Source organism: Perca flavescens, chromosome 22 (genome assembly GCF_004354835.1).
Source record: "Perca flavescens isolate YP-PL-M2 chromosome 22, PFLA_1.0, whole genome shotgun sequence".
Classification (NCBI taxonomy): domain Eukaryota; kingdom Metazoa; phylum Chordata; class Actinopteri; order Perciformes; family Percidae; genus Perca; species Perca flavescens.
Genome location: NC_041352.1, coordinates 16094341 through 16165914, shown reverse-complemented (window position 1 = coordinate 16165914; position 71574 = coordinate 16094341). Strand labels below are relative to the sequence as shown.

Sequence of the window (71574 nt, the reverse complement as noted above, 5' to 3'; positions counted from 1 at the left end):
AGCAGGTTTAGTGAAAACTCTGAGTTTGTTAACCCTGAGATGAGGGAAACTCTGGGTTTTCCGTTCCAGAAAGAGAGGTAAGTCAGAGTCAGTTACTATGGTAACTGAGTCTGTGAACCTAACCTGGTCCGGAGCAGGTTTTCTTCAAGAAACCTCAAGATTCTCTCAGTCTCCTCCCTCTGAGAGGGAGGAGAAACTAATGTCATTCATTCAGTCTGTATCAGGCGCATTTTAATGCAGTTTTATCTGCATGAATAAAAAAACGCATTGGTTTATATTAGGCAGATTATAAAAGTTTTTTCCTTTTGTCGACGATCCCATTGATAAAAAAGCTGTATTAATTCACAGAGAGTTTACGTCGGTAGGCTATTAAGTCCCGACTATAGATCTATTTTCATTTCCACATAACCGATTTGAGAGGTATTTTTTTATCACATTCCATTAGATATGTAGATACCTTATCTGTCCTCATATCACTTACATCAACCATCGTGGACAGGCTTTAACATCCCAGCAGATTCTTTGTGTTGCATTACGTTTTTTGCAAACGGCAGTTTTCCTTACAACAGTATAGCGGATCATACTGTAATAGTAAGCCACTGTATGCAGAGCCGTCAGAAAAGTGTGACTCGCTCTGAAACGTTTTTTAAACATTTTTGTAGTGTTCCCTGGACAGTAGAGTCATTAAAAAGAAATGCATCATTATACATTATAGTTCTGTTAATGATATGGTGCTGCAGCCTCAGAATGGGATTAGTAGGCCTATAGTTTACTTCTTCGCCCGCAGGATTGCACCTAAATGAAATTATAGGTGTAATACAATTCCAGTTTTCACCAGTAATATTATAAGTTAACTGTAATTAAATATGAAATTAATACACTGTGAATGCGTACGCATTGACTCGAGCAGCAATTTTCTCCCACACCAATTCTTTCTCTTTTGCAGCAGCAGCCGCTGTCTTGCTTTTTTAACAAAATACATGTTCAAACCATTGACATATATAAAAGGTTCAAACTCGCTGTTTGTGCACATGAGTATTTCCGCCGACCCGTTTGTTTGTGGTTGTTACCATGGTGAATCGTAGAATCATGGCTCCATTCATACTGCTTTTTGTGCAGGCGCGTAACCCTGAGTGAACCTACTCCGAGTTGACTGAACCAACTCATATCAGCTGTTCTGGAACCGAAAACTCAGAGTTTCCCATCTCGGGGTAAATCAACTCAGACATCAGGGTTAGACTCAGAGTTTGTTAAACCTCCTACCTGGAACGGACCCCTGGGGCCTGTTTCACAAAACCAAGATAAGGGATTAAGCCGGGATTTCCTGGTTATCCTGGATGAATTTAGCCTTGACTCGGTTTCACGAAAGCAGAGGCACATAAATCACCATGGAGATTTATTCTGTGCAGCTAGCCTGGTCCTGACCAGGCTAACAGCCAGGATTTATTTAATCCTGGAACCTTTTCTGTTCACTCAGCAGTGGTTTTACCCTTTTCTTATCAGCCTGGATTAAAATACAACAGGTGCATATTGCTGTTCATTTGAGTACTGTTATTTAAAGTTGTGACCATTATTTTTTTTTATAATTATAAATTTGTCATTGTTACTGTTATATTGCTGTATGAAGACTGCTGTTAATATTGTTGTAAGAAGTTTGATGAATATATTATGGCAGTTGTTGAGATAATTAGAAAAGGCTGATAAAATTTCAAATGAGTTTTAAATGAAGTCTGTTACTAAGGGCAATACATACAATGCTGTACATTTCTATAGTTCCCCAATGCACCTTAAATTATTTTAGTTTATAATTTCTTTTTTTTTTCTTTAACAATAAGGATCATGTTTGTTCTGCTTCCATGTACATTGTATTTGGCATTCTTAGAACACAATTTGTGTTGTCCAGTAAACTGGGACTATAATTTGGGAGGATTGTACAATTTTAAGAACATATCCTAACTGTACAATCCTCCCAAATTATAGACTTAGTTCACTGGACTAGTAACTATCTAGTGATGTAGGCTACTGTACATTCATGTAACAACAGGGAGAGGACACCTTAATGGTTTTTGACCTTATATTTTGCCTGGGGGGAAATAACTGATGAATATACTCTGTTCCATTCATGTTTATAGTGTGCATGGAATTTATCACTTTATTATCTTTATAGTTTCTAGATTTTACAGTGCAATTTCTTCAGTGTCTTTATTTTCTATGTCCATATATACAAGGGAGCAAGGAATATAATATGTAGAGAAGGAAACTCGTCCTCTATAAAAAATAAAAAAACGCGAGAAAAAGCGTGACAGATAATAGCGGACCGACTAAATGATAGTCTAAAAATATACATTTATGAACTACTGCTCTTAAATGAAACCATTCAATGTGTCACTTGTCATTTGCAAAAACGAACACCTGTACACTTTGCATTAAAAGCGAGTAGTGGAAGTTAATATGACTTAGGAAATTAATATTTTAGCCAATGAGAGAGAGGGAGGAACAGAGTGAAAGAGATATTTACGCTTCATATTCTAGCGTTTTAGAAAATGGATCTTCATGGTAAATTTCCTGAGTTATCTTCTGCTTACTTTTAAGGCAAAGAGTACAATTGTTAATTTGTGCAAATGATTAGTAGCCTAATCCTTGAATGGTAGGATTATGATGGTTTCCATTCAGAGCAGTGGTCAGTTAATCTATATATTTAGGCTGCTTATGCATTCAGTCGGTCCGCGATCGTCTGCTTTCTCTCGCTGTTTCGTTACAGCGGCCGTGTTATTTTCTTTTTATTCAAATAATGTGTTTCACGTCATCATACTTCCACAAGAAGCTGCTGCTCACTCTGTATAAAGTATGTACAATGCGTATTCTCCATTTTGGCATCAGTAAATCTGTGATCGACCTCGCGGTCTTTTGAGGAAATCCGTGGACGCGCATCTATCTGAATTAGTTCAGCCTGGCTCGACCTAGTCGCTCCTCCTCAGCCTTGCTTGGCCTCTGTGAAACGCACCAAGCCAGGATGCACAGATTCAGAGCCGGCCCGAGGCATAAGCGAACTAAGCGGCTGCTTGGGGCCCCCTGGCCACCGAGTGTTGTTTTTACCTCTTAACATTCGCCGACGGTCCCATCTGGGCTCCCGTAGTTCCGAATGGGCCCAGCCCTCCCCCCGTGCGTTTGCCATAGTGATAGCGTTACACAAACAACATGGCAGCGAACATTGACATATATGGCAGCGACACGGCAGCGACAGTGGCTAACATTAGTTATTTTCTTAACTACTCGTTTCATTACTTACTTAACCGCAATATCCGCCAAAATGACCGGCAGCTCATTGTGCTCTGTACCCGGCTCAAAGTCACCTATTTTCGGATTACTGAACTACCGCCTACCTAACGGAGCACCATGGAGCCCGGTGTTGAAGAACTCTGATGCGGCTCAACACATCTACTAGCTAAAAGCCGCTGACACGAACGAGCTGTGACGGAGGTCTGTAGCGGCTTACAACAACTAGCAATCGGCACTCTGTAGCATGGAGCTCCTCTTCGACGTTTGTTTTTATTTTTAGTTACTACGAAGGAGCTTGCTACAAGTATGCTACACTCATGAGACCATGGCATGTTAATGTACGTTACTCAGCAACAGGTGAAAACAGGAGCAAGGTTGGGCGACTAAAGTTAAAATTAATTGAACTTTTACTGAGGAACGAGAAGTGAATTACCTGTATGTGTGAAAACAGCTTTATCTCACGCATCCGTTTAGTGGTTGTTGAATATATAACATTATTATATAGGGGAGAGCCGGGACAGTTGAAACACGTTTTAATTAAACGTAATTACAAAGCGATCGTATCGCACTGAAAGCTAATATTTTTTCACTAGCAACCTACACCTGTCTTCTGTCAAATACAGTTGCATTTTCAGCTTTGAACAAAACCGTTCAGGAATTATTACAGCAGAAGTGGGGCGTGCGTAATGTTTCATGCGTCCCTCCTGGTCGGGACGCATGAAACAGCATAGGGGGACGGATGAAACATACAGTATAGCCATATCAACTTCCCACAACTTCAATATTTTACTATATATCATGAATGGTACTCCCAAAAGGTGTTATTTTAGATAGATTGTTGCTGGGCTATACATCTTTGTGAATATCTGTTAACTTATTGCCGTCACCTTGAAGCGTGTATGAAGCGGTTTTTGAAATATCTTGCACTGTGGGTGATTCTGCCATTTTTATAGCTAGAACAGTACGTTTTTTCATTTAAATCATGTTTCTATTGTGGAAAATGTCGTTTCACAGGTTTGTTCAATATATAGCATAATATCATTTTTTCACTCTTTCACAGAGGGCGCCCCCCCAATACAATGATAGGGAAAACACTCAAACCAATATTTACATAAAATTGGCATGAATAATCATAATGGTATACATGCCCGTGTGTGTGTGTGTGTGCGTGTGAGATCTTGTCATTTGTCATCTGCAGATTAATTTTAAGTGGGGGGGGATCGATTTAAATCATGAATCAGATTCTTTGTGAAAAAATCTGGGATTTTTTTGAGGCCTTATCGCCCAGCCCTAGTTCCTACTAACACAGAGTATGTCAGTATTGTTTGGCCCTGAAGCCCAAGTAGTTGGGTGAAGTCACTACCTTAATAAATCAAAAAGCAAAAGGCTATGAATCTGAACAAATTTAGGTATTGCCCTTCTCTAGCTGACCATCCCCAAAATGCACCAGAATACAGGAAATCACATCTACCAAATTCAAAATTTTCTGGGGGAGCACCCCCAGACCCCCCCATCCGTTTGCATCCACTTTTGGCCAAATAGAATAGGGGGAGGGTCCTTATGCTGGTATGTATATATATGTGCCCCGGGGGGACAGTAGTTCATAAACCTCACTGCATTCATTTATAATGTAACATTATAGCGTGACATTTGTGTCAATAATCGTCAAGCACAGGTGACTCCGCGTGGTGGGGGGGGCCCCAATCAAATTCTGCTTAGGGCCCCCAAAAGGCTTGGGCCGGCGCTGCACAGATTAGACTAGGTCAAGCCTCACTTTATCAGTTATCCTGGATTTATATATTCTGCTTTTGTGAAACAGGCCCCTGGTGTGTGCACCAGTGTTTGTTTGTGTGTGCGTGTCAGCCCGCCCCCACATTTGGCGAGTGGTGAGGGTTAATTTCGTAACCTGCACACGAGGTATAATGTTTTCAAGGAGAAAGTAAGCCTAACAGAAATAAATTATCGAAATTATCGTCATGGGAAAAATAAGTCAGCTTCAGAATTTCGATGTCGATAAATTTCCGATTACTCATCCAGCCCTACACACGGGGCTTTCACCAAGGAGACGGGGTTTGTGTCCTGTTTGAAAATAAAGTAGGCCTAATTGGTGTTTTTGTTATGACAGAACAAACTGAATTACGTCACATCCTGCGTCACATGCGTAAGTGGAAGTAACGTAACAAATGCACTGATTTTTGACCCAAACTACAATCTTTTTCTTGTTGTGTTTTGTGTAGCGATGCTGTGATGCTGTATGAAGAAGAAATCCGCTTGACACTGTACTTGATCATAAAGGTTTTATTACATCAAGTTTCCAGCATCAATGACGAGTCCCACAGAACCCGGAGAGACACTACTCATAAAATCATTAATCTCACTCAGCCACCTAATCACAGAATCAAATAGGACATCCTTTTCAACACATCACTCTGCTGAGAGGAAAATCATTGAACTTACATCCCTAACACAGTGCTCATGATTTCTCAGCATATTTGAGCTTTATACAGACTTTAACCTTATATGGCCAGATACCACATTCTCAATTTAACCAAGAAGTTGTGTTGCCTATCTGACAGTGCTATAGCTAAATTTAAGGAAAGTATTCCTACAGCATTCCAGTCTATGTCGTGCCTTAACATAACAGAGGACCTCTATGTTAACCTCAGTCCCTCTCAAATTGATACATTTGTAGACGGTGCTACAACTTGCCTACGGACGACCTTAGACTCTGTCGCTCCTCTCACAAAGAAGACGATAAAGCAAAGGAAATTAGCTCCTTGGTATAACTCCCAAACTCGCAAATTAAAACAAATCTCACGAAACATCAAAAGTAAGTGGCGCTCCACCAAAGTGGAAGAATCCCGTTTGGAATGGCAAGACAGTCTGAAAACCTATAGGAAGGCCCTAAGAAAAGCCAGATCAGACTATTACTCATCATTAATAGAAGAAAACAAGAACAACCCAAGGTTTCTTTTCAGCACTGTAGCCAGGCTGACAGATAGTCACAGCTCAACTGAGCCATCTATTCCTCTAGCTCTGAGTAGTGATGACTTCATGAGCTTCTTTAATGATAAAATTATAACAATTAGAGATAAAATTCATCATTTTTTGCCCTTAACTTCTAACAGTTCATCTTTAAATGCAGGACCGCTAGAAAGAACGACGAGTCCCGACATATACTTAGACTGCTTTTATCCTATAGACCTTCAACAATTAATGTTAAAGATATCCTCAGCTAAGCCATCTACCTGTCTCTTAGACCCCATCCCAACAAGGCTACTCAAAGAAGCGTTACCCGTGGTAAACACTTCATTACTAGATATGATCAATATGTCCTTACTAACAGGTTATGTACCGCAGTCATTTAAAATTGCTGTGATAAAACCTCTTCTGAAAAAACCCACCCTAGATCCTGAGGTCTTAGCAAACTATAGACCTATATCTAACCTTCCCTTTCTATCCAAGATCCTTGAGAAGGTGGTTGCTAATCAGTTATGTGATTTTCTACATAGCAACAGTCTATTTGATGATTTTCAATCAGGATTTAGAATCATAGCACAGAGACGGCACTGGTGAAAATTACTAACGACCTTCTAACTGCTGCAGACAAAGGATTTGTCTCCATTCTTGTTCTACTAGATCTTAGTGCTGCATTTGACACTATTGACCATACCATCCTGTTACAGAGACTGGAACACTTAGTTGGCATTAAAGGAATCGCACTAAGCTGGTTTAAGTCCTATTTCTCTGAACGATCCCAATTTGTTAATGTTAATGATAAACCCTCCAAGCACGCTAAAGTTAGCCATGGCGTTCCTCAAGGCTCAGTGCTTGGACCAATTCTATTTTCGTTATATATGCTTCCTCTAGGTAATATTATTAGGAAACACTCAATTAACTATCACTGTTACGCAGACAATACCCAATTATATCTGTCAATTAAGCCAGATGAAAGTGGTCAGTTAGCAAGACTTCAAACGTGTATTGAGGATATAAAATCCTGGATGACCCACAATTTCCTGATGTTAAACTCAGACAAAACTGAAGTTATTGTGATAGGACCAACGCACCGCCGAACTTCGTTTTCAAAAGATATAGTTACTCTGGATGGTATTACCCTGGCCTCCAGCACTGCTGTCAGAAATCTAGGAGTTATTTTTGATCAGGATATATCCTTCAACGCCCACTTAAAACAAACCTCAAGAATAGCCTTTTTCCATCTTCGTAACATTGCCAAAATTAGGAATATCCTGTCTCAAAACGATGCTGAAAAACTAGTCCATGCATTCGTTACTTCTAAACTAGATTACTGCAATTCCTTATTATTAGGTTGCCCAAATAAGTCCCTTAAGACTCTCCAACTGATCCAGAATGCTGCAGCACGTGTTCTGACGAGAACTAAGAGAAGAGATCATATTTCTTCTGTATTAGCTTCTCTGCATTGGCTTCCAGTGAAATATAGGATCGAATTTAAAATCCTCCTCCTGATTTACAAAGCTCTAAATGGTCAAGCACCATCATACTTAGAAGAGCTCATAGTACCTTATTGTCCCACTAGAGCACTGCGCTCCCGGAATGCGGGGCTACTTGTGGTTCCTAGAGTCTCTGGAAGTAGACTGGGGGCCAGGGCCTTCAGCTATCAGGCTCCAGTATTGTGGAACCAGCTCCCAGTCTGGGTTCGAGGAGCAGACACCGTCACCACATTTAAGAGTAAACTGAAAACTCTTCTCTTCGATAAAGCTTATAGTTAAGGAGTGAGGAGTTGCAGCGTCCGCCTAACCCGGCCCACCTGCTTCTCCTCGTAGTCATCAGTTTTATATACTGTATAATTAATAATCTAGCGAGAGTAGAGGGAGGCAGGCCAGTACAGCCCGATCCGGTTGGGGAGAGTTCTAGCCCGACCAGGCACCTCTCTTTAACCTGCCTCTCTTAAGTTATGCTATTACAATTCTAGACTGCCGGGGAGGCTGTTCCTCCCTAAGACACACTGAGCTGCTCTCTCATCTCTACTTGTTACTTTTGTATGCATCCTGTCCCAGAAATGCTTGTTACTAATCTAGCTCTGGGGAGTTTACTCCCCGGAGTCCTTATGTTTCTTCTTCGCAGAGCTTAGCTCTGCGATTCTCTGCATTTCCCGGCCGCATCAGACACCAGACACCGCCTACCAAGAGTCTGGGTCTGCCGAGGTTTCTTCCTAAAAGGGAGTTTTTTCTTGCCACTGTCGCAATAGCCACTGCTAATGCTTGCTCTTGAGGGAATTACTGTAATTGTTGGGGTTTTGGAATTTATAGAGTGTGGTCTAGACCTACTCTATCTGTAAAGTGTCTCGAGATAACTTTTGTTATGATTTGATACTATAAATAAAATTGAATTGAAATTGAATTAAACCTAACCAAGTAGTTTTTGTGACTAAACATAACCAAACTGTGACCGTAACACAATCTTTGACAATATGTTTAAAACTGCACCCGCTACATTTACCTATGAGGATGGAAAACGCTCCGGTGGGTCGTATAAGAGGGTAGGAATAAACCACCTATGTGGTCGTATGGCTTGGAGGACTCATTGTAGATTGAATGATTTTCAAATTCAAGCTGCAACTATTACTTAATTTTCATTTATCAATTAATCTATTGAAGGAGTTCAAGTACCTTGGGGTTTTGTTCGCGAGTGAGGGGACAATGGAGCGGGAGATTGGTCGGAGAATCGGCGCAGCGGGTGCGGTATTGCATTCAATCTATCGCACCGTTGTGACGAAAAGAGAGCTGAGCCAGAAGGCAAAGCTCTCGATCTACCGGTCAGTTTTCGTTCCTACCCTCACCTATGGTCATGAAGGCTGGGTCATGACCGAAAGAACGAGATCCAGGGTACAAGCATAAGAAAAGCAGCAAATCCTCACTTGGGAAGCTGCAACTGTAGGTAATCAGCCTGAGAAAACCCTGACGAACTTTGAGATTTGATCTACAAGTCAGTCTGGCCGAGACCCATTCAAGCCCATTTCCAGTTTTTCCAAATTGAGGCACCAATAACAACCGTTGAGGGCTTTACACGATGACAATAGCGCAGCAACGGCAAGCAGCTTTTTGTGTACATTCGACATAACGGCCACCGAAGCGCAGCAACCCGTTGATGCCGCTGTAGCTGCTACGTCAACCAATCAGACCGACGATCCGTTGGTCTGATTGGTTGAAGGACTATCCAGTTGCGCCCAGAGGCATTTGAGCGGCGTCCGTTGGTGACGCCCATTTGGAAATGGGCTGTGAATGAACCTTGCCCAGACCCACTCTCAGTTACAACTGAGAAGGGTCTGGTGTCAACCAGGCTAATAGGTAATGTTAATAGTTTGAACTACGAAATATCTTCATTGATAATCATTTCCAGTTAATTTTCTGTTAATTGATTAATCGACTAATAATTTCAGCTCTAGATGGAAATGTCTACATTATATTTACAAAATAAAAGCCCTGCCACAAATACTGTTGAATACATACTGTATGAAGAGCTATTTTTACCTGCCTGTGCACGTGTGTTTAGGTGTGATATGAGGACAGTATAAGGTTGCATACAGGATGTTGATGTGGACAGTTTTGGACAACAGCCGTGTGACCACTTTATCAGTTCCTCCCGTCTCGGCCTCTCCACTCCTCAGTGATTAATCAGGAAAATGAGTGGAATTAGTCTATCAGCAGGCTGAGGGAGAAGATGAAAATATTTACAAAGCTCCCAGGAAGGGATTTCATTAGGAGTTGCCTTGTGGTGAGTCGCCTCCTCTTTCTTCGTACTGACACAGAGTGGGAGTACTCTGAAACTTGACCCTTAATGTCAAGTCATGTGTACAACCGAGTTAAATGCCATAATAACAGTGTCAACACAGACATCGGGCAGAAAATAAGATGCTCATTCACTTATAGATTTAAGTCCTGACAAATACAGGAGGAGTCAAACAAAGCACATACAGTAATGGGAATTAAAGTGTCTCAGAAGATGAGAGGCTAAATTTATGGCATAAAATAGCTTCTAAACTAAAGCATAACCCCTCGGAGACAACATGTTTCAAACTATAGTAGCCACATTAACCACGATATCCTCTCAAGGGTAAAAACATCAACCCACACAGTCTTGGGAAATTGGTAAGCATCAGTTTTTCGGCTAATGCTTTTCACTTTGCTGTATGTTGATTGGCATGAGATACCCTGCTGCTGTGTTATTTCCTCTAGCTCTACTCCACTCCAGCTCTCTCAGCAGGGGTTAACTGACCTCAGAAGCACACAGTACGAGCACCAATGGGGCTACTGAATGCCTCTGTGATTATCAGGAAAAAAATAAAAGTACATCATCTTAGGATCAATGTAGGAGCCTCGAACCATAATAATCCAATTAATAATAATAATCCATAATAATGGTATAAAAAATATGAAAGCAAATATTTTTCTTTTTTAACTAGCATCTATGGTTGTTAGCTACCTATTAATCAAATGATTTACACAGATAATGATGAGATGATGTTTACTAAAGTTAGTCAACAAACCAATCAAGGTTAATGACAAATTGAAAGTAAAACACTGAAAATGTGTGCAAGGATTCATCAATTTGCTACTCTCTGTAAAACAATTTTTTTGTCATGTATTAAACAATGACAAATGTGTTCCATGTTTTCCTCTGTTTAATATTAGTTCTGCAGTGTGTCCCGCCATGCATTATCTTTCGTCCATCCAGACTCCATTGCCATCAGCGCGAAGAATCCATCTCATTGACTATATGTGAATTGGTACACAGGAGAAAAAACGGTAGTGTAAGGAAAGCAAACAAACAACCGTGAGAGTGGACAAAGAAGGCTCTTCACAGTTTTCGTCTTCATCTCAACTGATTAATTCAATACACATAGAGCTGTCAAAGCAAAAAAATGACATTTTGAATGTAAAGCTTAATATACCATGCTTAACTGACAACTGAGCCCCCTAGCAAGCATGCTAGCTAACTAGCGAGTGAGGCGACGCAACAGTCGGCCTTCGTCGCCACAAGTTCTTGGCCGTCTGCTTTTTGCGTCAAGGCCTTAAGTTTCCAAAACGTTGTTCATTGAAAGAAGGGGACACAATACAATATGGTCAGCAGTGATGCCACGTAACGCGTTACTCTAATCTGAGCACTTTTTTCAGTAACGAGTAATCTAACGCGTTACTATTTCCAAACCAGTAATCAGATTAAAGTTATTTATCCAAGTCACTGTGCGTTACTATTTGTCATTTTCCTTAGTAAAAATATATATTTTTGCTTTCTTCTTGCGTCTCGGGGAGTAAAGTCACGTATGCGACAAGTCACGTTTTCAGCATGTGGACAGTTCACGTGTACCACGCAGCGACACAAACGTAAACAACAATGGAGGGAGGAGAGAGATGCACGTTTTCTAGCTGGAAATACAGTCACTATTTAGAGTTTGTGTCAGCTAAAGACGGCAATATTAAGGTTCGTAGTACACTCTGTGCTGGTGGCGACTATGTCAAATCTGAAGAACCATTTGGAGTCGCAGCGCTGCAGTCAAACTTACAGAGCAAGTCCCAGCAGGTGGAGCGAAGCAGAAAGCAGGAGGTCCCCCACCACCCAAACAACAAAAGCTGGACTTCAGTGCAAAACCAGTAAGTGGGGGAGAGTTGAAGAAGTTGGTTGGGCAGTAGGCCTATGTTGTAGCGGAAATGCTGCCCTTAAACACGGTTGACTCGCTCTCTTTCGTGCCATAATAAACCAGATCCTACTACTGGCAACGCTGAGCTGCCTCACAGTAAACCGGTTGTCATTTTTAATGTTGAGGCTGTGGGGGTGTTGTCGGCAGCTGCTGCATGTAACTAATAAAGTAACTTGTAATCTAACTTCGTTACTTTTAAAATCAAGTAATCTGTAAAGTAACTAAACTACTTTTAAAATCAAGTAATCTGTAAAGTAACTAAGTTACTTTTTCAAAGTAACTGTGGCAACACTGATGGTCAGCAACTAAGTGGCTTTACTTGTGTGAATTACGTTATTTGGAGTCCATTATTTTATTCTTCTGTCTTGTGGTTGGATGTCAATTAGCACAGGCTGGTGAGTGTGCATGGACCATTATTAAATTGTTTGGTTCCTATTCTGTTTCACTGCATTAATTATTCTGCTTTTTCTTGGTACAATAAAAAACTTTTTCAGCATATACATATTTATTTTAATAAAAATTGTTCTCTTTATCTGTGAAAATGTTAAAACAGTTTTCGATGAGTCATCCTACATTTGGTAACATATACAAAGGCTAGATTGTATCCAATAAAATGCAATTTAGAGCAACCATCATTATATAAAAGCCACTTGACACTTGCTGCTCCGAACTGTCTAAGTTAAGGAGAGGGGCAATAAACGCTCAGAGAGGGGTAAGATGTAAGGAATCGTACAAATGGGAATAATGGCGCACATTTTCGGAAAGTCTCTCCTTCATTAGGGAGGTGTGGGTGGAGGAAAATAGAGGTTTAAGTATGAATCTCCGAGGTTCTCCAGACACTCATGTTCTGTGTCATGTCAATGTTGGATAACCAAATAAAATCCCTTCACGATACGCTTACATCCCTACTGAAATTGTCCCATGCCCTCATATTCTACTTAACTTGGAAATACGTCACATTAAAGAAGCTGGAGACGCTCTGTCATTTCTTAGTGTCTCCAAGTATCCAAATACAAACAACAGGACAGAAAACCAAATTAGAAACCAGTTCGAGCCCCTCCTTCTCAGGGATTATGTGCTGATTACAAGACCTTGGTGCCATCCATTAACTGGCACTCCTTCAAAAGCCGGGCCAAGACAAACTTCCTAAGCAAGGCTGCCTCAACAGAAAAGGCTGGGAATTGTGCACAATAGGTTTTACACAATGTTCCAGACTCATGGTATTCAGTAGAAAAGTAGTCAGACGCACCAGGGAATCACAATGATGCGTCTCAAAGGAATCAAGAATATTTTTTTATAGGAAACATATACATGACTAAACGCAAATGCTGCATTTCTGGAGGGATGGACAGATGGCGAGTTGAGTTGGCTGGAAGAAAGTTCTTGACCTGTTGCTTGCTTTAGGTCAAGTGAACTCAGCGTCCCAGAATATGCAGAAAACATGCAGGAACCTGATGACGAAGAGGGAGAAGAGTAAATTATGCAAGTTAAGGTCATTTAGAGTCAGGTTTGGGGATTATAAATTGTTGTTTGCATTAAATGTCTGCACTAGAGCTCAGCTAAGAATCATATTTTGGCAATACTGATGTTCTTTAAAAGGTTATTGCATCCGTTTACTGAGTCATAGCCCTTATAACACAGGGGATAAATAAACATAGAAAATATAGCAGTAGCTGTTTGTATTACAGAACAAAGACTATTAAAGCAAAGTAAATCACAGTGAAATCATAATCGTTAGGTTTCCTTTTAAGGCAATAATTATATGGCTTCTTGTGCATTTGTGATTTTTCTAAGTTCCCCATCCTCTTTTCTCCCAGGTTTCTCTAACTATTGACAAAAACAAAGTTAATCTCCTATTGTCTCATGAGGCTCTTTCTTCTCTCCTATTGTCTCTAAAACTTGACCATGATGAGTCCTCAATAACCCAACTTTCCAGTTACTATCATTGTGACCAGTCAGCCGACCGTAGGAGCAGCAACTACAAGAGAACTCGCAACTTAAAGGTGCTCTAAGCGATATCATGCGTTTTTTAGGCTACAACATTTTTTGTCACATACAGCAAACATCTCCTCACTAGCTGCCTGTCCCCTGAACACACTGTAAAAACAAAAAAAAGCAGTCTCTAGCCCAGGTTCCACAAACGGCAACAAAGACAAACTGCTCCAACCTGCACCACGAAACATAACAGTGTTCCAGCCAATAACCGACAAGAAGGATTTGGGGTTGGGGGTTGGGGGGCTAATACGCGTCCACATGAAGGGGGTTGTGGGGAGTGGAGGAGAGAGAATCGTGAAGAGGGAAGTTAGCTAGAGTTAGCCATTTTGTTTGACAATACTTCGAACGTCAACCTTTAAACAGAAGTGTTTGTTTTTTTAATACTCGTTAAATTGTAGTTTGGTTAAATTTATTCAGCTTTAGCTATCCAGAGTTATTACCTCACCACAACATTGTAACTTTGCAAATCACATCACTACTTGTAAGTAACATAATAACAAAACTTGCATCAGCACAGAAAGAATTCCCTGTTTGGTGGGATTATCAATGTCATCATCCACGTTACTGGGTACAGAGCCTTGCACATGTCTGCTGTGTGACCATTTGTGTTTAGAGTTGTGTATTCTAAATATGAGACCCAAACATACCACAATGCTACAACTGATAAATTTGGGGTTAAATGAGTGGTGATAGGTTGCTATAAATACCATGAAACAACGGTATGCAATGGTTTCTTCAAAATGAAGATTTCCCACTAGGTTCAAACTCATTGTACAAATTTAAAACGGTTAAAAAAAAAGGTAGGTGCCTGTCGGGGTTGCCAATTTGGTCAGCAATGATTCCAGTGTTATGACAAAAATCCCAATGATCATCATACTTCAGTCCAAACAGTTACAGTCCTGATATGTCTATATTCATTCCTAGTCCTGTTTAGTTTCATTTCATACATAGGTGATCAAAACTACACAGAGTGTTCTGCACTGAGTAAGTCATAATGCCAAAAGGATATTTAACTAAATATTGTAATTACATTTCTTTTACATATATAGCCTACATATTTAGAGTTTGTTGCCATTTGTCTTTGTAGCTTCCATTAATCTAAGATAACCTCAACACATCACAGTTCTCTAAGAAAACTACTCAGTTTGATACTGGAACTACTTGTTTTAGTGGATAATTTCAGCTCAAATCATGCTATCACAAAAGAAAGCCTGTTTATTTGTGATACAACAGTGTAGACTGAAACATTCTCTCCAAACCCATATGTCAAAGAGTAATCTGTTTGTTACAACAGAGTTGAGGACATGACAAAACATTAACAATGTTGGTGCTAGTCACCCTCTTCCTGGAGGACAGGGGTGTTTATAAGGTCTGGAGGGCCCCAGGGTTATTGACTCAGCTGAGGCCAAACTCTCCAGCAGCCCCTAAGACTAACAACATGGCCAGAGTTTTTTTTTTAAAGGGAATTAGGTACAAGCTGAGATACTGTACATACGCTCTTGGATATATTCACACACGGATTCATCTTAAAAGCGCAATTTACTGTCCATATGTGATTTAATGGATGTTATTATTATCTTTATTATTTTTTAATTTAATTGGGGTTGACTCAAAACTCATTGGTAATGTTTGCCTGCCTGACTCTTTTTTTTTTTAAAGAGTGAGGGTCATGGGTGAGAATGAAAACCTCAGTGCTGTTCACATGCTGTTTACTTAAGGAAGGCCTGGCCTGGGATAAGGGGTTCCAGACGCTTAGTACACTAGTGTGTACATGAAACTCTTCTGTCTTACGCACATCACAGACAGACATACACACACACACACACACACACACGCTGAGTTTCACTACGGAAACAATACAGTAAGAGCCAGAGAGCATACAACCATACCCCATATGGATAAACACACACAGGCTTTTTGCTTTTTTGACAGCCCATACTAACAGCCCACTGCTACCAAATAATAAACTATTAGAATAAAAGAACATAGAGAATTTATTTGTTTACGCTCTTGTAATCTGTGTCTGTGATGTCTGATTGTATTGACAAATCTCTTTAATAAACTGAACCAAACCTTTACAGCAAATATACTTCATTCCTTGCTTGAAGGCAATATTACTTGTTCTTTGTTATCGCAGTCTATAATGTTCCTTTGGCTGAACAGGTAGTACTGTAAGAAAGCCAAATAGGTCTATATGACAGCTCACTGTTTTATTGAATTCAAAGGTCATCCGAGTACAAATGGCTTTTTTTTTTTTAAATCATACATGGATCTAATGCCTAAAATATTCATGGGAGAGGTTACACTAAAGGAGAAGTAGCAAGCCTCCCTTAGCACCCCCCTCTGTATTTTCCCATCCCTCCCTGTGTTTAGATGTAAAAAGACAACCTTGGGGAGCCCAGACCTAAACAATGTGACTCTAAGAGGCCCCTTACAGGCCTTCCCACCACTTTCCTCCCCCAATCTCTTGGACACTTCCTGTTTGTGCAAAAGATTTGTTGTCTTTGACATATCTGTTCTTTTAGCTCTGATCAAGAGGAGTGTGGCAGCCACATCATTTTACATCTCCACGGTCAACCTCTGGGTCAAAGATTTCCATGACGTTAAGCAGAATTTAAAGCTCAGGGGGCAAAGGTCAATCCAAAATCAGTGTGCTTACAGGTGGTACTGCACATATTCCTGACTCCTTACAGCTCCAACTAAAAAACAACAGCAACAACAAATATTTCATGTGACAAAACACACTCTCTGTTCTGTTACTCCTTGTCCGCGTTGGTCTCGTCCTCCCACACAAACAAAATTTTTTGAGTGAGGCTCATGCGGGCAACGCTAACAAGGCAGGTCAATTCAGTGTGAGAGATGCAGTAAATATTTTCTGAGCCTTGACGGCACCAGAGGGATGGTGCTCGAGCTGTCCTTGACACCTTTGCAGCACACTGAGAAAATAAAAGGCTTGTTAAAGTCACATTGGACGGGTCCCTTGTGGGTCATTTGAGGGAGATGTATGAAGCGCTGGATGTTTAAGACTGTCAGGAGCCCAGAAATTAGTTCTGTACAGATGGATGGATGTGTGTTATGTCTATATTAAGCATGAGAGTCCATTAGATAAAATACATTATATGGTGTTGTGGTGGCTTACTGGAGTCCAGCCTTCCTTCCACATTGTTTACACTCCAAGCAAAAACACCACAAAACATCTTTTTAGGGCAAACATATTTTATAGCGTTAAAAAAACCCACACCAGATGTAAATTAGTTATAGTATTTGTAAACTGAACTGCTAGGCTCCCCCCAAATGAACATAAGTCTTTAACATGTTCTATTATTGTAACACTATAATCACTGCAATATAAAAAAAACTATGTATCTTAATTAGGTAACTAAGTTGATAAATGTCTTAATTAACGGTAACACTTTACAATAAGGTACACAAAAAAATAGGTAGTTAATGATTAGTTACTGTTTTTGAAAGGGTAGTTACCCTTTTCAGAAGGGTAGTTATCCTTTTTGAAAAGGGTAGTTACCCTTTTTCAAAAGGGTAGTTACCCTTTTCAGAAGGGTAACGAATGGTTAGTTACCCTTTTTGAAAAGGTTAGTTACCCTTTTTCAGAAGGGTAGTTAACATTACATATCTCTATGTCAGCAAGTTACCACATAAAGGGTGTATCCACATGTAAATTATGCTTTTGAAATTACAGTATTAGGGTTAAAAAAAATCTTTTTCCTAAATAACAGATTTTTTTAATGAAAACTGCTCTAAATCAGTGTACATGACAGATAATTACAACATATGATATATAATATGCAGGACTTTATGTTGTAATTATTGTTGTAATATATATATATATATATATATATATATATAATATATATATAAATGTATAATATATATAGCAGTAAAATGTATAAGATAGTTATAACTTATAAATAAGAAGAATACAAGAAAAAAAGACAAGACAAGCTGTCTCAACAGTTCCAAGTGCAATACACAATAGCATATTCTAGAGACCTAAGCTCTTAATACTACTTCAGTACAACTAACAATAGTCAACACAAGAGTCCTCCTATTTCACCACTATGCAAAACCAACATCATGAAAGCATCATAATTCACATGCAAAAATAAAAATACACTATATCACAATTAATATCAATGCAAACCTTATTTTCATAGTCTATGATGCTAACACTGCATCCAAGTGGATGAGAGCAACAGCAAAAGCCAAGACATAGGCTAGCAGCCACAAATAGATCTACCAGAGAGCAATTAAACAGCAAGTAGCTTGTCAGCCAAGCACATTAACACCAACCTATATATTAGCATTACCACCAAGTGTTTTGGGACAAACCTACAGTACATACAGTCTAAGGGCCAAACTTAGCATAATTGTTTAAGGTTAGTGCCAAGCAAGCATGGAAGGCGGGGTTATAGTTTAAATACTCTATTGTACAAGGGTGCGTTCAGCAAATGATGTGTCACCTGTGGTCAGTAGCTAATGCTAGTTTTCAGCTAACGTAGCTTCACTACATACATTTCCATTCGTGTATCAACTTAGCATCATTGCTCACCTACCCCAGTTTATGCCTTGTGTAGCCTATTATCTCTACAGTTAGCCTGTAACAGAGTCAAACCCCTTGGCAATACCTTAAAAGGTAAAGTAGAACTGACCCTCTTCACTGCTTAAATATTGACCTGTCAAACACAGGTGTGTCTAATAATATTATTAATTGTTGCATTTCATTGCAGTGATTGGAACATAGGTCCTTAGTGTTAGGAGTTCCACCTGTGCTGCTGTTCCTGCTATGACATGTTCACACGTCTGCTGTGAAACAGGTCTATAAATAAAATTCATCTGGGAACGATGAGGCAACGATTTTCATAGTTAGATTTAAAACATGTCCAAGTACAAGATAGACTTTGGGAGAAAAAGTGATGATGCTCATTAAAACAACATGTCAGCCTGTCTTGCTCTGCAGGTTACTTATACGCCAGAGATTTGTGTCTTTTGGCAAAGTTTACCCTGCATTGTTCAACAGAAACTAATGACTAACTTGAGAAAAGAAACATGCAGCTCATGTTGTTCTTCATTTCATTTTAATGAAATTGACCCCCTGTCACTATAGTTTAAAATAAAATGCAATCTTTTCACACATGAATTTTTGACGCAGCAACATGTCAAATCTTTTTATACAGATATAAGTGATGACTCAGCTTCTTGTCAATACAGGTCAGCAGTTTACGGTTAAAGCTCAGTCTTCAGACCTCACAGAGTATTGTCTTTCTTCAGCAGATGGCTGTGTGGTGGTTTGGCATTTTAGTGCCTGTGTAGCTCTGGTGCAAAAGGTCCGTTGTTCCCTGCTGTGCTCTGTGCTGCCACTAATTACCTTGGTCATCAATTCATTCTACTACAGCTTAAGTGCTAACACAGCTTATCTTGTTAGAGTGATTTGATTAGCAAGAGCATCGCCCACTATTGCACACCTCCAGGGTATGAGCACTTGAAGCTCATATAAAGCTTTGGCCTCTCTCTAGCCTTCCTCATCCAGAAATGATGCATTACCCAATAGATGATAAATGACCATATTCCTTGGATTTTTACTATAGTTGCATCAGATTACTAAGAGTTGCACAACACAAATTTAGAAAAAAATCTTGGATTGATCATTTATGTGTTATTTTAGAGTCACTCATGCAGTATATTTCCCAGCACATGGAGTTTTACTTTGCAAATGCACCCACCACAACCTGACATAAACACCACCCATCCATTCTAAAAAGGTACATATTAGTTAATTCCCCCCACATAGTCTTCTCCCCCCAGATCTCCTTTTTTTTCTGCTTGTTCTCGGGGAGTGTAAAGCAATGTTTTAGTGCGGGGTGTTGCAACAACATCCTGTTCCTACTGAGAATTATTTGTTTTGTTGAAAATGTGGTGGAGATTCGGAGCTTTATACATAACTGTTCCTTCCTGAGAGGACTTGTGGGTCAGATTTAGATTGTTGATCATTCTCGTGGCAGCGAGACCAAGCTACCGTATGGGTGCTCATTGCTGTGACAGGATACACAATAAGATTCGCCTAATGGATGATTCTTATCATTTGCAGTAATAGAAGACATAATGGAGCCTGATCATAGTCCCCTTGGAGGTGTAAATGGCTCTGTTGTTGTGTTTCAGACAAAGTGAGATACTGTCCTCTCTGCAACCTGCCCTGCCTGAAAAATGTCAGGTATAAATGCTGAAGAGCACTCTGGTGCATGTCATGTGTTTTCATAAAAGTTTTCCAGATCTTTTTACGTGTTGCTTTTTGACCCCGTGTGACCTACAAGATGCAGTGAGCTATAGTAAGCTTGGTAAATGTGATTATTCTCAAATGACTTGGTCACACCTGAGAGAGCAAAAGCCCAAAAACAGGACTTCCACTTAGCCCAAAGTGTGTTTTTCCTTTCTTGACTTGTTCGTCTTCAACCCAGGTGATTGCTCTCATCACCGTCAACACTGCGGACACTGAAACTGAAGGAGATTTAGAGGAAGACAGCCATGCCGCCTCATCCATCACTATCCATCTCCATGACAGCTGCGACAGCAGCTTTGGACTGCAGCAGAGAGGTGAGGATGTAACCCACTTCTCAACACACTGTAAAGCTCCCTTATTATAACAGCTGGATTACACAACCGTAAAGAGTGCAGGATTCAAATTTCTCCCTTACGCCCTATACAAATTCTTGTAATTATTCTTTGGAGTACAGTTTTACCAGTCACATCAGCAAGTGCCTCACTCACACTTAAATAGCCTCAACAAAGCCAACTTGACCATGTGGAGTTGTTAGCTCGGCCACCCTGACATGCGTATACATTCACACACTCTAACAATACATCCACGTCTTTAAAAAAAAGAAGAAAGGTTTGACAAGTGAATGACAACTCAATCACAATGGAAAATGGGAAATGTTCAGAGGAAGGCCAGCGAGGAGTGAAAGAAAAGCAGTAACTCAACTCTGCGGCTCCCCCTTTCAAGTTCCCCCCCTCTCCTCGCTCCTGATACACCCTGGTCCAAGCCAAGGGCGAGCTTGTGGCAGCTATTAATACAGTGTGTCGACAGGTCCAATCACAATCAAAGCCTGGTTATGCCTTTATATGCTGTGCAAAGGACAAAAGCAGGGGACTGCCATGGGATGAGAGATGAGCGCTAGTTGAGGATAGAGTTGGTCGAGATATTAATGTACAATGATCCAAAGTGCTGTAAATACCAGTGTGCATGCCTGTGTCTGCTTAATGAAACTGTTACGCTGAACGCCCTCAAAAGATTGTGCAACAGGCCTTTAATAAGCTCCACTTGTCAAAGGTAGCAATACATTTCATATGAAAGAGAAAGTGAGTGATTAAAAGTACACATTTAGAGAGAGGAAAGAGGGACGGTGCTTGGGGAGTAGGGTGGAAGGAGGGGGAGGAGGAGAGGGGAAGAGGGTTGCTATTGTGTAAGATTGTGTGTGTGTGTGTGTGTGTGTGTGTGTGTGTGTGTGTGTGTGTGTGTGTGTGTGTGTGTGTGTGTGAGTGTGTGTGTGAGTGTGAGTGTGTGTGAGTGTTTGGATGCGTGCAGGAGAGATGGGCTAGGACAATACGTAGCTGACTGGCTCCAATGTTATCCATTCATCATTGTAGTGTGTGTGTTTGTTTGTGTGTGTGTGTGTGTGTGTGTGTGTGTGTGTGAGAGAGAGTAGTGGGTGGGGGGGTGTTTGTGTGTCAGACGGTATTCCTGCTCGTCTCGCTCCAGTTAAGTTAAATCAGAGGCAGCCACTGGCACACTGCAGTGGTCTCTCGATCTCTCTGTCTGTCCTGATCTGAAAGCATCAACAACCTCCTGATTCCGCACCACAGGTAAGATCCCACATTATCTCATTTTCAGGAAGATGTTTTACCAACTTTTAAAAATGAAAACAAATAAATAGTTATTGTAAGTCTGTAAGCTCTTTAAATGTAATAGTCTGTAATAGCCTCTAATTGGATAAGCTTATAATGTTTCAGCACAAAAAGGTTTCGGTGTCTGTAAATATTTATATCACAAGCCCTTTGTTGAAATTCGCTGATATTACCATATGTAGTAAATGCATTGAACAAAACGCCATATAACATGTATTCACTGACTTAATTGGTGCCACCTGTTGTTGCTGTTTGTTCAAGTAGTTCATGTGAAAGTCCTGTTTGATCAGAGCCTTTAAAACAACTACTCTAGCTGTGCGGTATATGGGAAGAATCCAGAACTGCATTATGCAAACTTTACAGAGAGAAGGATGTAGTTTATAAAGGTTGCATTGTCTCATCATATCCCAAAAGATAATTGGATTCACTTTCTGATAAACAGTAGCTCTGTGCACCCTAAAAATCCTCACTTTATTAGGAATGTAATTCCTAAAACAGGCAGGAAAAATAGCAGATGGGGAAGAAAACATGGTGGCTGTGGAATAGTAGGGAAATGTATCTGTAGAAACGGAAAAAGACAGGTTTAACTGTTGAAGAAGAAATAGAGTGATACGGGAGAATGAACATGAGGAAAAAAAGTTGTGGCTTCAGAGTGAAGGCTTCAGAGTGAAAGCAAGAGCTTAGTATGGGTTTCATTTTTATAGGCGCTTACTTTCCCCTCTAATGTGTCTATCTTGGAGACAAACGCTACTCTTGAGAGCCAGTAATTGTGTTATTTAATATAATCTCTAGTTTTATAGTTAAATGATCCTCTAAAAAACTATCTCGATGATCAAAAATAAGTAGGAGAGAAAGGGATTCATACGTTTTAATAATAATGTTTTTGTAATTGAAAACTTCAGTAGCGTATTTTATGACGTACAGTACAGGAAATTAAGGGAAGCTTTACAGGCTGAAGTTTGTACTGTTTAATTGTGCAAGTCACATGAAAGTGAAGTTTTGTTAATGCAGACATGGTTTCTGAAGCCAATATTTCCATTAGCCCTTCTCTGGCAAGCAGAAGTGAAGTCCTCATTTTGTTCATGGACACTGTCACTCTCTGAGACACACACACACACACACACACGTGCACACATACACACTTAATCAAAATCTTCTGAACATGTATGTATAAAATGCACATATTTTAAATGGAGAAGTATGGTGCTTTTGATGCAGTTTTTTTTTTTAATTGCAATCAACTTCATTGCATGGCATCACCATACTTAACATTTAAGAGTTACTTTAGCTGTCAGTGAGTTTGCTCTTGGTCAAGTTTCCTACTTCAAAAACTCTTCAGCTGAAGTGAGAAACTGTAAGTTGAGCCAGAGGAGGAACTGAGTTATAGGAAGCTACGGTTGTGGTGCACTACACTTTCAGACACCCATACTATTACTCCAAATGGAGGAGTAATAATGAAAAATTAAGCTGTTGTGCAATTCCAAGACCATGTATTGCAATTTGATGGTGGTGGGAAGCGGAGTATTACATTTGTATTCCTGTAACGTGTTTGAAGATACCGTATGCAAAGCGTGTAGCAAAACATTCTGTTGACCGAAAACCCCTGAAACGAGACCTAAACGTGGGTGGCTGAGGTGGTGTGTTCCCAGTAAGATGAACCCCACTTCGTAATGGGCTGTAATACGTTTGTAAATCATTAACTCCATCAACCGGACATTTTAGTGTCTCTCTCCATAGGCAGCCAGATGGTGGTGCTCATGTCAGAGCAGCCGGGTACTCAGGTCGAGGGCAGCCTCAGATAGCTCTGTTGTTGGGAACCACCATTCCATCCTATCTCAGTCCTACTCGGCACATCATTTTTCTAGGTTTAGCTTTCTAAGGAATTCCCATGGTCTCAGGAAGTGGCTTTATTTAAATACCCCAAAATAGGGTTAAAATGGAATGTCTTAATGACACTGCTGCTACAGTGCAAAAAATGTCTCCAAACTTCCTCCTAATCAAGATTGTATCATTCATTGTAAGCAGCTGTGTGTTTGCAAACAGTGCAGGGCCATGCAGGCCATTGTCTCATCCGAGCGGATGCAGCTTGTTCATGGACCTTGTGAAGTAGGTGTTTACCTTCCTGTCTGTGGTCACCCAGGGTTTATGGCTATCATTCAGTAATGTGCCATCTCACTTCCGAGCTATAGCTCACTGGACACGCAGCCACACTAAATCGCCTGCCTCCGATTTGCAACCTACCCTTTATTAGGTTTAGGGCTCACTTACATATATAGGCAGCAATAACTTTCAGCCTTGTTTATATTCACTCCCTAGGCACATCCCCTGGCATCTGAGTATCTCCCTTATGGAAAAATACTAGTGGTTAAAATGCCAGCCTTTTCAATAATGGTAAGAGGCATGTGGCATCCATTTTCTCCCATATTTCCATTTGTGGTCAACAGAAATCTTCTTAGCATCAAGAGATTTTCTTAAACAGTTTTAAATCCTTAAACAGTGAAACTGATATGTGTTTTGTCGCTGTCTTCTGTGTAGTTAAAATTTACAGCCACCCACTGTTATAATCATTATAAAAAGAAAACACATGTACAGTAAATCCAAGCTGTGACATCTGTGTTGGTGCTTTACCCTACCTACTACACTAGGATCTGTGCAGGAAACTCGCAGAGATATTTCATTATTCTGTTGCCCTTGGCACCCACACATCTTCCACACTCAACAATCCCCACATCTGCAACCGATACGGTAGTTGCTTTAGTGCACGGAGTGAATTCACCCACCGAAAACTAGTGGAAAATGAGGAGATCTTGGACTGGGAAAATAATTCTACTGGCAGGGCTCAGACTGTCTTAATGCCAACCAGAGGGCAATAGGAATGCAGATAGGGGAGATTTTCAAATGTGCATTCAATAACTACTGTAAGTCCAGCTGTAAGAGCAACAGCAGCAACTGTATTTCTGCAAAAAGCAATTGATCGATACTTTTTAAATGTACAATAATTTCCATCATGATATCACAGTACTGTTGCAGCTGTGAGTAAAATCTTGAAGCTAGAATGCCATCTTGTGGCTAGACGCCTGCTTAGTTTAGTGAAACTGGTAAAAGAAAAAAATGATTGCGGCAGCATATACAGTAGTCTACATTTTATCTGTATTATACAAAATAATCCACTTCATATTCTAAAAAAACAGCCCACAAAATATATTTTTGGAATGATCTGTACATGCTGCTTTCCCCCTTTAAGCTCCAAATTCAGAGCATGTTTTCCTCTGCCATCTGTTTGGTTTTAATGCAACTGCGAAAATGTTGTCAATTTCATGTAATTAGTAACAGAAACTATCTTTGCAGCTATAGTGATAGAATATATGAGGCTTATGCTAATATTATTACATTAGCCCCACTAATGACACTCACTAAGCCATTCTATTACAACATAAAGACTCTAAACAAAGGGTAGAATTAGTTTTTTATTCCCATTTCACATTCTGCTGGTACAAATGAAGCAAAAACGAGCCCTGAGGCAAATATTTCCGCAGCACGCAGGTTTGATTTTCTCACAGAGCAAAGTTTCCACAGAGCCGAATCCCTGCTGTCCTGTTTGTTTAGGTGTGTGCTGATTAGAAGTTCTCATGCTGGGTACAATGTATCTCTGCACACCAAGGGTTTGAAACGTGACATGTCTTCTACAGTGACTGGAGCCTCAACCCTCTCTTTCTCTCTTCCTCCCTCAGTACCTCAGTGTTTAATGGTGTTGTTATCCAAGCTCGCACTTTGCCATGCAGTCTTCATTAACACAGGTCGTAACACAAGGCATAAATGTTCTCCTTCCGGGTGCTGACAGTCCACCCAGATGGACGGACCATTTGATAAACACTGTACTGTTTTACTGTTGCCATTCATTAGCCGAGAGACGATATAAAGGAGAAGCGAGAATGCAGACTGTCTGAATAATGATGTTTCAAAGGGCATTTTTGGAATATTGAATAACATAGAACATCTGTTTTTCATGGCTTCTTATTTTACAGAAATAACATAAAGCGTCAGGATGGCTTTAATGTGCAGGTCTTTAATGAGCTGGTGTAGGGTGAGCACTTTCATTGGGGCTCGTGTGGATTAGCGTTTATGGGCCATGCCAGCGGTAATGATGGCTCTTCCCCTAGACTGCCTGTGACATTTTTGTTGTGTTTCTTTTATAGGACTCGCTGAGGCCCTCGCCCAAGGCCTGTATCAGTCACCACAGACGCACCCTGCCGACAAGGCCCCTGTTTAAAGGTCCCCAGGATCTGGCACTTAAAGAAGGAAAATGCAGAATATAACGGCAGGAGCGACAGAAGGGATAGCTCTGACATGCGGCATGTCTGGAAGCCATGAATTCATCTTCACCCTGGTACCCGTCGTCTACGGCTGTATCTTTGTTGTAGGCATTGTCGGAAACAGTATGGTAGTGGCTGTCATCTACTGCTACTTGAAGCTCAAGACGGTGGCCAACATATTTGTGCTCAACCTTGCTGTTTCTGACCTCACCTTCCTCATCACTCTGCCCATGTGGGCCACCTTCACCGCCACAGGCTACCACTGGCCTTTTGGAGGATTCCTGTGCAAGGCCAGTGCAGGGCTGGTGATTTTTAACCTCTACACCAGCATCTTCTTCCTCACAGCACTCAGCATTGACCGCTATCTTGCTATCGTCCACCCAATGCGATCACGCAGGTTACGCACTGTCCTGTACGCCCGTATCTCATGTGTAGTGGTCTGGCTTTTTGCCTTTGTGCTTAGTGTGCCCACAGCACTGACCAGGGACGTCCTCAACATCACAAACTACACTACAGTGTGTGCCATTCTGTACCCTGCCACTGAAAATGTTGTGAGGGTGAAAGAGCTCCTGCTGGCCATCAGCCTGCTGAAAAGCCTGCTGGGCTTCCTGGTGCCCTTTGTGATCATCATCACATGTTACTGCCTCATCGGACGGGCGCTGGTGGGGGCGAGGCACATCCAGAAAAGTTCCCGTTCACGTGATGACGAGGTACTGCGCATGCTTGCAGCAGCTGTCCTAGCCTTCTTCCTGTGCTGGGTGCCCCATCAGGTGTTCCACTTAATGCAAGTGCTCACCCAGCTGACATCGGGGGAGAACTGTGCCATCCTGGAAATCATAGACACGGCCATGCCCTTCACTATCTGCATTGCCTACTTCAACAGCTGCGTTAACCCTATTGTGTACGGATTTGTTGGGCATAACTTTCGCAAGAACTTACTGCGTCTGTTGCGCTGCTTGCCAACTGAAACTAGAGGGCCTCACCCAAGCATTAGCTCCAAGATGAGCGCCCTCTCTTTTCGTGCCTCTGAGGCATTGAGCCTCACAGTCAAAAGCAAGGCTTCCTCTGACGACAAGTGAAGAAGAAAAAAGAGAGACAATACGTTCACTCTTCCCGCTCTTTTGGTCTGTGGTTAAGGGGCCAGGGATGGAGAAATTCCATGCTTTTAAAGCCCCAACTGTATTACCAAGCACTGAACCATGCAGAACAGTTAACATGTTGTATTCATGTCCCTCTGTGAGTCCAAGAGACATTCATTACATTGTACAGTGGTTATCTGAAGAATGATTATTCATAAACCATCACAGGTCACACAGCACTCATGCTTGTCACATTTATGCAGGGAGATGTTTCTCTCGAAGCATGTGAAATGAATCTCACTGGCATCAGTGAAGTAAAGAAAAGTAAAGAAAAAAAAATCCAGGAATTGACTACTGTATATCAAAGCTAAAAAAGACTATACATAATTACAGATTGCTTATGCCATTATTTATATAAGATATGCATGTACTGCAGGATTTTGTCATTGTGCCTTAAGGATACAGTGCAGTGATGTCCATTCTGTGTGCTCAGTAGGTCTTTCACCAGTTGGAACAATGATCAAGTGCTCAGCAAAGATGCCAAAGCTAAAAAAGAAAAGAAAATCATTAGCACCTGTGCATGCTCTGCCAGCAGCTGTCTACAGTACATACAACATTGGAAAAGTGTAACAACAAATGTGATTCAAGTTTATATCAGTTCATAACATGCAGTATGTGACTATGCTAACTAGTGCCTGTATGCTATATGTGGTTAAGTGTTTGCATAATGAGTTTGAAATGCTGAAATCTGGTGGTCTGTGTGGTATTTAAACATGTTGAGATATTTTTTTTCCTACTCTGTAAATGTACAGTTTGTGAATATATGAAATTATAAATAAAATTAAAATTCCATAGTACTAAGTTGACTTTGTATTACCTTATAATAAAAAGATACAAATGATCTGGATTGAAAATGGGTCATTAGTTACCAAAACATCCAGAATCAAACAGTTGATCTGAGATTAAGTATTAAGGATTAAGTGACCTTGGCTCAAAATTTCCCTAAGTACCTCTAGCATCTATTAATCATTGACTATGTCATCACGTTCCTCCACGTAGCACCTAAAAACAACAGGTGGCTTTTTGGGAGGATGTGTGACATGTTGCTGCATTACAGACGAGGATTGGTAGATGGGCAGCAGGTCGGGGTTATAAGAGCTGTCAAACGGTGAGTTCAGCTTCACAGACAACATGAGGGCCCTCCTGCTTCTCGGATTGGTGGCTGTTGCCCTGGCTGAAATCACTCACTTTGAAGGGTAAATATCTAGTCTTTGTCAAAGCAAAAAGACCCATTTCTGTTAATTATGTGTGACACTATTGCCATACAATGTCTAAATTACAGTGACAATAATGACTTTTTATTAAGCATGCATGATGACATACTGTAGTATGGTTCTTGACCTGTCTGCTATGATTTACTATACATTAGGATGGTATTAGCCAATGTTAACTAGTGCGCCAAATGAGTACTGAATTATGGTTCATTGTAATTTGCCTGCCATCAATTGACCGTATGTCAATTTCAATATTTGTGGCAATTTGTTAGACCATTTGTTAAAGCAACAGTTTGTCATTTTATGAAATTGGTCTTTTTCAACATTCGTCCTCAGACAAAATGACAGACTGCTTTGCTCAAAGGAACTTCAGCGGTATTGTACAAACAAGAAACCCTTCAACAGCTTTAAGGCCTTCTAAAACCATTGGATCACTGTAGCTTCATGCAGCTGCAATTACATGTACACAAACTATAATGAAATTAATTAAAACGTGGAATTTAACATGTATAAAACAGTTATTGGGTATAAACCTCGCATAAGTGCCATGAATAACACATTTAACAATCACAACACATTTCACACTTGTGAAAGGCCAGCACTTGTGCAGTTTGCATTTTATACATGACCAGTATTATTTTACAGTGTAGTAGAGAGACTGCCCAGTAATGTGAACCACAAAACTGTGGCTATTGTACCATATTTGTCATCTCTCACTCTTTTTTTCACTAGAGAGAAAGTCTTCCGTCTAAAGCCTGTACTTGATGAGCATGTGACCCTCATTAAGGACCTGGCTAAGAGCATCGAGGTACCTTTATGCCTTCTCTCACACACCCACACTCCTCATAATGCTATATTTACTCACTACATGGGATTTAATTGGTTTGCTAATGATGGAAGAGGCTAAATTGGATATATATTTTTGGGTCAATTCACTGAATGCCTGTTCAGATATGCAAATCATATCTAATTGCACCTTTTTTTGAATGCTTGGATCAATTACTATCTATATTGCTGGATCTTTGTCATCTCACGTTCACTTCACAATAATATGTCTTTTTAGCTTATCAAAGTTTATCAAATGAAAAGGTTGAGCTCAACATGCCCAAGTGTTTGACTTTGGCGCCATCTGCAGGTCGACTTCTGGAGACCCGAGAGCCCTGAGCTGGTGACCATCGACATCGATGTGGACATCCGTGTGCCTGCCATGTACCTGGATATGGTGTACACCACCCTGCAGCAGAATGATATGGAGTACAGGTAGGACACGAGACAAAGATGCAAAATAAATCTGTATCTGATTTACACTTAATCGAACACAAAGGTTTTATTTTATACAGTACATGTGCTTTATAAATATTTGTTTTTAATTAATCCCTCTTCAGGGTCCTCATTGAGGATGTGCAGTCTTCTGTTGATGCTCAGGTTGATAACAAGCCCTCTCCCAGAGCCCACAGCTACACCAACTACAACACCTGGGATACTGTAAGAGGAAAATAGATCAATCTCTTCCCTGACCGAATTGTTATTTCCTGTTCTTATTTGTTTTCCCTTTAATTTCAGGTCCAGTCCTGGATCACCTCCATTTCCTCCTCCAATCCTAACCTGATTAGCAAGCAGGTGATTGGAAGCACCTACGAGGGACGCCCCATGACTGTTCTGAAGGTATTACAAGACTTATCTGATATATCAGTCCCTCGTGTTGAAAACTGTTGGATAAGTATACCACTGATTATTCTCACAAATGTTTTATTCTTACTTTTAACAACCACAGCTCGGTAAGAAGTCCAGCTCCACCAAGCCTGCTATCTTTATGGATTGTGGTATTCACGCTAGAGAGTGGATCTCTCCTGCTTTCTGCCAGTGGTTCGTCAAGGAGGTAAGGAAAACACCTGGATGGGCATGGCAAGCGTTTGTACAAAGACTTCCATTCATAACAGCACAGAATGTTTTCCAATCGTCCTCAGGCTCTGTCCACCTATGGCAGTGATTCTCAGATGACCAGCCTGCTTGACCAGATGGATGTATTTGTTCTGCCTGTCTTTAACATTGATGGCTACGACTTCACCCACAAGAGCGTAAGCTCCAACTTCAAGCTTAAATTTATAGTGTAACCTAATAAAAACCCATGCTGTCTTTTTTTATCGTGACAAAATTTGTTGGTTTGTTAAATGCATGTCTGATATGTTTATTCTGTCCACTGAGGGACTTTAGAACAGGATGTGGAGGAAGACTCGCTCCAGGAAATCTGGATCCAGCTGCATTGGTGCCGATCCCAACAGGAACTGGAACGCTGGCTGGTGCAGTAAGTGCAACATATACATGGCTCTATCCTAAAAGGGTACTTTTATATTGCACGACTGCAAAGATGGGGGGTATATGTGAAACTGATTTCTTTATAAATGGCCAAATCTGTGCAGCACAGGCCGAGGTATCTTGACTTTTAGTGCCTAGTGTGAGTCACCCCCACCACAACCTTGAAATCCTTTTCATTCCATTCCCATAATGCAACTTGGTAGTATCTTTCATTTGAAACACCCACATCTTTCAAATCTACACATTGTAACGTTTTTCTCAAACTGCTTCCAGAGCCACATACTGTGAGACATTATACAACTGTTTTCACAGGCTGTATAGTACTCCTCAAGTCAATTGAACTTCATGTGTACAATCACGCCTTTAAGCATAGTCACAATGCCTTTGAAGAAGTAAAATAAATGTCTCTATTCATGGTTTTCAACAATGTAATTTTCAATACAGCCGCTGGGGCCTCCAGCAACCCCTGCAGTGACACCTTCTGTGGGTACAGTCCTGAGTCTGAGATTGAGGTCAAGAACGTTGCCGACTTCATCCGCAGGAACAAGTCGGTCCTCAAGGCCTACCTAACCATCCACTCCTACTCCCAGCTGCTGCTCTTCCCCTATTCCTACACCTTTGAGCTGGCTGCACACCACAGTGAGCTGGTAAGTCATCATTATCTGCCATAAATGGTGTATTGTACATAAAGCTAAATGAGGACAGTGAATATATTAACTAACATGCTTGGTCAGTCACAATGACTGTATAATTATTCATCATGACAGTGATGGAAACGTATGCCTTAGGAACACAATAACAATAGATTAACTGCATTAGACATAGGTATGTTACATTTTGGATCAATCTGGCTCTTCCTGTGATGATCGTCAGACATGTGTCAAAGGTAAAAGTAGTGCCACTGTAAGGATTAAATTGACAGTCTAACTGTGTGTCAATCACTGCTCATGCACACACATTCATTCTCCCTTGTGGGGGGAGGGCCTTAGGAGTTTTGGGCTTTAGCGGAAAGAAGAAAAGGGGGGGAAGGACTGAAAAGTTGTCAATGTTCAAATGTTTTGGCTAAGTCCTGGATCTTCGCAATCCTACCTACAGCACCTTTAAATTATATTACATCTATACAGGAAATTACACTCATTAGATGCAAACTAAATAGCATGAACAATGTCTTCATGATGGGCAGCATTTCGGTGTGTATCTCATTTCAAAGAATAGCAGCATATCAAAACTTCCAGAACAAAGGTTATATCATATTAATATCATAGAAACTGATTATAATATAGCTAAAGGTGTTTCCAAAAGTTTAAGCAAAAATTCGACCCAGTCCCATTATGACTCTTATCTAAAGGTCACACTTGGCTGCTGCAAATCATTTACTCCCTCCTCATATTCTTCATTGTCATGGCTCTTTTTACCTCTCACTGGGGTGTACAGTTAACACTCACACCCCTGCTCCAGCTCTCACACTAACTGAGGCACATCACATGTCTCTGCCTCTCTATTACTCACTCATAATTTAACTCTCTTCTGACACGTTACAGAACAAAAGAACTCTGGGGATCTGTCATAACTCATCTGCTCTTCCAGAAATATCCTTTCCTGCTTGTGCATTTCTCTGAGGGTTTCATTTCCTGTTGGGACTCACTCAAGCGTTTTACTTTTTTCTGTAATATCAGTAAACATGTTTTGTTTGAAAAAGTGCAATGGATGGTGGGCAAAAAAAACATGTATTTACTGTTCTTAATACAAACTGGGTTTTTGTTTTCACTTTAAATCAATACTATTTAACTTTTAAAAGAATTGATGACACAGTCTTACACTTACAAATCAAAAGTTGAATTCATAATAGATAAAAAAAAGCACTGTTGCTCAATTCATTAAACTCAGGTGTTTTGCTGATACAACCTTACTTGGTCTGGTATGAACAGTAGCTTATGGTGGCTAATGTTAGCTAACTTCTGATATATTTTCTGTGTTCTCTGATGCTGTCTGAAGTGTGTAAATACAGGAATATAACAGGCTCAGATATATCAAAGTATTCAGTTACATATATGAAAATTCTTCTGATTGGTCCTTTGATCTGACTTTTGTTTGTTCCCTGTTTTGTAGCTGAAGGTTGCTGAGGGAGCTTCTGCTGCTCTGCGTAGTCTGTATGGTACCAGCTACACCAGTGGACCCGGTGCTGCAACCATCTGTAAGTACAGCGAGTATTGCAGCTGCATTGGTGTCCGTGGAGAAATGATGTATTAGAGAAAGGTTGATATTCTATCTCCCACCTATAATGACATGCATTATGATGTGTTCACAATGTACCAACCATTTCTTGATGTATATGGCCTCTAGAGTCAAGAAAAAAAGCAATTGCCTATCATGAGAGAAAGCTATTTCTAGCAAGGATTTAGTTTTGGCCCCTGAAAGCATTATTTGTATAAAAACACATCCAGGCTGTCCCAGGTCATCAGCATATCCCACTCTGAATAATCCCCCTATTCTTATCTGTCCTCAGACCCCGCTGCTGGAGGCTCTGACGACTGGGCCTATGACCTGGGAGTAAAGTATTCCTACACCTTTGAGTTGCGTGACACTGGTCGTTATGGCTTCCTGCTGCCCGAGTCTCAGATCAAGCCCACATGCGAGGAGACCATGCTGGCCGTCAAGTACATCGCCGCCTACGTGCAGAAGAACCTCTATTAAAGAGCGGAACTGCCAGGACCCCTGCCAACTCAGCTCCTCTACACCACCCCCCAGCCCCTCCAACCTCTCAGCCATCTCCAGCCTGTATCCATGGATACAGGCACCACCCGCCATGTTTCCTCGCTGTGCTTGACAGAATGTCAAGATGAGTGCAAACAATAAAATCAATGATCCATCCCCACACGCTGAACCAATTTTTTTATGTGTATATGATAATATAGTGTCTGATGGACTGAGCCTTTCTCGTTTGTATGGAAATATACAACAAAACAGTAGCAAAATAATGCTTACATGTTGCAGCCCATCACAAATAGGCCAGGAAACTAATAATAATAATAAATAATTTGCTTTAAAAAAAAAATCCTTCATAGCCCAGGAAAACATAGGGAGACAGTGAACTTTAACCATTAAAAAGAAAATTATATAACCTTTATTTAACCAGGTAAGCCGATTGAGAACAAATTCTCATTTGCAACGACGACCTGGCCAAGACAAGGCATAAAACGCACATTAAAAGCTTGAGTTACACATTAAATACGCAAAATATAAACATACAAAATACAACAAAGAGTCTACAAAAAAGAATACGGATCAAATATAAATACTGAGTGTAGTACAGAATCTGTATACAATTTGTGCAAATGGAATAGTGCAAAAAGCATTAAACAGATATTAAACAAATATGACAGCAGTGCAGGTAAGATTGTGCCACTGTGCATTGGAGGATAAGAGACAATAAAGTGAGCGTGTGCAATACTGCGTGAACCATCCTGTTGCCTTAAACAAGTCAGCTGATGACTAGACAATGCTTCTCAATCAAAAACAGCTCACAAGATACAAAACCATTGACTAATCTACTGTATCAGACCCTTTGAACCCAGGTGATACTTCTTGCTCTGCTGGCGCTGTTCCAGTGGTGGAGGTTGGGCGGGTGGGGGTATCAGTCTTTAAGGATTTTAGTCCAGCAGCACCCACAGAGTAACTCCTTGGCAGCGTGTCCACGCTGCCAAGCATTTGCCTGAGTGGAGAAAATAAAGGAGCCAAAGATCAGCAGGGAGTTTAACTGCACTGGCACACATTTCTGAAGCAGAAGGTAGAATTTCAGCAATTGCTTTTGTATCATTATGACAAATGCAAATTTGTAAACATTTGTAAATAAAAGGTTTCATATTATTTAATAGACATCCAGAAAGGAACCAAGGCACACGTCTTTTACGAGAAATATTTTTAAAATGCCTTTAATGCATCTGGATAATGCACATTCTAAATAGAATAAATACATTTTTTAACAACAACTTCAACGCGTTTCAGTATCCAGCCTTCTTCACGAAGTTACAGGCTCAATTTAAAGCACCAGGTGTGAGCACATCAACAGATGCAGACATTCAGCAATCAAGGGGGCATCGTCCCCAAAAGGGCAACAGGGTGACCTCTCAAGACAAAGAAAAACACAAAAAAGGAAAACAAGACAAAAGAGGAGAGACATGTCTCAACCAAACCAACAGTATTAACATACAAAACAGAAAACAATTTACAAGAAGTGACTTAAATCTAAATCTTCATTCAGTCCAGGGAAATGTGTACCTCTTAGCTTGAAAATCCAGAGGCGTCCATGTTGGTTCAGCTGTTTGATCCTATCATCTCCTCCTATCACTAATATCAATTCCAAGAAGCTCTCCAAATTCTTCCATTCTTCATTGTTTCATATTAGTTGTTGGATATTTTTTTCTCCAGGCTAGGCTTCTTAACCTCTGTTCACCCAAATCAGTTGTGCCGTTAAGGGAATATTCCATTATATGTGGATTTCAAGTACACTCACCTAATCTGGTTTGTTTTTATTAACTCAAGAGCTCTACTGAGACCACTAAAATAATTCACTGTTGTGGAACACAGTAGTCTAAAAGGGAGCTCCACAACTGCCTCTGTTTGTCTTGTCACTGCTATACTGTCATTATCTCACAAGATGGCGACAAAAAACCAAATGTATAGGAACATGTTGTTCCTGATCTTTCTCATTACAACATCATCACCATGTCTATTGTCACCTAGAGTAAGGATGACACCAGCCAAGGGAGCAACATGGCGGTTATTTGAAAGGTCAAGGCTGCAGAATGATGTCTTGGTGATGTGAAATTATGTCTGAGTCAAGGTTAGTTTTTTTTTTTTTTTTTTTTTTTTTTTTTTTTTTTTTTTTTCTGTGAGACCAGTTGTGAACAAACTCAACAAAACGAGTAGCCTACAAAAAGTCTGTTAAAAATGATCAAATAATAGTTTTGTCTCTTCATTTACACGGAATACTCCCTGAACTCCCTGACCTGCCGGGGGGCGTGGGGCCTCATGTTGGGAGCAGGTGGGTGTGTGGAGACCGTCACATGACGCTAACTGGCTGCTGTCATACTTGTATAAATCCACCTCTGTAGATTTAGTCAGTCCTTTTCCTCCACGCAAGGCTGCTGTTTCTTTGAGTCCAGGCTACAAAGTAGCTTCGACTTCTTCAGTCATGGCTGGTATGTAGCATTTTAACATTTTAAACCGCGATATTGCGTTGCCGTTTTCATGTAGGGGCTACCATCAAGCTAAAAACGTGTTTTCTGGGAAGTTTAAAAATGTCGAGGACTTTGCCAGTATCTAATAATAGTGTGTATTGTGAAAATGACCGTCGGTATAGGCCTAGTTTATTGTCTGTTGTTTAGGTATAATGTTTGTACCGCAGCGCCCCGAAGTGGGCAGAGTTGTCAAGGCGGAATGTGTAAAAGTAGCCTACATTGTATTATCCATCTGTGTTTTGCTGTCTGAAAGAGTGAGATGTCGACTATATCCGAAACATGGTTATAATATATGACAGCCATAAATCACTAGTAAGCCTAGCTTGTAGAACTGTCTGGTCCACTCCATTCGTCATTTGGAGTAAAAACTGTTGCAAGAGACCAGTGTCATATGAATCATCTGTTCCGAACCGAAAATAGTGATTTAAGGTAATGATTATCCTCTTCTAATGAATGACATAACAGCAAAATTAAGTAATTTTGCAAGTGAACCCCTTTCAGGTCCCTGGACCTTAGCTTTAGAAACCCTGTGCTACTGTATGCCATTACCCAGCTCCCTTTACTGGAGGTAAATATAGAGTGTATACTCCTACTGAGGAAAATGGAAGTGGGTGTGTGCAGCCTATACTGTAAATTCACTGAACCTAGGTTGTGGTTAAACTTTATTCATAATGTGTTTCATGTTAGGCTACATGGATAAATACTACAGCACTTATTGTACCAATTGAGAAGGGGGTGTGAGAGCAAGGAGGTGTGGCGCTGTGTACAGCCAGTAAAACGGAGCAGCTTTTCCTGGCAACTCTGATGGGCGAAACTGCACTCTCACTGACCATTAACATTGTATTTATGTACATAATGCACCTATTGTCTTACTTTCTTTGCCCATTTATTGGTAGTACAGTACCAATTAAGAGGTTGCTATACAATCCATGTGGGATTCATGTTTGCCTACATCCTGCAGTCACACAACCTCCCCAGCAGCAATGCTTATTTCATCATCGCAATTTATATGTCCTCTCACAGTCGAGCATTGTTCCCAAGACCTGACTTGGCAGGTAGCTGACAAATTTTCCTCCCTGCCGGTAGAGGTGGTGGTACAGAGAAGGCACCACACTGCAAATAAAAATCACCTTTTTTATGAGACCTTTTAATTTAGTACTGGGCACTAAAGTCTTATTTTTCTTAAAACAAGGGAGTAAGGTGAGGCAATGGTGCTTGTTGTCTTAAACGTGGATTGATTGGAAGAGTAAGTTGCCAAATGTTTTAATGTTTAAGCTATTACACTTTTTGTTGTTTTAGTGTATGTCGTAGATTCCTGCTAGCCAAACATGAAAGATGTGACTTAATGACGAGACATTTGCAGGGCAGTCCCAATGTAGTTAAATCACAGAAAAAAACATTTAACTATTTAAAGCATCAATGTGAAACTTAATGTTTGGTGTCAGACACTTAAATAATAATGGCTATATGTTAGAGACACACTATGTATCCACATTGTGCTTTAACTCAACTGGAGCTTAATGCTTTGCACTTGCTGCCAATAACCAATCAACTGCTAACGGGTGTAGTGCAATGTCTGTTTAATTGCTTTTCCCCTTCAGACCAGGCTTTTGTGACGTTGGCTACCAATGACTGCTATGCTCGGGGAGCCATGGTTTTGGGCAAGTCTCTCCGCAACCACAATACGTCCAAGAAGCTGGTGGCACTCATTGGTCCACAAATGTCAGATCCTTGCCAGTAAGAAACCTTTCCTCCAACCAGTCGTGCAGCATTTCTTTATCACACCTGTTAGCATTCTTGTCAAGCCTTGTTTTCCACCTGGATTGTTGATGGTGATTCGTTAGGTCGGCGCTGAAGAGAATCTATGATGAGGTGAGGATGGTGGATGTGCTGGACAGTGGTGACACGGCGCACCTGGCCATGATGAAGAGGCCTGACCTGGGTGTCACCTTCACCAAACTCCACTGCTGGACTCTCACACATTACTCCAAATGTGTTTTCATGGATGCGGACACACTGGTAAGACAAAGTGAGCGTTTTACTTGACCAGAAAAAAATTCAACCTGTTGTACTGTAACTATCTCCTGTTTATATTTGTGTCTGCATCTTAGGTGCTTTCAAATATAGATGAGCTGTTTGACAGAGAAGAATTGTCAGCTGCTCCCGACCCTGGCTGGCCTGACTGCTTCAACTCTGGTGTGTTTGTTTTTCGTCCTTCTATGGAGACCTATGGCAAACTGCTTCAGTATTGTACAGAACACGGCAGCTTTGATGGTAAGTCTAGAAGAACATGTTTTGATGCTTTAGTTTAGTGTTGAAATGTTATGAAACATAAGCTTGAATATGAATTAAAAATACTTAATAGTTTCATGCATAATAATCACAAGTTTCATCCCTACTTTACTTAAAGGAATAGTTCCACATTCTTAGGAAATACACTTTGCTTTCTTTCCAGTGGTTGGATAAGAAAAGTAAAACCAAAACTACGTTTTTATAGCTTTTTCTATGAATAACAAACAACATATCCCATCAGTTGGTGAGCTGGGGGGTGCTGGTTCGTGGATTTGGTTTTAACCTTAGGATGAGCCACGCTATTGGTTTCCCCGTCTTTCTGCTAAGCTAACCATCTCCTAGCAGTAGCGTAAAATTAAATGCTGGACAATAAGTGAGATCGATCTTATCTATATCCATTTTCCGTTACCCTTTTTGACTTTTTCTGCATGTTTGGTATTGGATAAAATGTGTCATTTTGTACAAGAGAGGATTTAATATGTCTAGAATTTCAAGTATTTCTGGATAACCATCACAGAGTTGTGATGTCAGCAATCTATTTGCAGTCATACTCAAACATTTAGGCTTTGAGTAACATTGAGTTCTTGGTAACATGATGTTAAACCAAGCTTGTTTATCTTCTGCTCTAAGTAAGGCCTTTATCGAGCCCTGTGCCTGGATACAAGGCCCTCCTGTCCCCGACTGTCTAGCTCTGCTGAGTTATTCTCAGGGGCTCACTGTGGAGGGGTGGAAGTTAAATTTGAGAGGCGGTATTTTGCACAGAGCACTGGTTGACATTCAGCAACACTTCTCTGTGAGTCGTACTGTAACTGAATTGTGGTTGTCGTATTGGCTCCATATCGGGTTAACTGAGCAGCTCAAATCTGTGGCTAAAAAGGTCATTAGTCCATACTTGTAGGGTGCTGTGGTTCTCGTACTACAGGTTTACCACCTTCGCTTGCCAGAAAAGTTACAGCAGTTTTTGAACATAAAATGGCTACATTCCTAACACTTGATAAGCTATTGCCTTTTTTGAATAGGTAGCCTATAAACATTTTACCAAGACAGAACATTCATTCACAGTAAGCTTTATTAACATTCTTTAAACCCTTTGACCTGCTAAAGTATACATTTATGTCTCATTCAACCTTCTCAAATACACTAGTTACGGACTTTTTTGCAATGCTGTATGTTCAGCAGATTTCACGTATTAGCAAATGTAAAACCAGAACCTAGGATAACCCACACATTTGTTGTACAGTTATTAGGTTACTACTTTGCCTCAACTCTGACCGTGTCCTGCTTCTGTTATATTAATTTCAACTGCAGAAAATGCAAAATACATTTTTATTAGAATCTTATTTTATTTTTAATTTTTTTTTTTTATTTTGGGACTAGAAATGTGTTTAGATTATTAAGACAGGTATTTTTTTTATTTTTTATTTTTTTTAAATAAACTATAAAGTGCCTGTTGAAATGTTCCTGTTTGGAACGGGCGGATTGCTTGGCCTGTGACATTGCTTGTTGTAGAATTCTCCAAAACCAAATTTATACCCAAAAATAATTTGCAGAAAGACTCCCAAACCCCGCTTTATTAGACAGATGGCCTTCATTTGTTAATAAAATGTGACCAGGATAGGTACTGAAAAATAAACTTGTCAATGCTTACTGCTAGACAAACTGTTTATCAGCCAATGTATTCGGCAGTACAGTAAGTGGGTTTTGACAATATAATCTGGTTTTTTTTTTTTTCTTTTCTTTTCTTCAGAGCTTTTAACCATTCTTAAGTTACCAAAGTGTTATACTTAGGTTACATGATGAGAGCATGACAACTGAGAACTCCATTCAGGACTGTGATGTGGTCGAAAGCTTCAGAAAAAGCTCCTAAGTAACCTGCCTATAGACCAGTTGGACTCTAATCAAACAATTGTTTTCTCAGGGTGCTTAAAATGCCACTAAACAAAAGAAACGGTTGTGGAATAGACTAAACAGGATGCAACTTATAGTAGGGCTCTGAAGAGACGAGGCCTGTTAGTAGCAGTGAATCTTATCTCTCTTTTTTTTTTTTTTTTTTTTTTTTTTTAAAACATTAAATGACAAGCTGTTTTCCTTTTTTGTGATACTGTGAAAGAGATTCCATCACAAAGAGTTTATTGGAAAACCAATTAGTTTAATAGTGGCCAATGCTTTATAGTGCCAACTCATTCTGGCTGCCACAAGTGTTTGTTGCCAAGAGTCTTATTTCTATCACAATTGCAGACAAAACATCGTTGTCTTTTTGAATCCAATATTTTAATGGGATGTCCGCGTCTGTATGCCTGATGGCATGGTAATGAGTAAAGCTGTCTTATTTATAGCCATGGATGGTTTTTAATGTTAACTGGGGCATGAGTTGAAGTTGCATTGACCTTTAGCATTTCAGTTCCACTCTAAGAAATACACGATGTACACATGCAGCTCTCTGTCTCTCTGCAGTTCACGGATATTGAAAAATTGCTGAGGAAAGACAACAGGAAAATAATTTCGGTGGTTAAACCCAGAGGCTCTATCTCTGCATCTGTGGCTCCAGTGTTGCTTGCTGCCAAGACAAACTGGCAGAGTTGGATGCACATTCTTGCTGAGCTCTGCTCATCCCCTCAAAATGAAGACACTCTGCCCCATATTAAGTTTGAAATCCCCAGTAGAAGTTGTGGGTTCAGACAAATAGCGGCTATGTGTGTTATTTTAAAACTGCAGCAGTCTGCGGTTTCACAGACCGTACAGTTCTGTGCTTTTTAGGAGCTTCAATGTGAAAGTTCTTTTTTAAAAGCCAACATCTAATCTTGTACTAGTGTCAGTCCAATGATTTACTATATGGCGACTAGGTGAAGCAATTCAGCATGAATAGTCAATGAGCTGGTGTCATGTTTTTTTGCTTGGCTTCAAAATTCAGTGTTCTGCCTGGTCAGCTGCAGAACAGATTTTCACTGAAAAAAATCTTTTTGAAAAGGCGCAGATCTGGTTGTATACTTTAAGTGCTACTGACCCACTTAATGTCAATTGTGTCCCTGGACCCCAAACTGTCCTAAATTCTGTGTTTACGTAAGCCACCACCATGACAAGGGCTGTCCCAGTTCTAAATTGGCCAAATTGAGCGAGGGCGAGTGGCCTTTCAGCTCTCCAGTCGGGCCTCTAGGACCTGAGGCAATTAAATGCAAACTTTAAAGTGTGTTGAGTGTTAACCCAGAGGGTTAATTCAAGTCCCCAGCACAGAGCGAGACAAAACACTTTAAATACCTGTGTCAAGTTGTATTATTTAAAGTTGAGTAGTCATGAATAGGGCTGTGGATCATTGACATTTTTCCAAACAAGCGCAGAAACACTATCTGGGTTTCAATAGCGTTACCGACCCTTTTGCAATCCCTTACTTTGAGGAAATATAAAATTCTTGTGTGGCTGACAACTTAACAGTTTTTGTCCAGCCTCACCACAGTCACCAGTGTTTCCAGACCCAACAAGCAGGTATTTTCAGCGAATAAGCTCAGATAAACAAACTGTATGCTACCTACCCAGCAACCTTTGCAACAATTTTTAGTCTCTGTGGAATGGGTTTCTTTTTAGATGTTTATTGCATTGGTGAAGAAGTTACAAGACAATGGTGTAACATCATACATTTGATGTGCAAATCCACTATATGTTCAAGTGAGGGAATTTAATCATTTAGCTGTGATTGGCAACAATATGAAGGATAGTAGTGCACAACAGAGCAATCAAGCTAGCATTGCCATCTGCTTACAGGCGATCCTACGGCAGCCTATTGACAGGCTTCTGGTGTTGCCGAGCAGATTTTGACTTTGAACTGTAGTACTGGAGGTCAGTGAGCAAACTGCAGGCAATCAATCTTTGTCAAGTGTATTTGATGAATAAATCCTCGCCACTGTGGTGGCTTAGCCAAAGAGCCCAGCCTTCCTCTAAATGTATACCCCTGGGCCTTTCAACAGCACATGATTATTTTGCCATTATTGGAGAGTATAATGTCAACAGTAATGCACATATGACAGACATGTTCTGTACATCATGTCTCTTTAAAACTCTATACAGCTACTGTGATCACTATACACCTACACTGTGCTCATGCATGGCTTGCATATTGTATGATTTCAGAAAACTTAGGGATAAAACCCAGGGTGGAAAACTTAATTCAGATCTTCCCGTTCCTTGTAGCAAGGGAAATTGTATTTCAAATGACCATTGCAATTTGTAAAGGAAGGAAATCTATCTTGGTGTTTGGAATGTGTAGGAACATTGCTCTAACAGCTTGTCTGGACTGATCTCCGCAGACTGCTGACTAATGTAGACCAGTGTTAAGCGGAAAGACTAATTAATCTGGCTGTAACAGGTATGCAGATCACTTGACTAAACTCTCACTCTGCTTTTCCTCCTTTCAAAAAAAGCTACCCATGCATACCCTAAACCTGTCAGAGCATTTTTAAGCTAATTTGGCTGTTATGCCCACATAAGTTTCTCACGCTACTAATGCGCATAAATTAGACCAAGCACTCCTGCTCTCTCTGACCTGAAGTAACCTGAAGTTTTTCATCCCTGCAAAAAGATGTTTGAAAATTCCATTCAGTGTAGTACTGCTCACTGTGATTCTACATAACCAGCTTTATATACTGCCCCATGTCTGATTTGACAAATACATTTTTGTTAAGCAAATTAAAGCAACTGTGCTATAACATCTGAGCTAGAAAAAATGGGGAACAGCACTGCATGTACGTCAAAGTTTTTTTGCATAGAAATCAAAGTAAAGCTGATACAGCATTAACTGTAAAACCTTTTTGTAGAGGTTTAGTGATTGTACGGTCTGTTTCAGATTTGTACATATTATCCCTGAAAGGTACAGTATGTTAATATGCCGTCGCATGTTTGTTTGATTTTCTTCCCACTCTGTTGCAGGAGGAGACCAAGGTGTATTGAATGGCTTCTTCGGCGACTGGGCAACAGCTGACATATCCAAACACCTCCCCTTCATCTACAACCTCAGCAGCATAGCCATCTACACTTACCTTCCAGCTTTCAAGCAGTAAGTGTCTGTCTACCAAGGTTATGTTTCTAAAACAGTCCCACTGTAGTACGAGGGGTTTCTACAGTTTGAGCTGCTACAGTAAGTATATGCTTCCACAAGACCGTATTATACTACAGCAGTAAGTTTGTCAAAGCCGATGTGTAAGCAGACACTCGATCACATGAACGTGTAGTCACGTTGTGATGACATCGGGTTACAAGTGAGATCAGCAGTTGGATTCCAGCGGCTCTGCTGGAGCATCCCCCAGCAGGCCTCGGCGCTGGGTTGGATAACCACCCTGAGCTCCCAACAGCTGAGTCTAAGTCCTAAAATAGAGTGGTTTATTTAAAGACCTTTATGTTCGCCTCCAGGACTGGTCATTGTGCAATGTATCTTGAGCTCCCCCACCCATCCTCACTGCCTCTCTGCATCTAAACGTTTCTCCTCCATAGAAACAAAGCTCATCAACAAGCTCATAGTTTGGCATTTCCTGGCAACCAAATCAGGATGCTAGGGGTGATAAACATGTAGTTACTTGTCAGCAATGGCACTACGGTACTTAAGAGGTCTGGCAAACGCAACATAACAACCCCCCCCGGCCAAATTCAGGTTTATTTGTGTATATGTGCAGTTTGCCAATCCTAAGAAGAAGCCCATGTCTCTGGAGGTTGGCAGGGTTTTTAATACACTATTTTAATATAGTCCAATACAAGCATGCTAATACCACTACAGAAATAACTCAATGTGCAACCTTAAATCAAATTTTGAGATTACAGTTTAATGTTTCAATACTGTATATATGGTGACAGCAGTATTTTTCTACAAATCCATAAAATTGGACATTGACTCTTCTCTAAACAGTAGTTTACCGTTATGTAGCTCATAGTTGTAGCCACATACTAACTACAGTGGACACTGTTAGCAGAATTGGTGTTTGTTTTAAATGTGGGGTCATTTTCTGATCAAAAGGACAATAGTTTTCTTAATGAAAAGCATGTTTAGCTATAATTTTTAAAGGAGACTAATAATTGTGGGGGGAACTGAATCTACTAAATGTAACCATTTTATAAAGCATCTACAATAACAATGTTTAGGTGTCAACATTCTAATTCTTATTTACTTTATTCATTTCAGATATGGTGGCAATGCCAAGGTGGTCCATTTCCTAGGGAAGACCAAGCCATGGAGTTACACGTTTGACCCCAAATCCAAACAGATCACAGGAAGTGTGCACGAGGCCTCCACACATCCCACCTTCCTCCTGGAGTGGTGGACCCTGTACTCCAGCGCTGTGGTGCCCATGCTGCAGGAGATCTATGGAGACCAGCCTTTCCACTCCGGATGTGTGGAGGTAAATTGTTTGGTTGATTTGTTGTTTTACAATATCACTTCATGGCATGGCAGTCATATGGCACATTGAAAGGAAATGAATAGAATTACTTCAGAACTGTGGAGTCAGTCAATGATGTACAATTAAAACTTACAGCTGATTGAACAGCTTTCCTTAAGATTTCCAAAATGTGACATAACCAACTTTTTACAGCTTACTACTTTGGTGACCATCAACAACAGAGAGAGAGTCCTGCATCATTAATGCAGGACAGTACTGTATGTTTGGAAATATGTTGTGACATATTTATGTATGCAATTGTATTTTGCTGTCACGTAATGTATCTTATTTTTCACCTTCATTAAATTTTTTTCACTATTTACTGTTTATTTTGGTTATGGATAATGTACCTCTTTTCTGTCTTCCTATTTATCTCAAAGTTCCAGTACAGTGACCTGGTCACTTTTGAGAGTGAACAGGTATGGTGAAATAATAGTTAATTTTTTGTTTTGTTTTTTTAATAGCTTAGCAGTAACAGTTTGCTGCCACCTGGTTTAATGCTATTACCGCATTCCCTCTAAAATCCAAGCTTTCCTGTGTGTTTGCCTATGGCCATTAATTTGGAAAGGATGTGTTCTGTGATATTTGTCTCTTCGTTGATTTAATTTTCTGTTTTCCTGCTTGGATGCTTGATGTAATTTTTTTATTTTTTTTTCTCAGGATGGGAGCCTTGAGTCACTTGCACAAGCACTCCAACCCCAGATGTCCTCAGAAGAACGAAAGGAGAAGTGGGAGCAAGGCCAGGCAGACTACATGGGAATGGACTCATTTGACAATATCAAGAGAAAGCTTGATACTTTTCTCAAATAAAGATGCAATGACGCAAGATATCAAAACGGCACAGATGTTTCTCAACTAACTAGTTTGAGTCTCTCCATCCACCAGCATTACACCCTCCATACTCCAAAGACAGCACAGTTTTAATGGGAAATGAAAAGTCAAATATTCTGAACGGCTTTAATTGTCTATGCAAGGCATGTCATTATTCAGTTTACCCTGCCACAGATGTCTGCTCTGCTACACTATGAAGAGAATCAGGAAAGATTTATTATAGGACAAATTCCCTTTTTTTTTTTTTTTTTTATTTCATTTTTTTTTTTTGAAGGTGCTTGCAATATAAATTTTGCAATATTCTTCTTTTCCATGTCAATTCTTTTCTTTCTTTTTTTTGTGAAAGGATGGCATCAAGGGTGGAACTGGGTCTTTTGTATCTTTGTCTAAGATTGGCAGTCAGTAACATGAACATTCTTCATTTTATTTTTTACATGAGTCATCTAGCTGTCTTCTGAGTATTATATGCTTTTCTCAATTTATTTCTCATGCTTTGAAATTAAAACTGCTGGTCATTTAGCCATACACTAGATAATTTGTGCCTTAGTGTCTTACTCTCTATTGTCATCATCCTATCTGTTCTTGACTAGCAGCTTTTCTGTAGGACATTAGGTTTTCTTTTGTTAAGGATGTTTGCTGAACCACAATCTTTCATCTGGAAATATTAAACCTCATTAAAAGTTTGGGATTTGCTCAGGTGTGTTCTTTTTTTTTTTTTTTTTTTTTTTTTTTTTCTTCCTTTTCTTAAACATTGAGGTGGAACTGAAACCACTGGAGTGAATGTTCATATATAAATAAATAATTTCTATACTTTGTTTTTGATTTTCCCCAGTGGGGCCTGAAATACACACATGCTCAGGTCCTGTATATGTGGGTATACCAGTGACTGTAGGTGTGCACAAATAGGTTTAAGGACTTCAGAGGCATATATTTAATTCATTTGGTGTGCATACAAAACCAGTTCTGACATTCAAGCTGCTCCCTCTGAATGAGCTGCAGTATAATTGTGCATACTGTACCTTAAGTGAGGTCGCTCAGTATGTGGGATATGTAACAAAATTAACGTTACCAGGGATTTTTTATTTTTTAATGAAGGCAGCTCATACTATAAAATGGTAGGCCTACACGAGTAACTTATTTTAAGCACACAGACACACATTTTTTTTACATTGAGCTACCTTTAGACCATGCATTACAGACCGAGAGAGAAAATTGAGGAACGTGTTCGAATCCAAAAGGGTTTATATAAAGGTAAGAATTTGTATTTCCTGCCTACTTCCGGTTTCGCATGAGTCCCGTTGACGGACCTGACGGACCAGGACCGGACTCAGTTTTGTTTGCCGAAGCTTGTGAATGTAAGAAATGATAAAGTCCATTAACTTATAAGGTGTTCACAGATAACTTTAGTTAACTGCCACAATCTTAAAACAAAAATGAATAACGGGGGGAGGTAACTGACACGACACAAGTCTTAATAACACGTTTGTAAACAGATACTGAACGCCTAGAAGTTTTCTAACGTTAAAGGTTACTTTCTAATAACTAATATTTTACCGAAATGTCTGTTAACTGAAAGCATGCAGCCCCGGAGATTTACGGTGATCTCATTCAGGGGGCGTGCCGTGACCCCGCGGCGGGTGATGTAGATCGCTTCGCCTGGAAAGTAAACACACCATTCTGTCAAGATGGCCCCGCTCTCCGTGTTCCGAGTGTCGCTTCTGGTGTCATTTTCAGTGTTTCTGACGGTTTTATTGGGTTTTGGACTTCCTGCTCTACTGAACGTAGCGATGAGGATGTTGGGATTACCGGAGACGAGTGTAACCGAGTGCATAGTTGTGCTGTATTTACTTTTTGTGTTGTACGTGGCAACGCCTCGAATTCCTAGAGGATTGGTGGAGGTAACGTTAATGTTACAGTATGGGCTGTTATTTCCATTACGAAAATCAATTGATGTCCAAATATAATCCATAGGGATGAAAATGTCACAGTATCAGTTTAATATATCACGTAGGATAGTTCCCACAGATGAAAAATGAACGAATGCCTTCTGTAACAACGCTGTAGCCTAAGCCAAAATAAATGTAAAATATATGCCATAAAAAATGTCGAATACAGTTTCATAATAGTAGGTTGTCATACAAATTTCATAAATAATAGTATGCCATGAAAATGCCATAAAAAGTCATAGTATAGAATGTCATAAAAATGTCATGAAAGTCATAGTCTGAAAATGTAATAGACAATCCTTGTAATTTCTTTGATATTCCATTGTGGAATATTTTCATTTTATTACAAGTCATAGTATATGTTATAAAAACGCTATAGTATAGTATGTCAAAAAAATTGGAAAAAAAGTCATAGTATTGTATGTTGAAAAAAGTTGAAAAGAATTCATAGAATTGTATGTCGGAAAAAGTCACAAAAAAGTCAGTATGTCAAAATAAGCTGAAAAAAGTCATAGCATAGTATGTCGAAAAAAGTCATAGTATAGTATGTCGAAACAAGACGACAAAAGTCATACTATAGTATGTCGAAAAAAGTAAAAAAAATTCATAGTATGTATGTCGGAAAAATTTGAACCCAGTGTGGTCTTCCAAATACCATTCCACCACACTAAGCTATCTGATCTGTCACGCTTCTTTGACTTCTTCCCTTCCAGTGTTAGCCCTTAAAGGTCCCATGACATGGTGCTCTTTGGATGCTTTTATTTAGACCTTAATGGTCCCCTAATACTGTATCTGAAGTCTCTTTCCCGAAATTCAGCTTTGGTGCAGAACTACAGCCACTAGAGCCAGTCCCACAATGAGCTTAACCCATTTCTGTGTTTGAAGCTATTGAGTAGGAGAGTGGGAGGGGCAAGGTGGAAGGTGGGGGTGTGGCCTTGATCAACTGCCAATTTTCTCGTTTGAAAGCCATGATGTCTCTCTCTCATGGGTTTGCCAAATTCTCTGGGCGGGCAAAGCAGAGAAAGGGAAGGTAACCTTGCTTGTTATGACCTCATAACAAGCAGATTCCAAAACGGCTCATCTGAGCTTTCATTTTCTCAAAGGCAAAGCAGGATACCCAGGGCTCGGTTTACATCTATCACCATTTCTAGCCACTGGGGGACCATAGACAGGCTGGGGGAACTCATATTAATGTTAAAAAACCTCATAAAGTGAAACTGTCATGCCATGGGACCTTTAATATTCACTGCTCCTCTAAAAGAATTGAACCCTGAACCTCAAAGCTTTATTACATTACCTTGCTGAGCTATTTATGAAACAGAAGTACAGTGGTTAAATGTTGTATTTATCGTTCACATTATTAAGACAGAAGATGAAAATCTCACAAGACACGAACGGTGTTTGATCCTTCCACGTCAGATTAACTATCATTTGAGTTAGCCGCTTACCTCAGTGAGCTATTCCTGAGTTCTCACTTTATTTGTTTGTTCTAACCTTTGGTGTTCAAACCGGCAAACAGACAAAGCTGCAGTGGAAAAAGTCAGTATAGAATGTTGAAAAGTCATAAAAAAGTCAAAGCATAGAAAATCAAAAAGCAAGTCATAAAAGTCATAGTATAGAATGTTGAAACGTCATTAAAAAAGTCATAGTATAGTATGTCGTAAAAAGTCACAAAAAAGTCATAGTATAGAATGTCAAAAAAAGTCACATAAAAGGCATAGTATAGTATGTCGAAAAAAAGTAATTGTATAGTATGTCGAAAAAAGTCCAAAAAAAGTCATAGTATAGTATGTTGACAAAAGTCACAAAAAAGTCTTAGACTAGTATGTCGACAAAAGTCACAAAAAAGTCATAGTATAAAGCATGTTGAAAAAAAGTCATAAATATAGTATGTCGAAAAAAGTCACAAAAAAAGTCATAGCATTGTATGTCGAAAAAAGTCATAGTATAGTATGTCGGAAAAAGCCACTAAAAAGTCATAGGATTCTGTGTCGAAAGAAGTCATAGTATATCATGTCGAAAAATTCAAAAAAGAAAGTCGTAGTACAAGCATGTCGAAAAAAGTCATGGTATAGTATGTCGGAAAAAGTCATAGTATAGTATGTTGAAAAACGTCACAAAAAAGTAATTGTATAGTATGTCGAAATAAGCCGAAAAATGTCATAGTATAGTATGTCGACAAAAGTCACAAAAAAGTTGTGGTATAGCATGTTGAAAAAAAAATAGTATAGTATGTCGAAAAAAGTAAAAAAAAGTCATAGTATAGTATGTCGAAAAAAGTAAAAAAAAATCGTAGTGTAGTATGTCGGAAAAAGTCATAGTATAGTATGTTGAAAAAACGCCACAAAAAGTAATTGTATAGTATGTCGAAATAAGCCGAAAAATGTCATAGTATAGTATGTCGACAAAAGTCACAAAAAAGTTGTGGTATAGCATGTTGAAAAAAGTCATAGTATAGTATGTCGAAAAAAAAAAAAAAAAAGTCATAGTATAGTATGTCGAAAAAAATAAAAAAAAAAATCGTAGTGTAGTATGTCGGAAAAAGTCACTAAAAAGTCATAGCATTGTATGTCAAAAGAAGTCATAGTATAGTATGTCGAAAAAAGTCATAGTATAGTATGTCGGAAAAAGTCACAAAAAAGTTATAGCATTGTATGTTGAAAGAAGTCATAGTATAGTATGTCGAAAGAAGTCATAGTATAGTATGTCAAAAAAAGTCATGATATAGTATTCGGAAAAAGTCATAGTATAGTATGTTGAAAAAAGTCATTGTATAGTATGTCGGAAAAAGTCACTAAAAAGTTGTGGTTATAGCATGTTGAAAAAAGTCATAGTATAGTCTGTCGAAAGAAGTAAAAAAAAAGTCATAGTATAGTATGTCGACAAAAGTCATAGTATAGTATGTCGGAAAAAGTCACTAAAAAGTTATAGCATTGTATGTTGAAAGAAGTCATAGTATAGTATGTCGAAAAAAGTCATAGTATAGTATGTCAAAAAAAGTCACATAAAAGGCATAGGCATGTCGAAAGAAGTCATAGTATAGTATGTCAAAAAAAGTCATGATATAGTATTCGGAAAAGTCATAGTATAGTATGTTGAAAAAAGTCATTGTATAGTATGTCGGAAAAAGTCACTAAAAAGTTGTGGTTATAGCATGTTGAAAAAAGTCATAGTATAGTCTGTCGAAAGAAGTAAAAAAAAAGTCATAGTATAGTATGTCGACAAAAGTCACAAAAAAGTCATAGTATAGTATGTCGAAGAAAGTCACAAAAAAGTCGTAGTATAAGCATGTTGAAAAAAAGTCATAATATAGTATGTTGAAAAACGTCACAAAAAGTCATATCATTGTATGTCGAAAGAAGTCATAGTATAGTATGTCGAAAAAAGTCATAAAATAGTCGTAGTATAGCATGTTTAAAAAAGTCATAGTATAGTATGTCGAAAAAAGTCATTATATAGTATGTCGAAAAAAGTCACAAGAAAGTGATAGTATAGTATGTCAAAATAAGCCGGGAAAAAAGTCATAGTATAGTATGTCAAAAAAAGTCATGATATAGTATTCGGAAAAAGTCATAGTATAGTATGTTGGAAAAAGTCACAAAAAAGTCATAGTATAGTATGTCGAAATAAGCCGAAAAAAGTCGTAGTATAGTATGTCGACAAAAGTCACAAAAAAATCATGGTATAGCATGTTGAAAAAAGTCATAGTATAGTATGTCGGAAAAAGTCACAAAAAAGTCATAGTATAGAATGTCAAAAAAAGTCACATAAAAGGCATAGTATAGTATGTCGAAAAAAAGTAATTGTATAGTATGTCGAAAAAAGTCCAAAAAAAGTCATAGTATAGTATGTTGACAAAAGTCACAAAAAAGTCTTAGACTAGTATGTCGACAAAAGTCACAAAAAAGTCATAGTATAAAGCATGTTGAAAAAAAGTCATAAATATAGTATGTCGAAAAAAGTCACAAAAAAAGTCATAGCATTGTATGTCGAAAAAAGTCATAGTATAGTATGTCGGAAAAAGCCACTAAAAAGTCATAGGATTCTGTGTCGAAAGAAGTCATAGTATATCATGTCGAAAAATTCAAAAAAGAAAGTCGTAGTACAAGCATGTCGAAAAAAGTCATGGTATAGTATGTCGGAAAAAGTCATAGTATAGTATGTTGAAAAACGTCACAAAAAAGTAATTGTATAGTATGTCGAAATAAGCCGAAAAATGTCATAGTATAGTATGTCGACAAAAGTCACAAAAAAGTTGTGGTATAGCATGTTGAAAAAAGTCATAGTATAGTATGTCGAAAAAAGTAAAAAAAAGTCATAGTATAGTATGTCGAAAAAGTAAAAAAAATCGAAAAAATCGTAGTGTAGTATGTCGGAAAAAAGTCATAGTATAGTATGTTGAAAAACGCCACAAAAAAAGTAATTGTATAGTATGTCGAAATAAGCCGAAAAATGTCATAGTATAGTATGTCGACAAAAAGTCACAAAAAGTTGTGGTATAGCATGTTGAAAAAAGTCATAGTATAGTATGTCGAAAAAAGTAAAAAAAAGTCATAGTATAGTATGTCGAAAAAAGTAAAAAAAAATCGTAGTGTAGTATGTCGGAAAAAGTCACTAAAAAGTCATAGCATTGTATGTCAAAAGAAGTCATAGTATAGTATGTCGAAAAAAGTCATAGTATAGTATGTCGGAAAAAGTCACTAAAAAGTTATAGCATTGTATGTTGAAAGAAGTCATAGTATAGTATGTCGAAAGAAGTCATAGTATAGTATGTCAAAAAAAGTCATGATATAGTATTCGGAAAAAGTCATAGTATAGTATGTTGAAAAAAGTCATTGTATAGTATGTCGGAAAAAGTCACTAAAAAGTTGTGGTTATAGCATGTTGAAAAAAGTCATAGTATAGTATGTCGAAAGAAGTAAAAAAAAAGTCATAGTATAGTATGTCGACAAAAGTCATAGTATAGTATGTCGGAAAAAGTCACTAAAAAGTTATAGCATTGTATGTTGAAAGAAGTCATAGTATAGTATGTCGAAAAAAGTAAAAAAAAGTCATAGTATAGTATGTCGAAAAAAGTAAAAAAAAATCGTAGTGTAGTATGTCGGAAAAAGTCATAGTATAGTATGTTGAAAAACGTCACAAAAAAGTAATTGTATAGTATGTCGAAATAAGCCGAAAAATGTCATAGTATAGTATGTCGACAAAAGTCACAAAAAAGTTGTGGTATAGCATGTTGAAAAAAGTCATAGTATAGTATGTCGAAAAAAGTAAAAAAAAGTCATAGTATAGTATGTCGAAAAAAGTAAAAAAAAATCGTAGTGTAGTATGTCGGAAAAAGTCACTAAAAAGTCATAGCATTGTATGTCAAAAGAAGTCATAGTATAGTATGTCGAAAAAAGTCATAGTATAGTATGTCGGAAAAAGTCACTAAAAAGTTATAGCATTGTATGTTGAAAGAAGTCATAGTATAGTATGTCGAAAGAAGTCATAGTATAGTATGTCAAAAAAAGTCATGATATAGTATTCGGAAAAAGTCATAGTATAGTATGTTGAAAAAAGTCATTGTATAGTATGTCGGAAAAAGTCACTAAAAAGTTGTGGTTATAGCATGTTGAAAAAAGTCATAGTATAGTATGTCGAAAGAAGTAAAAAAAAAGTCATAGTATAGTATGTCGACAAAAGTCATAGTATAGTATGTCGGAAAAAGTCACTAAAAAGTTATAGCATTGTATGTTGAAAGAAGTCATAGTATAGTATGTCGAAAAAAGTCATAGTATAGTATGTCAAAAAAAGTCACATAAAAGGCATAGGCATGTCGAAAGAAGTCATAGTATAGTATGTCAAAAAAAGTCATGATATAGTATTCGGAAAAGTCATAGTATAGTATGTTGAAAAAAGTCATTGTATAGTATGTCGGAAAAAGTCACTAAAAAGTTGTGGTTATAGCATGTTGAAAAAAGTCATAGTATAGTCTGTCGAAAGAAGTAAAAAAAAAGTCATAGTATAGTATGTCGACAAAAGTCACAAAAAAGTCATAGTATAGTATGTCGAAGAAAGTCACAAAAAAGTCGTAGTATAAGCATGTTGAAAAAAAGTCGTAATATAGTATGTTGAAAAACGTCACAAAAAGTCATATCATTGTATGTCGAAAGAAGTCATAGTATAGTATGTCGAAAAAAGTCATAAAATAGTCGTAGTATAGCATGTTTAAAAAAGTCATAGTATAGTATGTCAAAAAAAGTCATTATATAGTATGTCGAAAAAAGTCACAAGAAAGTGATAGTATAGTATGTCAAAATAAGCCGGGAAAAAAGTCATAGTATAGTATGTCAAAAAAAGTCATGATATAGTATTCGGAAAAAGTCATAGTATAGTATGTTGGAAAAAGTCACAAAAAAGTCATAGTATAGTATGTCGAAATAAGCCGAAAAAAGTCGTAGTATAGTATGTCGACAAAAGTCACAAAAAAATCATGGTATAGCATGTTGAAAAAAGTCATAGTATAGTATGTCGGAAAAAGTAAAAAAAAAGTCATTGTATGTACAAGCTCTGCAAGGTAATGAATCTTTTAAAGGAGCAGTGAATATTAAGGTCTAACACTGGAAGGGAAGAAGTCAAATATACAATGAAATAATGGTGAAGCGTGACAGATCAGATAGCTTAGTGTGGTGGAATGGTAGTTGGAAGACCACACTGGTTCTGGGTTCAAATCAAATTCAAAGTTGTACTATGACCTTTTTTTGACATACTATACTATGACTTTTTTTTTACTTTTTGCGACATGCTATACTATGACTTCTTTCCACATACTATACTACGACTTTTTTGTGACTTTTGTCGACATACTATACTATGACTTTTTTCAGCTTATTTCGACATACTTTTGCTACGACTTTTATTTTCGAATTTTTTCGACATGCTATACTATGACTTTTTTAATGACGTTTTGACATTCTATACTATGACTTTTATGACTTGTTTTTTGATTTTCTATGCTACAACTTTTTTATGACTTTTCAACATTCTATACTGACTTTTTCCACTGCATCTGTGTCTGTTTGCCGGTATGAACAACAACCGTGACAAAAGTCACAACAAAGTCAGAGTATATTATATCGAAGAAAGTCACACAAAAGTCATAGTATAGTAAGTCTAACAAAGTTGAAAATAAAGTCATAGCATTGTATGTCGAAAAAAGTCACAAAAAGTAATTTTATAGTATGTCGGAAAAAGTCAAAATGTCTAGTTTAGTATGTTGAAAAAATCGGAAAAAGTCATAGTATAGTATGTGGAAAGAAGTCATAGTATAGTATGTCGAAAAAAGTCATGATATAGTATTCGGAAAAAGTCATAGTATAGTATGTCGAAAAAAAGTCATTGTATAGTATGTCGGAAAAAGTCAATAAAAAGTCATAGCATTGTATGTCGAAAGAAGTCATAGTATAGTATGTCGAAAAAAGTCATGATATAGTATTCGGAAAAAGTCATAGTATAGTATGTCGAGAAAAAGTCATTGTATAGTATGTCGGAAAAAGTCACTAAAAAGTTGTGGTATAGCATGTTGAAAAAAGTCATAGTATAGTATGTCGAAAGAAGTAAAAAATAAAGTCATAGTATAGTATGTTGACAAAAGTCACAAAAAAGTCGTAGTATAAGCATGTTGAAAACAAGTCATAATATAGTATGTTGAAAAACGTCACAAAAAGTCATATCATTGTATGTCGAAAGAAGTCATAGTATAGTATGTCGAAAAAAGTCATAAAATAGTTGTAGTATAGCATGTTGAAAAAAGTCATAGTATAGTATGTCGAAAAAAGTCATTATATAGTATGTCGAAAAAAGCTGGAATATTTGGAGAATAAAGGTCGGGATATTACAGGGAAAATAAACTCAGAATATATTGAATTTTTTTCTTTTTATAAAGTTGGAAAGAAGTCATAGTATAGTATGTCGAAAAAAGTCATAGTATAGTATGTTGGAAAAAGTCATAAATATAGTATGTCGAAAAAAGTCACAAAAAAAGTCATAGCATTGTATGTCGAAAAAAGTCATAGTATAGTATGTCGGAAAAAGCCACTAAAAAGTCATAGGATTGTGTGTCGAAAGAAGTCATAGTATATCATGTCGAAAAATTCAAAAAAGAAAGTTGTAGTACAAGCATGTCGAAAAAAGTCATGGTATAGTATGTCGAAATAAGCCGAAAAAAGTCATAGTATAGTATGTTGACAAAAGTCACAAAAAAGTTGTGGTATAGCATGTTGAAAAAAGTCATAGTATAGTATGTCGAAAAAAGTTAAAAAAAATCATAGTATAGTATGTCGAAAAAAGTAAAAAAAAGTCATAGTATAGTATGTCGACAAAAGTCACAAAAAAATCGTAGTATAGTATGTCGGAAAAAGTCACTAAAAAGTCATAGCATTGTATGTCAAAAGAAGTCATAGTATAGTATGTCGAAAAAAGTCATAGTATAGTATGTCGGAAAAAGTCACTAAAATGTTATAGCATTGTATGTCGAAAGAAGTCATAGTATAGTATGTCAAAAAAAGTCATAGTATAGTATGTCAAAAAAAGTCACATAAAAGGCATAGGCATGTCGAAAAAGAAGTCATAGTATAGTATGTCGAAAAAAGTCATGATATAGTATTCGGAAAAAGTCATAGTATAGTATGTCGAAAAAAGTCATTGTATAGTATGTCAGAAAAAGTCACTAAAAAGATGTGGTATAGCATGTTGAAAAAAGTCATAGTATAGTCTGTCGAAAGAAGTAAAAAAAAAAGTCATAGTATAGTATGTCGACAAAAGTCACAAAAAAGTCATAGTATAGTATGTCGAAGAAAGTCACAAAAAAGTCGTAGTATAAGCATGTTGAAAAAAAGTCATAATATAGTATGTTGAAAAACGTCACAAAAAGTCATATCATTGTATGTTGAACGAAGTCATAGTATAGTATGTCGAAAAAAGTCATAAAATAGTCGTAGTATAGCATGTTTAAAAAAGTCATAGTATAGTATGTCGACAAAAGTCACAAAAAAGTCATAGTATAGTATGTCGAAGAAAGTCACAAGAAAGTGATAGTATAGTATGTCAAAATAAGCCGGGAAAAAAGTCATAGTATAGTATGTCAAAAAAAGTCATGATATAGTATTCGGAAAAAGTCATAGTATAGTATGTCGGAAAAAGTCACAAAAAAGTCACAGTATAGTATGTCGAAATAAGCCGAAAAAAGTCGTAATATAGTATGTCGACAAAAGTCACAAAAAAATCATGGTATAGCATGTTGAAAAAAGTCATAGTATAGTATGTTGGAAAAAGTAAAAAAAAAGTCATTGTATGTACAAGCTCTGCAAGGTAATGAATCTTTTAAAGGAGCAGTGAATATTAAGGTCTAACACTGGAAGGGAAGAAGTCAAATATACAATGAAATAATGGTGAAGCGTGACAGATCAGATAGCTTAGTGTGGTGGAATGGTAGTTGGAAGACCACACTGGTTCTGGGTTCAAATCGAATTCAAAGTTGTACTATGACCTTTTTTTGACATACTATACTATGACTTTTTTTTCACTTTTTGCGACATGCTATACTATGACTTCTTTCCACATACTATACTACGACTTTTTTGTGACTTTTGTCGACATACTATACTATGACTTTTTTCAGCTTATTTCGACATACTTTTGCTACGACTTTTATTTTCGAATTTTTTCGACATGCTATACTATGACTTTTTTAATGACGTTTTGACATTCTATACTATGACTTTTATGACTTGTTTTTTGATTTTCTATGCTACAACTTTTTTATGACTTTTCAACATTCTATACTGACTTTTTCCACTGCATCTGTGTCTGTTTGCCGGTATGAACAACAACCGTGACAAAAGTCACAACAAAGTCAGAGTATATTATATCAAAGAAAGTCACACAAAAGTCATAGTATAGTAAGTCTAACAAAGTTGAAAATAAAGTCATAGCATTGTATGTCGAAAAAAGTCACAAAAAGTAATTTTATAGTATGTCGGAAAAAGTCAAAATGTCTAGTTTAGTATGTTGAAAAAATCGGAAAAAGTCATAGTATAGTATGTGGAAAGAAGTCATAGTATAGCATGTCGCAAAAAGTCACAAAAAAGGCATAGTATAGTATGTTGAAAAAAGTCATGGTATAGTATGTCGGAAAAAGTCAATAAAAAGTCATAGCATTGTATGTCGAAAGAAGTCATAGTATAGTATGTCGAAAAAAGTCATGATATAGTATTCGGAAAAAGTCATAGTATAGTATGTCAAAAAAAAGTCATTGTATAGTATGTCGGAAAAAGTCACTAAAAAGTTGTGGTATAGCATGTTGAAAAAAGTCATAGTATAGTATGTCGAAAGAAGTAAAAAATAAAGTCATAGTATAGTATGTTGACAAAAGTCACAAAAAAGTCGTAGTATAGCATGTGGAAAAAAGTCATAGTATAGTATGTTGGAAAAAGTCAAAAAAAAGTCATTGTATAGTATGTCGACAAAAATTACAAAAAAGTCAGAGTATAGTATATCGAAGAAAGTCACACAAAAGTCATAGTATAGTAAGTCTAACAAAGTTGAAAATAAAGTCATAGCATTGTATGTCGAAAAAAGTCACAAAAAGTAATTTTATAGTATGTCGGAAAAAGTCAAAATGTCTAGTATAGTATGTGGAAAGAAGTCATAGTATAGCATGTTGCAAAAAGTAAAAAAAAAGTCATAGTATAGTATGTCAAAAAAAGGTCATAGTACAACTTTGAATTCGATTTGAACCCAGAACCAGTGTGGTCTTCCAACTACCATTCCACCACACTAAGCTATCTGATCTGTCACGCTTCACCATTATTTCATTGTATATTTGACTTCTTCCCTTCCAGTGTTAGCCCTTAATATTCACTGCTCCTTTAAAAGATTCATTACCTTGCAGAGCTATTTATGAAACTGAAGTACAGTGGTTAAATGTATTTATCGTTCACATTACTGAAGATAGAAGATGAAAATCTCACAAGACATGAACGGGGTTTGATCCTTCCACCTCAGATTAAGTATCATTTGAGTCAGCAGCTTACCTCAGTGAGCTGTTCCTTAGCTCTTGCTTTTATTGTTTGTTCTACTATTTGTTGTTCATACCGGCAAACAGACAAAGATGCAGTGGAAAAAGTCAGTATAGAATGTTGAAAAGTCATAAAAAAGTTGTAGCATAGAAAATCAAAAAACAAGTCATAAAAGTCATAGTATAGAATGTCAAAACGTCATTAAAAAAGTCATAGTATAGCATGTCGAAAAAATTCGAAAAAAAAAGTCGTAGCAAAAGTATGTCGAAATAAGCTGAAAAAAGTCATAGTATAGTATGTCGACAAAAGTCACAAAAAAGTCGTAGTATAGTATGTGGAAAGAAGTCATAGTATAGTATGTCGAAGAAAGTCACACAAAAGTCATAGTATAAGCATGTTGAAAAAAGTCATAATATATTATGTCAAAAATGTTTAAAAAAAAGTCACAGTATAGTATGTCGTAAAAAGTCACAAAAAAGTTATAGTATAGTATGTCAAAAATGTAAAAAAAAAGTGATAGTAAAGTATGTGGAAAGAAGTCATAGTATAGCATGTCGCAAAAAGTCACAAAAAAGGCATAGTATAGTATGTTGAAAAAAGTCATGGTATAGTATGTCGGAAAAAGTCACTAAAAAGTCATAGCATTGTATGTCGAAAGAAGTCATAGTATAGTATGTCGAAAAAAGTCATAGTATAGTATGTTGGAAAAAGTCATATTATAGTAAAAAAGTCACATAAAAGGCATAGTATAGAATGTCAAAAAAAATCACAAGAAAGTGATAGTATAGTATGTCAAAATAAGCCGGAAATAAAGTCTTATTGGTATATGGTATAGTATGTCGGAAAAAGTCACTAAAAAGTCATAGCATTGTATGTCGAAAGAAGTCATAGTATAGTATGTCGAAAAAAGTCATGATATAGTATTCGGAAAAAGTCATAGTATATTATTTCGGAAAAAGTCATAGTATAGTATGTTGAAAAAAGTCATGGTATAGTATGTCGAAATAAGCCGAAAGAAGTCATAGTATAGTCGACAAAAGTCACAAAAAAGTCGTGGCATAGCATGTTGAAAAAAGTCATAGCATTGTATGTCGAAAAAATTTACAAAAAGTAATTTTATTTATTTTATTATTAAAAATGTTGAAAAGTCATAAAAAAGTTGTAGCATAGAAAATCAAAAAACAAGTCATAAAAGTCATAGTATAGAATGTCAAAACGTCATTAAAAAAGTCATAGTATAGTATGTTGAAAAAAGTAAAAAAAAAGTCATAGTATAGTATGTCAAAGAAAGTCACACAAAAGTCATAGTATAAGCATGTTGAAAAAAGTCATAGTATAGTATGTCAAAAATGTTAAAAAAAAAAGTCACAGTATAGTATGTCGGAAAAAGTCACAAAAAAGTCATAGTATAGTATGTCGAAATAAGCCGGAAAAAAAGTCATAGTATAGTATGTCGAAATAAGCCGGAAAAAAAGTCATAGTATAGTATGTCGAAATAAGCCGGAAAAAAAGTCATAGTATAGTATGTCGAAAAAAGTCATGGTATAGTATGTTGGAAAAAGTCACTAAAAAGTCATAGCATTGTATGTCGAAAAAAGTCATAGTATAGTATGTCGGAAAAAGTCACATAAAAGTCATAGTATAGTATGTCGAAATAAGCCGGAAAAAAAGTTATAGTATAGTATGTCGAAAAAAGTCATAGTATATTATGTCGGAAAAAGTCACTAAAAAGTCATAGTATAGTACAGGCGTCGACAACCTTAGGCACGCGGGACCTTAACCAATGGCACGCTGGCAATATGTGTGCAAGAGAGTTATTGATGTGTTGAAATCATGGTTGAAATGCTGAAGCACTCTCTCATCCGCATGACAAATTACAACGTTCACAGTTGCGCGACGCCGCGACCTGTTATTTACGGTAGTTTGATTGACTCATATCTCTGACTGGGAACAATACAAAGAGGATTACCAACGGCCGCTGGGGCAGATGAACTAACGCTAGTTGGATTGGTAGGCTACATTAAAACCTTCGTGAGTTAAAAGTCAATACTTATCAATGCACTCACCTATGTAGACCGGCATAAACATATAGAAAGTGATATTTCAATCTGCTCTGTCTGCTCAGTAGGCTACACTCTTATCCACCGCGCTGTTTTACGCAAACACAGCTCTACTCTGCAAATAGCTAATTTTTACAAAACAAGCTCAAACAAAAGCTGTCGGTTTGTAGTCTGTTTATCTTAGTTTGCAGGGAATCTTGAAATTTGGACAAATTCTTATAAACTTAAGCTGGCTGAAGGAACCATCCTTTCCGCTGGAGCGGTAAATATGGATGCATTATAAGACCAAAACAAATACATGTGGCTACTTAATATGCACGTGAATGACGCAATCGTTATGTTCATGTAGCCTACTTCATTCTTGATAATGATGCTGGTTGTGTTATTATTATTTTTGCCACAGCATCGTTTCATTGAAAATGAGGCATACAGGACCTGCTTATTCCCATGCTTATACCATTCATCATTAAAGCTGGGCTTTTCCACTCAACTTTTCGCTTCAGGCTCTTTGACAGTGATATTTTTGTCAGCCCATTTTCCACCAATCAGGACGCTGCATACTAAAACCATGTTTCCATAATCATAATAATAATATAAAATAATAATAATAATTACAACGTCCTTATTATGAGAAATAAATGTTATCAAATGTTGCTATGGAATAAAATTACAGATTCCCTGGATATTACATTTTGATGTGATGTCATAATTAAACTTAATGTTGACATGGCACACTAATAAACAAGAAATTTTGAAAAGGGCACTTCATATCAAAAAGGTTGCCAACCCCTGGTATAGTATGTCAAAATAAGCTGAAAAAGGTCATAATATAGTATGTCGACAAAAGTCACAAAAAAGTCGTGGTATAGCATGTTGAAAAAAGTCATAGTATAGTATGTTGAAAAAAGTTTAAAAAAAGTCATAGTATAGTATGTCGACAAAATGTCATAGTACAACTTGTAAGATTTGAACCCAGAACCAGTGTGGTCTTCCAACTACCATTCCACCACACTAAGCTATCTGATCTGTCACGCTTCACCATTATTTCATTGTATATTTGACTTCTTCCCTTCCAGTGTTAGCCCTTCATATTAACTGCTCCTTTAAAAGAATTGAACACTAAACCTTAAATCTTCATTACCTTACCTTGCAGAGCTATTATTTATTATTATACTATATATATGAAACTGAAGTACAGTGGTTAAATGTTGTATTTATCGTTCACATTACTTAAGACAGAAGATGAAAATATCACGAGACATGAACAGGGTTTGATCCTTCCACCTCAGATTAAGTATCATTTGAGTCAGCAGCTTACCTCAGTGAGCTATTCCTGAGTTCTCACTTTAATTGTTTGTTCTACTATTTGGTGTTCATACCGGCAAACAGACAGATGCAGTGGAAAAAGTCAGTATGAAAGTTGAAAAGTCATAAAAAAGTTGTAGCATAGAAAATTAAAAAACAAATCATAGTATAGAATGTCGAAAAAAGCCCCAAAAAGTCCTAGTATAGTACGTCGAAAAAAGTCACAAAAAGTCCTAGTATAGTATGTTGAAATAAGCAGAAAAAATCCTATGTCGGAAAAAGTAAAAAAAAGTCATAGTATAGTAAGTCTAACAAAGTTGAAAATAAAGAATTGTATCTCAAAAAAAGTCATTTTACAGTAAGTCGGAAAAAGTCAAAAAGTCATAGTATTGGATGTTGAAAAAAGTCGGAAAAAGTCATAGTATAGTAGCATAGAAAATCAAAAAACAAGTCATAGTATAGTATGTCGAAAAAAGTCATAGTATAGTATGTCGAAAAATGTAATAAAAAGAAGTCATAGTATTGTATGTCAAAAAAGTTGAAAAAAAAGTAAAAGAATTTTATGTCAAAAAAAGTTATTAAAAAGTCATAGTATAGCATGTTGAAAAAAGTAATTGTATAGTATGTCAAAAAAAGTTACAAAAAGTGATAGTATCAAAATGGTATTCTCAGGGTTTACCAGCCTTGAACATAGAACTGCGTGACTCAGTAAGGTGCGACCAGTGACTGTACAAGCTTGGAACTCCTTCTCATGTCCTATCATGTTATGGACCAGACCAGGAACAACAGCTAGCCAATCACTGTTGTGAACTCTATTTATCAGAGTTGTTCTATTTATCAATATGATTTTTTTCTTATCTCTTTCTTTTTTATTTATTATTTTCTCAATTCAACATAGTCACATATGATTTTAGATATGTCTGTAAACCCCCTATAATAATACTATAGTATATCAAAGAACGTAAAAAAAAAGTCATTGTATTGTATGTTGTAAAAAGTCATAGTATGTAGAAAAAAGTTATAAAAATGTCACAGTATATTTTGTCAAAAAAGTAATAATATAGTTATGTCGAAAAAAGTCATAGCATAGTCTGTCGAAAAAATCATAGTAAAGTATGTCGACAAAAGTAATATTAAGTAAGTCAAGAATTATGTTGATAAAAAACTTTATTAAAAAAGTCATAGTAGAGTATGTCATAAAAAGTCATAGCATAGTCTGTCGATAAAGAATAGTATAGTGTGTCATAAAAAGTCACGGTATAGTACGACGAACAAGTAATAAAAAGTCATAGTATAGTATGTCATTAAAAAATGTCATAATATAGGAGATCAGCTAGTAAATAATGAATTGGTGCTGTTTTGTACATAAATAACAAAACTGACTGACTGATTTATTTGTGGGTTTTATATACATTATATACACATTATGTATTAATGCATGCTAGTGTCTTGGGGGAAAGTGACCAAAGCCTACCATATTTTCCCCCTCCCTGCAGGTGAAGGGGAAAGCTGTGTTTGTTACAGGTTGTGACAGTGGATTTGGTCATGCCCTTGCCAAACATCTGCACAAGCTTGGCTTCACAGTCTTTGCTGGATGTCTTTTCAAGGTATGGACAATACATACAGTAACTACTCTTCTACTGAAACTCTTCAAAAGAGTACCCATGCAACTCTACGCAAGACAAAAGAGGATTCTCTGAGCTTGAATAATGCATTAAGTAACTACAATTTTTGGTAACACTTTACTTGAAGGTATCTACATAAGAGTGACATGACACTGTCATGAACACATGACACTGTCATGACACATGAACCCTAACCGTAACTCTAACCCTAACCCTAACTTGTCATGACAAAAACCGAATGACACTTAAAGGTCCCATGGCATGAAAATTTCACTTTATGAGGTTTTTTAACATTAATATGCGTTCCCCCAGCCTGCCTATGGTCCCCCAGTGGCTAGAAATGGCGATAGGTGTAAACCGAGCCCTGGGTATCCTGCTCTGCCTTTGAGAAAATCAAAGCTCAGATGAGATCTGATATTACCTCCCCTTTCTCTGCTTTGCCAAGAGAATTTGGCCCACCCATGAGAGAGAGACATCATGGCTTTCAAACAAGCAAAGTGGCAGTTGGTCAAGGCCACACCCCCACCCTCCACCTTGCCCCCCGCTCCCCTCTCTCAGGAATGGCACATACTAAGGAAAGCTCATTGTGGGACTGCACCAAGGCAGAATTTTGGGAAAGAGACTTCAGATACAGTATTAGGGGACCACTAAGGCCTATATAAAAGCATCCAAAGAGCACCATGTCATGGGACCTTTAATGAAAGAAGCGTTATGTCATAAACGTTTATGACTTGTTTATAATGTCTATGACACGTTCATGGCAGTGTCATGTCACTCTTATGTAGATACCTTCAAGTAAAGTGTAACCCAATATTTAGGAATGCATTTTCCAAAGCTTTTGGATTCAATTGATGCATTTTGTCTTCATGTCATGAGTTGGTGTAACTGAGGAGACATGTCATCACTACAGGATAAAGGTGGAGAGGGTGCAAAGGAACTAGAAGAATTTCATTCAGATCGCATGAAGGTAGTCCAGCTGGATGTCTGCAGCGAGGAGCAGGTGAACCAGGCTGCGGAATATATCAAAGACAACCTGAAGGACTCAGGAAGTGGTACTGTAAATAATTCACAAGTATATAACTAAATTTCAATGAAAGAGATTAGTGTGTCTATTCATTCACAGACTACTTTTTTTCCTCTGTGACAATCGGTCACGGGTCATGATCCAGGTCTGTGGGCTGTGGTGAACAACGCCGGTGTGTCCACGTTTGGAGAAGTAGAGTTCACCTCCATGGAAACCTACAAGCAGGTGTCGGAGGTGAACCTGTGGGGCACCATCAGGGTCACCAAAGCCGTTCTGCCGTTAATCCGCAGGGCCAAAGGTCAGGGGGCCAGAAGATAACACTGTGCATTACACATCATCACTTTGTAACACATAAACATAGCGTTCAGTCGTGTCCAAAAAGGAGCGTTTCTTTGTGAATGTGTAGAATTTAATCTTTGAAAGAAAACGGCGCAGCCGACCAAGTAATTTGTGTCCAATGATTTCTGTGACGAATGCTAACAATGCAAACAAGCTTGAAATTGAAAGCCTTTCTCCGTAATGTGAAAATAAATCTTGAATATTAATAACTTTATTTGTATAGCACTTTTCTTAACATAGTTAAAAAGTGCTGAAATGAAAAACACAATAGACAGTAATACAAATCTAGAATGAAAAATAAAACAGTATAAAATGGTAAATAAAAAGAAATACAACAATATAATCCCGTTATGGATTAATTATATCCATTTTGTGTTTTGGTTGACATTTAAAAGAAAATAGAAAAGCAGTGGTGTGGACTGTGAATGGTACTTGATTCCACCGCTTAGGTGCAATAACAAGTTGATAGATAATGTTTTAAAACAAATAGAAAAGTTGAGTTATTTACGATTCAGAATATGCAAATGTCAAAGAAGTTGTCTTTGACAAGGTGTATCAGCTGCCAACAGAACAGCAGTGTGGTGCACTGCTTTTAATAAACTGATGATGACATCAAGACACAGTGATGTAGTGATGTAGAGCACAGCTCCAGGCCATTTTCTTGTTAAGAATGTCTTAATGTCTTAAGACAGTTGAACTTTCAATCTGGAAGCTCAACAGGCTTTGAGTTTGAAGCTGCACCAAAGGACCTTCATTTCCTATTACGTCTTTATTATTGGCGGTGCTGCATTCACTTGTCCCTGCATCATACTATTCATCTAATTCAGCAGTTGTTGTAAAGAGAAATATTCTCAGATAGAGTACAAAAGCCTGACGACATCTCTGTTACCCTTATCTCTGCAGGCCGTGTTGTCAACCTGGCCAGCATGTATGCGAGGATGGGAAATGCCCTGCGGTCACCTTACTGTGTATCGAAATATGGCGTGGAAGCGTTTTCTGATTGCCTTCGCTATGAGATGAAGACCTGGGGAGTTAAAGTGTCCATAATCGAGCCGGGGAACTTCATCGTGGCCACCGGCATCCTGACCCGAGACGTTGTGGCCAGCACGGCCAATAAGCTGTGGACTGAGGCGCCCTCGCATGTGAAGGAGGATTATGGGAAAGCCCACTTTGAGCAACACATGGCTCTGATGCGCTCTTACTGCAACAGCGGTCAGAAGGATGTGTCCCCTGTTCTGGATGACATCACTGATGCCATCATATCCAAGCGTCCGTACACACGATACAACCCCATGGAGCCACACTGGTGGATCAGACTTCAGCTGATGACACATCTGCCTGCCGCCTTATCCGACTTCTTCTACTTCTAAAAAGAGGGGCTGTTCCCATACGAGCTCCCTCTGTTTCATATAGCAGCATATTATTCAACTATGTAGCGCTACACAAATGTACAGACTTACTCTGAAGAGGACTCTCTGCTACGTATATCTTTCCTCAGCACTTTAAATCATTCACTGATCAAGCCTTAAAACATAGTTGGTTTTTTTTAAAACTCAAAGTTAATTATTGCACTTTGCTTATTGCATGTCTTACAAGAACCATAACGTTATCCGTACAGATGTATTGCATGATAAGTTGTAACAACTGTGTTGGATATCAGTGAGGCTATGACATACTCGTAGATATAAATACTGCATGGTTATTGCTTGTTGTGGTATTATCTGTTTGTCCCCTTTAGGGCTGGGTATTCATTCATTTTCGATACCGATACTGTGACTTCGATAACAGTTCCTTAACAATATTGTTTTCCTATACCAATTTTATGAAACAAAAATAAATCACATTTCACATTACGGCACAAATCTTTTTATTTTTCAACTCCTACAACATGAGCATCGTCTCTGTGCATGACGTAGAGTTTTTCCTGCGTGCCTCTAACGTGTAACGTTAGACAGCCAATCACGAACATCTTGGTAGAAGCATGCTGCACGCTCATGGCTCACTGACGCTGATGAGCTTTATTCCTAAATGTATTGAAATTGGGTTTTGAATGAGTATTTTTCGATACTTGAGAGGCAATGCGGTTGGTGACTCAAAAGAATTACATTCGGTACCCAGCCCTAGTCCCCTTAGAGCTTTTTCCCCCCGATACTTGTAGTTTTGCCTCGTGGGAATCTTCTGGGGCCGCACTGGCATGAGGACCAAAGCTGGTCGAGCTCAAGAGAAGGCTCCTGCTGTTCTGTTGTGGCCGACGCCGGAACAAACCGAGGTCAGCTACTGTAAGGCCGTGGTGAGATTTGGCTCGACTCACCCCCAAAGTTACGTAACAACCACACAAGCCCACTTTGTTTCACATGCGCCATGAGTTCCTGCGTGCTACTTCGACAGCGAGGTTGATTTATGTAATTAATGGGCGTGTTTGAACAAAAAGCATCCCACCAACACCACCACCACCACCACCCTTCTTAATGGATTTAAACAGAGAACAATGTGAATGAAAAGAGCATTTTAGTTTGAAAACATTACAATCCGAGTATCATTTTTCAAGAGTGATTTGAAATAAAGTTGACCAAGATGGGATGGTGTTTTGTTGAAGGCCTCTTTTGGGATTGGCCTGGGTGGTGTCAGCAAGTGTAATGATACAAACGGCCACCAAGTGGAGTACATGCACCACACAAAACTAACACCGCTGTCCTCATGCATGAATCATCTGCTGTCTATCAGATAATGATAATGTCCCAGTATGAACTGCATTATAAATCACGTTATAGCTAAGCTAAAGCACAGAGAAGAAAAATCTACCTAGTTGTCCAATAGTCTGGACTTTAGACAAACACTCGGCCTAGTCCATAAAACATTTTGTCAAATGCTGTTTTGTAATCCAGTAAAAAAGAAAAGTAGAAGTACCAACATTTAACAATTCAAACATTGTGACGGTTAAAAACAAGACATGATTATCACATCATTTTTATGCTGTTTATTACGTCTTTTGAACACTCTAATAAACTCTTCTAAATTATTACACCTGAAGACGATCTCCCCTCCATAAAAACAGTATTAAGAGCATGACATTAAATTTCACAGCACTGCCTTTTATCATTCCACAGCATGGATCTGTTTTCTTCACTCTCTCGCTCTCATACAGAAAAAAAAAAAAAAAAAAAAAAAAAAGCTTTGTGAGACAAAGAACACCGAGAAGCAGCACAAAAAGCACCAAAGTTGAAACACGGGTCATTTGTTCTGGATATTATCAAGAAATCAATCGGGAGATTCAAGATTATCTCGGGCTTGCTTCAGCAGTTGAGAAACAGAGTTGTCCCGCTGCACTGTAGTTATGGATCATGAAAAATAGTTTGATAAAAGATCTCTTGAAAATATGTCACAACTGACACCAGTGTCTTTTTTTAAGCAGATTTAAAACCATTTCTGTACAGCTACAAGGCTCTGCTCATGCGGCCTCCATTGGTGTAAAATGAAGGAAAAGAAAAATCCCAATTTATAACAATATCTATGCAGGGGGATATTGTAGTTGTGTATTTGAATATCAAGTTAAACACTTAAGTATTGAGGATTTCTTTTATACATATTTAAGTGGCTAAACTGCAAAAGTGAATGTCTTAAACTAGTCTTATATGAAATGCATACAGACATGAAAAAAAAAAGAAAAAAAAAACTATTTCCTGGGAAACCATGACAGTTTCTTCACAACCAACGATATGGGATGCCGTTAACTTGAGGCGCTCATACATGAGATTCAGGTCATGATTACATCACACCTGGGCGTTATGTTTGTGAATGAACATCATCACATATTTTATACTGTACACATAGGCATTCAATGTTCACTTAAGAAGTTATACGTGATGAAATCAGCAAAGGTAAGGTCACTTGAAACTACACACAATATCACCTAATTGGCATTTTATGCGTGATAAAAACATTTTCAGCCAACAGATAAATGAGGAAATACCCTTAAGGACACCCCCCAACACATCGCTCACTAATCAGACTGATGCACATGCAAAGCTTTAACCAAATAGCAGTGGTGACAAGTGTGTGTGTGTGTGTGTGTGTGTGTGTGGGGGGGGGGGACACTAAACCTTTGGTTGACAGAAAGCTGTGAAGGCACATTAAAATCTCCTAAATCCTTCAAACTGGGGCACATAGCGTTGGCGTTTGTCACGTTAATGCTGCGTAATATTGCAGATTCTTTAGAAGTGGAAGTCAAGGGGAGGAAATTTCACGCAAAAAAATAAAAAAAATAAAAATGGGTTGTTGATAACAGTTGGTTATTACTGTAAGCAAACACTGTCTCACATAAAGTGTCAGAAGACATGGCACCAATACAACAGCCAGGGACTGGGTGAAGGAAGGGAGTCCTGTCACCCAAATACTTATGTGGTCACTGATAACACAGAAACCAAGAGGGGATCAATGAAAATGAAGGGAATACAGGCACAAATTTTCTTTTATAGATTTTGGGACCCAAAAATGAACAAAAATCACTCAAGCCATACTGATAAACTATCCTGTGATTTACATTGTGATCTTAACCATGTTTGGTATGTTGAGGAATGTTGTTTTTGTACTGTTTAATAAGCTATAATCTCACTTAAATTAACTGATGACTGGTACTGCAGGTGCGTAATTAGAACTTGCCATTTTTAACCCGTCATTACTCAAACTGAAAGGTAATTGTTTCACTGTTTATAATTTCACCTTTTACAGCTCCGAAAAGAAAACACAAAAAAAAACACTCACAGCTCTTGTATGAATAGCTCTGTCAATCATCTGGGCAATGGATTAAAGAAGTAAAAAAAAAAAAAAAAAAGGTTCACACCCATGTTTTGTGTTCTTTGTCGCATGACTGACTTTTTCATGCTTGGATTAATTAGACATTGAAAAGGCTCTCCTATCCAAATTCCTTTACTCTTTACTGAGATACAACAGCGCTGGCCTGCGTTCGTTTACCCAGCTGTATACGACTGGGAGCGGTAATCCAGACACACTATTCTGTGGAACACATTCTCCAAGTCTCCTCCCTAGATCCTACTTCACTGCTTTTGTTTTTTAGGGTCCATTTTTCCATTCCTTCTCTATGAAATCCCCCCCTCCACTTCTCTCTCTCTCCCTCCCTCCCTCTGCGCTCAGGTCCAACCGGTTACAGCTGGAGAACTCATCACAAGCATGGTGATCATCATCATCATCATCATCCTCTCCCTGAGCCCGCTGCTAGAGCAGCTCCCTGCCAACGCTGCTCTGATTGCCGGCGCTGGTGCTAGCTGCCTCTTTAACATTCAAACACTACTTGGTCCATTTTCACTCAACAAACACCCATTCACTGTACATATAAGCCATGTGTTCTGCGGAAAACATTTAGATGAACTGTATTCCAACTTGACGTTGACCATATATTTGGAAGACAAATGAGTCCAAATATCAGATAAAACATCAAGCACTTGTTGTTGTTCATCAGTACTTAGCTGTAAGGGATTGTTTTCTGGAAATCCTTTGTGCCTTCTGGAGGACGAGGGTTGTCTCCTAGCTTGATGTATAAGCACTGAAACCGCACAAACACCACCCCTGGGTGACCCCTTAACTCCTCCTTTCCCTCCAGTGATCACTTATTCAGGAGCAGTGACATCATCCTCTGGACTGCTCCCCCAGTTCCCCTCCCACCTCCACATAGATGGTGTGTGTGTGTGTGTGTGTGTGTGTGTGTGTGTGTGTGTGTGTGTGTGTACTGCTGTCAACATACACCCACCCCGTTGCCCTTCTTCCTCCTCAACTGAAGAAAAAAAAAAAAAAAAAAAAAACATCCCCTTTGGCAACACTTGGAGGGCACATCAGCTGTCAGTCACACTCCAGCTGGGCGGGGGGGGGGTGTCCGAGGAAGTCTCACTCACATGGACTGTCGATCTCTCTTTTAGGAGAGTGAGAGAGTGAACGGTGAAGGTTTGAGGACACTTCTCCGTTTGCATGCACACGTGCAAAGTTAGCCCCGCGCTGCCTGTGATGCCTCGGCTTTGTAACATTCACATGATATGGATACAGCAATATGTGAGACAAGCAGTTTGGTTGTACAAAAGGAAAAGTTGAACTAGTTTGACATTGAACAAGAAGAGGAGTCCTCCTAATCCTCCCAAACACAGATGTGTGCGAGCGCGATATTCCAATCTCTACCACCATGAGCCTAACAGAACTGTATCAATAAATATATTTTGGTCACTTAGTTTTTATTCATGATTAGCGGTTAGCAAACGTTGTGGATTTAGTGTGTCCACAATCATAAAGAATGAATTAAGACAGACAACACAAAAAATGAGTTGAAATGTAGATGTCTGTAGGCTAGTTTGCTAACATCTAAAAAATGACTCATACGGGTGGTGGTTGTGTATTGGATACAGTTAAAAATCACATAAAAAAAAAAAAAGTTAAAAAGATTATATATTATCAACAAAAACAAAAAAGAAACTAAATGCAACGCTAATAGATATCAAGGTGGAAATACATGGCATTGCCTATGACCTAACACATCTGGATAATTTAAAATAGGCGACCAAGAGGTCTGTAGTCAATTCTCAGG

The 71574-nt window shown here is 38.3% G+C and overlaps 5 protein-coding genes across 8 annotated transcripts in view; 4 read left to right on the top strand and 1 right to left on the bottom strand.

The window, feature by feature from the left end:
- The first annotated feature begins 21742 nt into the window (after positions 1-21742).
- agtr1b (angiotensin II receptor, type 1b) lies at positions 21743-28114 on the top strand. Its single transcript, XM_028569734.1, has 2 exons — positions 21743-21829; positions 26068-28114. The coding sequence occupies exon 2, from the start codon at positions 26175-26177 to the stop codon at positions 27261-27263; it is 1089 nt and encodes a 362-aa protein (XP_028425535.1). The 5' UTR covers positions 21743-21829; positions 26068-26174; the 3' UTR covers positions 27264-28114.
- A 240-nt stretch (positions 28115-28354) lies between these two features.
- On the top strand, positions 28355-33728 carry cpb1 (carboxypeptidase B1 (tissue)). Its single transcript, XM_028569982.1, has 11 exons — positions 28355-28431; positions 29270-29345; positions 29673-29797; positions 29923-30022; positions 30101-30202; positions 30312-30416; positions 30505-30615; positions 30752-30842; positions 31298-31500; positions 32963-33047; positions 33360-33728. The coding sequence occupies exons 1-11, from the start codon at positions 28355-28357 to the stop codon at positions 33545-33547; spliced, it is 1263 nt and encodes a 420-aa protein (XP_028425783.1). The 3' UTR covers positions 33548-33728.
- Positions 33729-35905: 2177 nt separating this feature from the next.
- On the top strand, positions 35906-46324 carry gyg1b (glycogenin 1b). 2 transcript variants are annotated; one of them, XM_028569503.1, is made up of 8 exons: positions 35906-36054; positions 37695-37830; positions 37938-38112; positions 38205-38367; positions 43303-43429; positions 44546-44762; positions 45182-45220; positions 45462-46324. In XM_028569503.1, the coding sequence occupies exons 1-8, from the start codon at positions 36048-36050 to the stop codon at positions 45609-45611; spliced, it is 1014 nt and encodes a 337-aa protein (XP_028425304.1). In that variant the 5' UTR covers positions 35906-36047; the 3' UTR covers positions 45612-46324. The 2 variants fall into 2 exon arrangements, with proteins under 2 accessions (XP_028425304.1, XP_028425305.1); XM_028569504.1 differs by lacking the exon at positions 45182-45220 and having other exon boundaries at positions 35908-36054; positions 45462-46315.
- Positions 46325-47272: 948 nt separating this feature from the next.
- On the top strand, positions 47273-66842 carry bdh1 (3-hydroxybutyrate dehydrogenase, type 1). Its single transcript, XM_028569760.1, has 5 exons — positions 47273-47530; positions 63497-63607; positions 64536-64677; positions 64795-64947; positions 65892-66842. Exons 1-5 carry the CDS (start codon positions 47318-47320, stop codon positions 66356-66358), a joined length of 1086 nt encoding a protein of 361 aa, XP_028425561.1. The 5' UTR covers positions 47273-47317; the 3' UTR covers positions 66359-66842.
- Positions 66843-70891: 4049 nt separating this feature from the next.
- Positions 70892-71574, bottom strand: part of nck1b (NCK adaptor protein 1b) — a 27555-nt gene continuing 26872 nt past the window's right edge. For all 3 annotated transcript variants that reach the window (XM_028569517.1, XM_028569518.1, XM_028569519.1), the window contains one exon: positions 70892-71574. This exon is cut by the window's right edge and continues 457 nt beyond it. The gene's annotated coding sequence lies outside the window, so the exon portion shown is untranslated.

Excerpts from the sequence above, each read along its gene's own strand:
- cpb1 (XM_028569982.1), top strand. The coding sequence starts at position 28,355 with ATGTGTGACATGTTGCTGCATTACAGACGAGGATTGGTAGATGGGCAG. Across the intron at positions 28,432-29,269 it reads GTTATAAGAGCTGTCAAACG|AGAGAAAGTCTTCCGTCTAA; the intron begins GTGAGTTCAGCT and ends TTTTTTCACTAG. Across the intron at positions 33,048-33,359 it reads ACCCGGTGCTGCAACCATCT|ACCCCGCTGCTGGAGGCTCT; the intron begins GTAAGTACAGCG and ends ATCTGTCCTCAG.
- agtr1b (XM_028569734.1), top strand. The coding sequence starts at position 26,175 with ATGCAGAATATAACGGCAGGAGCGACAGAAGGGATAGCTCTGACATGC.
- gyg1b (XM_028569503.1), top strand. Across the intron at positions 37,831-37,937 it reads CAAATGTCAGATCCTTGCCA|GTCGGCGCTGAAGAGAATCT; the intron begins GTAAGAAACCTT and ends GTGATTCGTTAG. Across the intron at positions 43,430-44,545 it reads TACCTTCCAGCTTTCAAGCA|ATATGGTGGCAATGCCAAGG; the intron begins GTAAGTGTCTGT and ends TATTCATTTCAG.
- bdh1 (XM_028569760.1), top strand. The coding sequence starts at position 47,318 with ATGGCCCCGCTCTCCGTGTTCCGAGTGTCGCTTCTGGTGTCATTTTCA. Across the intron at positions 47,531-63,496 it reads TTCCTAGAGGATTGGTGGAG|GTGAAGGGGAAAGCTGTGTT; the intron begins GTAACGTTAATG and ends CCCTCCCTGCAG. Across the intron at positions 64,948-65,891 it reads GTTAATCCGCAGGGCCAAAG|GCCGTGTTGTCAACCTGGCC; the intron begins GTCAGGGGGCCA and ends TTATCTCTGCAG.